Genomic DNA, 70,617 nt, shown 5'->3' with positions numbered 1-70,617 from the left:
GTGGTATCGTTTGGGTCTGGTGAGGTAAAGAAGAGTGTTTTTATTAGAAAAAAAAAGAGATTTGTTCGAATTGTTGACAGATAAATTCTTGTCATAGATTGAGTAACAGTGATGAGAAGATAATTTGGTGTAGGGTGTGTGTGTGTGTGTGTGTGTGTGTGTGTTTTTGTGTTTTTTTTGGGGGGGGGGCAGAGTTCCCCTAGGCCCCATAATTTGTAACTACACCCCTACTCATCAGGAGTAAGATCACACCAATAAACAAAGTGTGTAGTTGTACTATCACTGTGCATAACCTGATCAATCACATGACATTAAAGTCTCACCTATGCTTTCAAGAGAAGTAGAGCGGCGGCGGCCATCATCAGTGAAGAGGACCAACATGGGCTGTTTGCTCTGGTGATGGTTGCGTCCTGAAGCAAAGCGGATCAGTTTCCGATCCATCTGGCTTCCCCCTAGGGTTCGAACCACCACGTGGAGACCCATGTTACTGCCTTCATCTATCATCCAGGATCGGACCTTTATTAAAGAAGTTCACAATAGTCAATAAAACCCCAGGATTCAGACACTTGGGTTCAGAATGTACACCCCGAATGCAGGCCTCAAAGAGAAATGGATACTTACTGCTTGTGTAATGGTGAACACTTCCCAACCAGTAGAGTGAACTGGGATGAGCCGAGAAGACAGCAGCTTCTTCTGCTGTGTTTTGTTGTTTTTGCTGGTGTCAAGCAGCTGATAAACACTAACCTGAACAGAACAGAACAGATGGGGACTTACAATCATGCCCAGTTGAGAGATGCATATGGGTGGATCCACTGTGGTTCATTAATCTGTTAACATGTTATCTTGTGATACATACCTGGCAAAAATGGTGCCTGTTGAATGTCAGTGGTGCCAGTGGCTGCAGCTTGAAAAGATGGAGCTCTGCAGTGAGAATCTTCTCAGTTCTGGCCACCGTGGACAAATTGAACCTGAACTCCACCTGTTCACTGTGCACTGCAATGGAAATGATATCATTAGAGTCGAGAACAAATATCTATAGTTCATTGTCTTCAGTAGACAGTAGCAGACGTGTGCATGTACAAATCAAGTCTTACATTTGTCAAAGAAGCTGCGCACAGTATTTCCCTCTAGAAGATACGGGTCCTTTGTCACACCGTCCACATCAGCAACCGTGTTGTACAGATCAAGCATGTACTGAGGTGGTTGCTTGTGTCGATGGATAGCAGGGGGGTCCTCCATCCCAAAAACTTCCAAAAGTCTCTTGATGGCAGCTGTGCGTACTTCCTCTGACTCATTGTCGGCGGTGAAATGATTCTCCAGATAGCTGAGCGAAGGCCGTGCAGCGGCGGTGCACAAAGTGGCAAAGCTGATCACAAACAGCAGCATCTCTGAAGTTGGAGTAGATTCCTTGTGCGTCGGTGTATTCGAACACAACCGGCCAGCAACTTGGAGTTGGAGTGACTGCCGAGCCTTGGAAGCTCGACTTTTTATATCAAATGCTCCTGTTCACTCTTCAATGCCCCCAAAGCCTTGGTAAACAGCAGTAAAGATGCTATTTGGTCGCAAATGTAAATCACCAATCAGCGAATGTAAAGGGAGACTAATGGCGGCGTTAACAAGGTGTGAACCCGATTGTAGATTTTATTCAAGCCCATTGTCCCCAAGTCTGGCAATAAAGGCTCAAATAAACTCATTTCAGCCTTTGAAAAAGCTTGCTTCTTATTGACCAGCGACTATGGTGTTGTGGTATATATTTTTCTCTCTGGTGTATCATTTTATAGTTGAAGAATGCAACGAATATGAATAGAATAAGCTTGGAGCTGATCTCCTGAGGAAGTCCACTCACCATGGGAGGTTAACTGCGCCTAAACGAATCCATTAATTTAGAATAATGGGCCCGGTGTTTTAGGTGAAAACCAATTACTTCGATAAAGAGACGGGTGTCGCTTGCTACACGTCGCCATATTTACATCAGCTGGATAATCACCAACTTTTTTTAAAAGAACTCCATCTGGACTGACCTCCTGCAATGGTATAGCCTACGGTGGTGTGGTGCTTAAAAGATTAGATACTGTAACTTTCAGCAAGTTCGTTAATTTTCTCCCATAAAACCCTTTTCTGTATAGGCATTTACAGCAGGTTGACACAAGCCTCCCTGAACACAGCTTACAGTGTGAAGTCATTATAGTTGTGTAAGTTACAATACCTGTAAGTTACAATATGCTATATATTAAGAACTGTTCTTACACTTAAAATGTTGAGTTTTGGCAGGGGCAACTACGGTTGCCTTTACCGCTCCTTTTTCTTAAAACTTAGTTATTTTTAAATAGATTTTCTTAAAGCCATTTTGGTGCATTCCTCAAAAAATGCTGTTCCATTTGGTTACTTTGATCTTTGCGCACAATTACGCACGAGAAAAATACAGTTTCTCTACTGTCATAAACAGTTAAGAGATCAAAGGTTTTTTCTACATGATGCTCTGTTAACAAGTCATAAAACCCCTTTCTTAGAATGGCAAAAAAACACACAAAAGAGTTGTTTCACACGTTCATAACAAACTAAGAACGACCTGCACGTGTGTTTTTTCAAAAGAACATTTCCTAGATGGCTTTCATGTGCTTTTCCAGTGCTTCTTCAAAGACTATTTTGACCTCTTTGAAACTAGACCATGCAACGGATTTAAATTTATTTCAGATTTCATCAACTTCCTCTTACTGTTACATTACCTTGTTTTCTGAACTCAAACTTTAAGTTCATGTAGGCCTACTCACACTTTTTTGTTTAAATACTAATTTTAAAGAGGGCAGCACACTGTGCTTGCACTGTGGTATAATATCTTCAGTGCTATTTAAAGTTGATTTCTTAATAATTTACCTGAGATGCCCTTCTAAAATATTTTATGTTTTATAAGCAGCTGTAAAAATGTGTTGAGGTCCAATGACAAACCCTCACAGATTGTGGTATTAAATTTATTTACAAAATTATCATTTTTACATATATTACATATAATACAATAATACTTTAGGGTAGCAAATTCTAAAACAAATGGTATAGTATTTGTGGGGTCAGCAATAGGTGTAAAGTCAAACTTTTCAACTACTGAGACGTTATTTTCCAGTAGGGGGCGCAGTGTTCAGTTTTGGCAAAGGCAAGAAGTGATGGAGAGGACGTTGCGTATCTGCCCATGCTGGTTAAGGAAGTTGTGGCTCTCGTAGCCCTGAGGAACACAGGAACTAGATTGTCTTTCAGCCCATAAGTGACAGATTGCTGGATCAGATCCACTCCTGCAAGAGAAAAATTGAAACAAAATTAAAATCCCTTTGTGCACCATGTCAAACTTCCACTTAATATGGTGTATATGTTGGCGTAATCATAAATCCTTCACATAAATACCTGATTTATCCGTATATAGCCTGTTATGTCCAGTGACTCTGTGGCAGTCAACATTTTTATTGTCCATATTATTAAGAATAACTACTGAGTAAACATTTTGTAAAGGTAATACAAATCTGCTTATTTAAATGTATTACAACTGTTTAATACACAAAATGAATCCCATGCATGAAGACATCATGGCCTGTTTGTTTGGGGCAGTGCAAAGCCCCAACACCTTGACATTTCCAAAGATGTCAGGTTGAAATTAAGAAAAATGTGTCTTAAATAAGGGCACAATACATCACAAATATTTGAATTTGACAGAATGGTGCGGCCATAAAAACAAATTTCACTTAGTGTTAACACCATATAGCTTCAATGAAGTGCTTTAACATGTTGATATGTATGATAAGGGGTTAATTAAATTCAAAGATAGAAACTTTTGGGGATTTGTTTATGCACAATTGTTTCTTCTTACAGTCATAAAATCCAAGGTATATCAGGAATGGGAACCTCTAATTCTTTTCATATACTTAGGATAAACTGATATGACACTGTTCGAATTAGAAGTCTGCAACAATCTCATAAAACCTTCAGCTTTTATTTTGAGATTGGGGCAGACTTCTAACAGAGCGACATTTGGCGTACAGGAATTAAACATGGGCACCATGCTGAGTGAAGAAAGTGTTAGAGCTCACAGGTAATTGTTATGAGAGGGGCAAAGGAGGTGTGTGTTTGGGAGTGTGTAGCAGCAGCTGTGTTCATGCTTACCTGAGAAGGCATCGGTTTCCTGTGGTGCAGCCTCCCAAACATCTGCCCACATCTATTTCCTGGGGAAAATTAGCAACACAGAGAAAGGGTAATCAGTTCACAGCTACTCACAAATATTGACCCAATTGAGCTTGGGGCCCAGCTGCTGTTTAGCATGTTAACTGCTTTGATTTGACACCTGCAGGGGCCATATGTGTTTGTGCTGCAGTCACACCTTCGGTGCTGAGGCACAGCAAATGACCAACTGGTTCCAGGAATTCAACTTAAATGTTATAATTTAATCATCATGTAAAGTTGGATGTTAAAATCGCAAATAATCAAATAATTATGTTGTTGTTGTGGTATTGAGAAGGTTGTGGATGAAATTTATAATGAATGCTTTTGTGTATGGTAAAAATTAGAGCTGTGCGATATGGGAAAAATCAAATATCACAATGTTTTTGACCAAATAAATCAATGTCGATATTGTGGCAATATTGTAGGGTTGACTATTGGTGCTTTCACAAAATATTAACACAATGAGAGTTTGATAAATCATCACCAATAATGTGGATACAATGACTTAGGTGTGTTAAGGCAAACACTAAAAAAGCTAGTAAGTCTGGTAAGTTAAGAAAAGTACTTCACTTTACTGTAATATAGCCTTTAAAGCCAGGAAAAGACAACACTTGTGTTATCGTGCAATATTACAATATCCAAAATGAAAGACGATATTCAGCCTCATAATCGAGGTTGATATAATATTGCCCAGCCCCAATATAAATGTGATGGAGAACAATGATAATAATAATTTTCTACATGACCAGCAAAGTAACTCAAATCGGGTTTTGATTGTATTTTCCTGAATATAAGTTGAACTGGGACTCAAATCAGCCAGTCTATCATGTGTATTGTTGATTGAATAAGCATGCAACACATCCTCCAGTCCAGCCACTGGCCAGTGGATTAGCTTAATTAAGTGGTGTCTTCCACACATGTCTGATGAATAAAAATACTTAATTTCTGTCTGGCACCCAACTAGACCCATTTCCTCTCAACTTGACTACAAAGAGAGTGTGAATCCAGCATCACAAATGATTCACTCTTCTAGTGTTATGCCTAGCCAATCAAAGAAGAGATGAAGCTTATCTTTAAAGGCTGGATTTATATATAAAGTTGGATCTACACACATTTTTGTTGTGGATGATCAAGATTGAGGATTTATTAGAACAAGAAATTAAAAAAATGTAGCGATAATTTAGAATTTACACCTACTTTGAGCTTTTCCTCTTTGACTCCATCTGCGTTGACTATTTCATAGAAATACTCAACGTATGGGACCCTGTAGCAGCTTTCCTTCATCTCACAGGCCGCCACTGTCTGGATGAGGTCCACTTTGTTGGGGGTTTCCACCAAGGCTGACTCAAACATAGTGGGGACACAGGAGAATCCCTCTGTCAAGGTTTTAAAAAAGGAAAAGTTAAGACTTATATGGGCAGGAGCAGCTCAATTATAATATGTGATCTGAATGAATATTCAGTCATTCAACCTTTAATTAAACTTGAGGGGTAATTTGTGGGCGGCCCTCGTTTACAATGATATTGAGTGATTACAGAGACAACAAAACAACACAGAAAAGAATACACCATCATAAGAAAGATAAAAGACCACAAAACTTTATAACTTTCTAAATTGACACAAACACAATTTTGTGAAGTAAGTACAAGTAGAAGTTTAGACATTTAAAACCAGAGTTCTAAATTGTCCAAAAGGCCAAATTTGAGTTGATTTTAAGAAATTGCTGTGATTTGTTCCAGGAGTCATGGGAATTGACGCAGTCAGAACGAGCTTGTAGAACATAAAGTGATATAAGTGGATAGCCCCACCAGCAACATTCAAAACACTGGATTAGCTTTGTGATCATGAAGTGTCTTTTGGTCTGGTGCTGGTAAAAAATAGTGTACATCAGCAATATTTGGAAAAGAGACATTAAATAAAATGCACATGATTCTGACGTTTGTACTGTACATTTATCTTAAATCTGGTTTAAAAGTAAGGATTGGGGCTTACATTTTATCAGCAGAGTGAACCCAATGCTAGCAGTTTATTGCCGCATTGACTATGGGCCTTCAGTGAATTTCAATTTAACTAAAGTATATGCTGTTTTAACGGTTTACTGAGACCACAAACATACTGCTGTTCAATGTGTATCAATACATCAACACAGTGACACTACTCTATCAATCGACAACACTTGTGGGCCTAAAGGATGTGCACTAGATTAAAAAAGGTTAAATTAATGTTTAGCATATCATCTATATTGTGTAAAGGTAGTGAAAAAATAAGTTACCTATATTTTATTTTTCTTTCTTTGGGGGAAGTGTATCTGGACTTGCTTTGTCACAAACCTAAAGAAATTTCAAAAATGCAAAAACCTTTTGACTGAAATGTGGGTTTTTTTGGGCACATGTCAGACATTAAATAAACCCAATTTTTGAAAAATCCAGACTTTGACTATTGATAAAAGTGTGATTTTCTTGTGATGTAAAATGTCAAAGTTGTGCTGTTACTTGCCCAAAGTAAATTAGTAACAGATTTCTAAACTTTAGACTAATCTGAAGGAATGTTGTCACATTTGTCCTTACTGCACTTAATATGGTAGTTGGGCAAATTTGGGGCAAATTGACCAACCTACTGCATCTTTTATCAGTTTTGTTCAATCTTTCTATCTGTTGTGGAAACTTCCCATTTCTCAGTCAGTCTGTTATTATTATTATTATTATTTTTTATTTGAGTAGCTGCTCTCTGTACGATTGAGCCCCTCTTTCTGTTTTGATTGTTGTTATTTACACACACACACACACACACACACACACACAATTCCACACACCTGATGAGCCCTTGGAACGGGAGCATCGTCCCACGTCGATGACTGTCTCATACGGCGTCTCGGAGTAGTAAGTCTTCAGTGCGGGGACGCGGATGCACTGGGTCAACTGGATTTCGCAGTGGCACTCCTCGGTGACCTCCACCTCCCGGGGTCCCTCTAAGAGAAGCACCCGCTCTACACGCATCCCGGTCGGCTCACACACCTGGTTCATCCCGCAGGAGTGCTGGTTCAGCGGCTCTGGACTCTCTGGAGCTGCAGGTCCGCGCGTTCTCATCTTTTGTATAGTTGAGAGACATTATTTGTTTGATTCAGACATGTCAAAACATGTTTCTAAAAGTTTTTACCTTAAGTTTGAGTTTTTTTCACACTTGTAGTTTATGATTAGTTTATTGGCCTACTTGATTTCTGCAGAGTTGCCACCAAAATTCGCTTATCTTACAAACATGTGAATAATACTTTTCATAATAAAGTACGTGCTTTGTGACGTTTTGGTAGTAACTTCATTATCAAGTAAAGGCCTGTTGGAGTTTCAGCAGATGACTTCAACAGATTATCACACAGTTACAGCGCAGCCTTGTGGCCGTCTGGGGAAACTTCACTTACTTTCTTGCTCCTGAGAAATTCCAGCATTGAGGAATATTTAGCGTATTCCTGCTGCCCTGCTTCATGTGATGGCCCGGATGCCCCCCCACAGTGCGACCTGCACATTCCCACATCAACACTGACAGGACTCCCAGAGATGTCTGTGGAGAGAGAGAGAGAGAGAGAGAGAGAGAGAGAGAGAGAGAGAGAGAGAGAGAGAGAGAGAGACCATAAATATGATATCAGACAGCAAGATAGTTATTGTCAACAAGATTATTTTTTCAAAAATAATTATTATTTCAAAGAATAGCTTTTAAGCTCAGTTGCTTTTAAATTTCCAAATATGTTTGACAACTCATACTTTGACTTCTGTGAGATGATTACAGACGTAGCAAATTGAAACTCATATGGTGGAAAATCATGTGGTGGTGCTTTACCTTGTCCAATGTAGACAAAGTGGCTCTGTCTTTTGCAGCACAGTCTCTGCGTGAACAGGTTTCTGTGATCTATGTGTTTGCTTAACACTCCGGTCACTATAAAACATATCACAAACATCAGGAAGTTAACACTGTTTTACTTGATATGGAGTAAGCATACTCTTTCTTCATGAAGGATTTAAAACATTACATTTTCCTAGACGAGCAGATTCAAATCCATGACATAACAATATTGTACACAGAATAGTGCAGGAATCCATTTTCTTCAAAGTCGTTTGTTAATTATGAGCATTAATTAGCCGTTTCTTAGGCCCAGCGAGTTCAATGTTTATAACAATAGCTTTACAAGAAAACAGTATCAATTTCTTTTATATCATGCATGACTAATTCACCTGGACATTTCATTTAAAAAATATATCAATATTGAGCCCACCTTGCTGCACAGCCGCACACCCTCTTGTACACTCATGTTTACCAGTCATATCATAAGGGATGCGTAAGTATATTTGAGCAGGTTGGTGTCAGACCGTTCCATGAATAAATGCATCTTTACATGTCACAGCTGCAGCAGAATAGAATAGACTAACAGTACTTACAGGTCAGGTGGAGGGCACACAGGAGGATAAGAAATGGCCGGGGTACATCCATGGCTTTAGTCCCAATCTGCTCCTCAGCTGCCAGATACTGAGTGTCCCTCTGCTCACTGATGCCTCTGATATTTATATGGGATCAAGCTTCAGCCCCAAAAGTCACCTGAAAACAAGCTCTCAAAGTGGTGTGTGTTCAAAAAAGTGAGAGCTAATCAAATTTCCATGCTGAATGCTTTGTGGGATGGAGTTCTAGCAAGCAGGGGCCACTTCAAAGGAAATCTCTACCGCTTGTTTGTTTCTGCAGCGAGGGACCCAGTGGCCTAAGTGTGTTGACCGGCCCGAGCTCACCCTAATGAAGTGTTTAAGTAGCCTTGAGCCATGAAAGCGTCCCTCAGTAAAAGGCATTAATCATCTTTTATCTCAGGGGGAAGGTGTTTAGCACCTCCAACTTAAAACAAAACCTGGCCCAAACACATAAACAGGATCAGCATGGGGGCCTGAGCCTCCCCTTCACTAAACTCCAGCACCTTTGTGTTTATTCAACGTGACACCAAATGGCCAGACCTCTCAGATCTGCCTTCCAAATCTCAGCTTCTTTTTCTTTTTAGAGGATGATGTTTGCAGACATGCAAGTTTATGTATAACGTTTCTGGGTTTTGTCCAAACTAAGAACACAGTAAGATGGAAATAACGCCCAGAATACAACTCATGTTTTGTTAATTATACATCTAAAAGAGCAACCTAAATGCTCTCTTTGGTTCCCTTACTGACGTCATGTTCTTAAAAGTTGCCATGTTATAATGTTATCATTTTATTGATTCTCCATATGATAATAAGGTGCAGTCCTTCTTTGAAGTGTTGATATTATCCCCTCATTTTCACCAGGATTAACGGATCATCGTTCAGATAGCCATCAGTACTCAGACACCTTGATTAAACTGACACTTTCAACAGTTTCAATTGTTGAATCCTTTCATTAAGTTACAACGAATCTTGTTGAAATTAATCATTATCCTGGTAAAATCCAGATTAAGTCGTAATTAGTTGATTCAATTATGTAGATCATATGATATGTTGTCAAAAGAACTGTAAAACTCTGTAAAAATGACCACAACTTGTTTTCTCAAACTTAACGGGCGTGGAGGAAAGATTAAGTGGCTTTTCTGTGAGAGCAAATGACTTGTTACTGATTCACATATTATTAAATTCACATTAACATATTGGAAAACTCTCAGTTTTAAAATAAATGGGAAGACATTCATTTCCTAGAGGACCCTTCAGTCAGCTAAACATTTTAAACAATGTAAATCTGGGGTCATTCCAGATGTCAGAGGCCATCTCATTAACCAGCACCCCCCTAATCATCATTAGAGCTGTTGATTCCAGGCAATGATGACGCTCGCTTTTCTTGTGACTTTTCATTTTAAAGGGTCTCATACTTTAAATAAACTATATACAATGCAGGAGAACTGATTAACTTTCTAATGCCTCAAACATTTCTCTCTTTTCTCTTTTCCCAGCATGATAATAACGTTGCCCTGAAGGCGGAGCACCTCTTCTACATCAACACTAACTGCATCAAAATGGGTGACTTTGGTTTTAGCTCCCCAGCCCCCCCAGCGCTCTCTGGCTCTCCATCTTATGCAGCTACTAAGTTGTTCAGTGAGAACAATTCCATTGGTCAATCTGCACATAAGTGGGCACTGGATGTCTTGCTTTTATTTAAGCCTTAAAAGATACTAACACAGGCAGGTTTAAGCGTGGTAGCCTACAGAACACCTATGCCATTCCCCCCTATACACCCAGATCATGCAAGGAGATCATTAAGGGCCTCCTGAGATCAGTTCCTGTGGACATCTGGAACAGATCATGGACAGCAACTCGACGAGAGGTATTACAATAGCTTGTAGCCCTCCACCTGGTCAAGCCTTCCTACCTCCTCAGTTCAGATGAAGTCAATGTGAAGGCAGCAATGAAAGATCTTGGTATCACCAAGGTCCATCTCCTCAACAGCAGCCTAGACTTGAGAAGGACCATTAATGGGGCTTACCCGGTTTTACTACACTGTATCCAAAAGAGGAGGCGTGTGGAAGCAGTGGGATATAGCCAGACTTGCACCACAGAGAACAAACTCACATGGAGAGCATGCTGAGACGGCCTAATAAACAAACAGTCCTTTGTGGTCTGTATCATCATGTAGTTTAGTTTCTTAAAAGAATAGTCCAACATTTTGTGGAAAATCTAACTCTTGGAAAGAGGACAAATAAGCATATCTACCTAAAATGTTTGACTATTCTTGCAACAACCCTTCTAGTTTTACCAAAGCTAAATGGAAGAATCTGAATCTGATTTTGAATAGCTGTAATGCTATGGAAGAACATTGATGACCATTGATTTGCTTCCACGTCATGTTTAATGCAGGTCAGTGTGAATGAAAGTCTGGACCCAATGGCATACTATGTAACAGTACTTGGCACTCTGCTGTAAGGTAACTAAGACAACATCAAACATTTTACAGTAAGAGCTAAAGTAATGAAGCATGAAAGAAATTTTACATGGGGGCTGACAATGACCCAGAGATTCCTAGTTCAGTAAGTTAGTAGGAATGTGGAAACATCAAAGCCAAGTTTTTGTTCCTTCTTCAGAAAAAAAGACATGCCAAAGTACCAGGGATCCATCAGCTTTGTAGATCCCATTTTGTTTTTGTTTGTTTTTGGCAAATTATTACATATCTGTTCTACAAAGAAGGATGTGGAGTTAATATCTGAATTTAATTAGTCATTTTTATTTCTGCCAAATTAGTCATTTTCTTTTCTGGTATGTCATTATATTTCAAATGTATCGTATTTGTCATTTTATCAAAACAGTAAAAATGTGTGTATAAATTTAAATATCTTATTTATTTATTTTTTAAATCTGTTTATTGATCCCTAATGGGGAAATTACAATTTAAAAATAACAACCTAAGGGATGAACCCTATTATGAATTGAACTTGACATTATCCTTTACTGAACATTGTCAGTCACTGGTGTTAAAAAAAATGTCGGTCACATGTTAGCACAAGATGACAGGTTTTGGGCACTAACACTAACATGCTGTGTGTGTGTGTGTGTGTGTGTGTGGGTGTGTGTGTGTGTGTGTGTGTGTGTGTGTGTGTGTGTGTGTGTGTGTGTGTGCGCGTGTGTGTGTGTCTGTACCACTTGCCAGCAGGCAGCAGCTGAAAGTTTGTGGTCAGGGTGGCTGTGGTCTCTGATAATCTTCAAATAAAACGTTCTGGTCTATATGTGATTAATCATGCTTTTTTCTGTAATGTGTCAGATTTGTTTTAATGTAAGGGATTCATCCACATATTAGATCTGTCTGTTTTTCTTCTATGGTATTTTCCCCTGGATAAAAGAACGAAAGCTAAAATTTCTGATCACAATGCCAACCAGCTATTTCTTTGTGCCCCAGCATGCAAAAGCAAAGAGCACAGCACATTTGTCTGTTATGATATAAACAAGAAGAAACAAAAGCCGCTGCACCAAAATCCTTTTCATGCTGCAACCCAATTCTTTGACCTCTGGGGGTGGTGCATCTATTAGTTGTACAATGCAATTTTGGATGCCCATCAAAACGGTATATGCTGTTAATGTCTTGATAATTGTTATGGATTTGTCAGGTTATCTATCACCATTGCCTTTGGGCAATGTTGGCAGTCTATTCAAACAGATACTCTACCTGCGTGCATGAAGGATTCTCTGCTTTTTTTTTTCTGTTGATTGCCCTACTTAAAAACCTTTTTTTCTTTTCGACTCTCACCTCTCAGTCAAGTCCAAATTAGCTTAGAAAATGTGTTCATACCATTCCTTTAACCAACAAGCATCAGATAATTAATACACTGTAGTGCACAGGAACTCTGTTGTCTGACAATGTTGCTATGGATCACACACAGTCTGCAAGATGAAACCTCTGCAAGGCAAAATGTGTGGAAGTCATAAATCTCCATAAACAGCGCAGTCAAACACACTGCGTTACTCATAGTAAGATTTTATCAGCTGCATGTCCCAGCAGTTCTTGTGGATGCTTATGGAGATGAGAGAGTAACAGACATAAATTAATGAGTAAATCCAGTACCATGTCAGATCAGATACTGCTTGGTGTAAATCATCACATCACATTCACACAAACTCTCATTGAAACTTGATGTGTACCTGCTTTTTTCTGCAGATATTTTGCACTGCAGTTGCAATCAGAATATTTCAATCTTTGGATATTACAGGCTTAGTTTTTTAACCGTGTAAATTGTAAAATTGCATAATTATTGAATAAATCTCCTCCTTCATCAGGTGATGAAGAGAGAGAATTATACTTTATATGAGCCTCGTAAAAAAACCTTGAAATAAGACCATGTGCAGACATTTTAGCAAACTCAGCCTTTTAAGGTTAACATTTAGATTGCAACCACTGTATTGTTAGTGCATGTCCCTCCCTCATTACCACCACTGAGGTGCCCTTGAGCAGGGCTCTTAACCTCAAAACCTGCTGCTCAGTGGCCAGCAGATCAGACTGGGGTTATCCTGGGCAGCTTCCAGGTATGAATGCGTGCAACTGTGTGTGTGTTGTGATCAGGGTGTTGCTGCTGAACCTTCCCTGAATAAATAAAAGGTCAAAAAATATAATTACATATCTATATTTACGTATATATATTGCTTGCACAATTCCCAGAAGAAGTCTCTTCCTCATATAATTCAAACTTTCATCAATGTATACGAGCAAGAGCGGGAATGAAGGAAAGGAGTTTTTCCTTTCTTCTTTCTTCGCACATAATGTTCCAAAAAAGTACAGTGTTAAAATGTGTTTAAATTCAAACAACATGAAAGAATAAACCTTGATCGGGCCAAGAGGAAAACACTGTAAAAAAACATATACGTTAACACAATCCTTAATCTTTAAACAAAACTGAGAGGGACGTGAAAAGAAAGTTTTATTGCAATAATGTTTTCCCGTAATAAAACACAAAATGTACGGGGGAAAAAACAGACATTTGAACTATTTAGAAGAAATTAAGACAGGAGTTTATCCTTTTTCTATGACAAACATTTCAAAAAGGCATTTACAATTAACAATTAGTGTTTAAACAAGTATAGGATGGACCTTTAGACACATCATGCGAGAAGTACTCTAAATATTACATACATATTATTATCATGTACACTCCATCACCGTAAATTAAACAGCTTATATAATACCTTGTGAAAACAGTCACAAATATTCTCATTGAAGCAGCCATGCTATGGAAGGCATTTATATGTTTGTGGTGGCCAGTCGGCATCAGCAGTCCAACACTGAACAACAGGTGTTGCTGTAAATCTGCACAAGCTTTGACCTTTATCTGACTGCAGAGTGAAAGCAAAAGTAATGCTACAAGATTTCCCTGGCCAGCTTCCTCCAGTAAGACTGCCTTCCAGTAAGACACCATAAAACCACGTGTTGCTCAACAAGATTTTGCAGACGGAGGAAAGATGCCTGGGGGGCCATTGTCGCAGGCGGTCACCCTCAGCCTCTGGGCGACCATGGAGTCTGTGAAGGGAAAAGACATCCGTTTGAACACCACTTCACACATATTTCAAATAGTTTTAAGCACTTTCAAATGTGTCATTTTTGTTGATTCTAGAGCAGCAACATGCCTTGTTTTTTCTTACGTCACGATGTAAACACAAATTTCTGGATATATTATAAACAACGATTTCCATTGTTTGGAAACTGGTTGAAAGATCCATACTGAACTGGTAGAGTTTTTGGTTGGTTTTAAGAAAACAAGGTTGACAAAATGATGCAGTGCAAACATTTCAGTAATCACCCACCTTCCTGTGTTTCCTGTTGCGGCCCTTGTTTTGTCTTTTTTCATCAATCTTCGTTATCAGATCCTTGACCCATGCGTCTTTGGGGTCTGTGCAAAACTCAACCCCCTTCCTCATGGTGAAGCTAAAGCATAATTGATGCAAACAAACAATTCTTTTAAGTAGCAGTGATAGAAAACTTCAGTTAAAATAGTGAACAGGTTTGTTTTAAGTGGATGTTCTCATTGTCTGTGCATTTGTACTTACATTACAGCATGGATGTTGCAACCTCCGTCTGTCACCTGGTGTCTGTACTTCACTGCATGTAGTTGAGTGCCTTTGCTCATTCTTTTCACGTACTTCAAACAGCAGTCGTCAAAAGACGCTGAAGAATTAGAAATCCAGTACAGCAAAGTTAGAAATTCAATACAATCCAGCACCACTTTAGTGTGTTCAATGTATGATTAGTTGTGCTACACAATCAAATAATTCAATTAATAGGAAATTGACACAGTGCTAAAGGTCTTAACAAGTCAAAAATTACACAGTGAGACAACATCTGCCCACGCTGTTATTGAGGCAATAAAGCTGCCTCATTATTTTATCTTTGCTCTGTAATAAATGCCACCTATGTGACGCTACTGTCAGATACCAGCTGCTCTTTTACAGTGTCTTACTTTGTGCCAGTGCAAGGCAAAGACAAGATAGGATCAGCAGGATGAACAGCGTGGGGAAGCGCATGGTGCAGTCTGTAGTTGCAGCTCTGAAAGAAGTCAGATGGATGCAAAAATGATCTGCAATCAGCTTTATCACTCTGTGAATCTCCTCCCACGCCTTTGTAACCTTGAACCTTTTAGAAAATATGTCACAATGGCTCTCTTATACTCCCTGTTGTTAAACAAATCTCATTCTCTTTGAGTCTCTTTACATTTGAGGACATGTTGACACCTAAAAATAGAAACAATTTGTTTTTGATGGCATAAATGTTTCCAATATTTCTTGTTTTTTTGTTGTTGTAAGAAACAAAATGAAATGTTAATACTTTTGTGTGGTGCTGAAAAAAAGAATTCACATCTGTTCACTGAATGTGTGCCTTTTTTTAAATCAGTTTGTGTTCTTTTTTTAAAAATCTGTTTGACTTAAGGCATAACGTTACATTCTCAACACAAACTTGCCGTAACAGTGCAAAAAGAAATTGCCTTTTGGCTAAATCTGTTACATTTACATTGATTTAGTGTCTGCTTTCACTTTTGAAATAAAGTAAAGTAAAGTAAAGAATAACCCAAACAAAACGTCTAAAAATTATTTAAATCTTAATCTTATCTGAAGGATTACAAATGACCAATACTTCAAATTATAACAGTGCAGGGTCTCTTTTTATATTAGAATTAACAGGCTTCTCACCTCTGAAGCTCCAGGTGTAAAGTGTTGCTCTCTTCCTGTTTCTGTGCAAGTGAGGTGAGACACTCTTATAAAGGTCTCAGGGGCATGGATCATATTTCCATAAACGCAACACACCTTTGCCCCTCGACTCGTCTTTCTTTTTTCCCCGAACCAATATTGAAATGTTTTCCTAAAAGATTTTGAAGTTTAGGGTTAAAGTGAAAGGTTCTAACATCCCCTCACACTGACAGCTACATATTAAGATAAACTCAGTCTTCCACAGTGGCTGTTGAAAAAAGGTGTGTGTTCCACTTGTTCTTACAGAACTTGTTCTTAAACTCTTATCCAAAAAGTTCCTCTGGTTAAATCATTGCACTTCAGAAAAGCATTTAACACAAAGGATGGAATAACAGACATAGGCAGTGTGCTAAGATAAAACTGTTAAAGCTTATCCTGTCAAACATCCTGGCATTATCTAGTTTTTAGTGTGTTAAAATAAGCAACAGACCAGATTTTGTATCTCAAATTATTTGTTTCTCTTTGAATACAAGCACAAACTCATATTGGTGTGTCCTTTTTTCAACATTAGACTGATGTTTTTGCTCAAACAGGTAATATTAAAGGAAGGAACACCAAACATCTATTGATATCATTATAACAATTCTAACAATACAACATAAACACTATATATATTATGCACATGTACATGAACAGGCATTTTCACCATGGAATGTGCACATACACAGGCACTTAAATTCATTGATCTAAATGCACAAACACATACACCTTCCTCTTTTAATACATTAAAAAACTTTTAATATAAATAACAGAAAAACTCAAATACATGCCTCTAGAGTATAAAGAGATCAAAACAAACTTTAAATTGAGGCCATTGTGGTCCTGAGATTGTAGTTCGTCCCCTGCAAATAATGCCCCTGCACTGTTACCAGCTGGTGCTACAGTGAAACCCTTCTATTTAATTTTTGAAGACATCTTCAATATTTCTACATGGAAATCTGTTCCCCCTAGTTAGGTTTAAAAAAATATATATATATATATATATATATATATACATACAATGACAGATTGGTTTTCTTAAGAAATCCTACTATCAACCTGTTAACTTGCCTTAAAGTAATTTATAAGCTTCATTTGATGATATAGTGAATGAACACCATGCGCACAGTCATAGATGACATCCTATATCTATTTTATGGGTTTCATTTTATTGGTAAATCATTTAGCTCTATGCATTCTTTCAATGCTGAGATGAATAGCATTCACTGTCTCTGCTTAGCTTGTGTGAAACATGAACACTGCATACCATTTAGAGAACATTTGATGATATACAGTATAAAGGTGAAAGTGATGCTGTTGTTGATTTACTTCTAATTGTGTGTGGGAGTCCCCAACCAATGGCACAGAGCAAATTTTATCAGGCCATAAAAGCTGTTTCTCAGAATCAATAAATCTCGTCTGAAGTGTCAATTCAAAATCTGAAAGACAAGTTTGGACCCTTGGAGCCAAAACTAAGAAATAGGATGGAGCAAGTCATTAGTCACTGTTTTTAAAGTCAGGTTTGTATACTTTTTAAACTGTGTCTAGAATTAATGCCCTAGGTGTGTCAACTTTATTAGTCTTAAATCACTATTGCCTCTCTGTTTTAAAACACCTTATACCAACTTGAATAAAGTGTGACAAATAAAGCAATGTACAAAATGTAGTTGATGTAGGCCTGTAGGCTACATACTTAAACCCTAAAAGTGTAAAAATGCATCATGTCACACGGCAGTTCGTGAAATGGTCCCATTATTTTGATTTCTTGATTCGTCAACAATGACACACCTTTCTCGTTTATTTCGGGGGGGTTACCACAAAAACGGCCACCGGGACACGATCTGGGGTCTCTGGGGGACGCAACAATAGGGAAATGAAACACCACAATCTGCGGTCTCTGGGGGACACATCAATAATACGCCATAAGCCGGTGGACGAACCACCACACGCAGGACGCACTACAACTACGGGACGGTTGAGGTTAGGAAAAGAACAACGCCACCAGCCCAAACAACCTCCTTTAGGCCTAAGCAGATTTTTAGCTTTTCAATACTACTCGCTACCGTAATCGTGCTGTTATCACAAAAAGTGATTCCCATGAAAAGCATTACTTTAATATTCATGCTCACCACCATAAACAAAATGAGAAAATCGTGTGCCTGTACACTAACCAATAGATTAAATAACGTCACCGTTTCACAAACTGCCGTGAGACTGGGCTGATGTCTCATGTAAAAACCTGTTGACTCCCTCATTCATGCCATATCACATTCAGGAGAACCTCTTCAGAATTTCAAATATGAACCAGATTGGAAGTCTTTTAGTCATATTGTGATCTGACAGGTAAGAAGCTTTGCATTAAAAGCACTTGTCAGCATTGCCATATCGCATGTCCACCCAAAGCTTTTCCTGTTAGCTCCTGACAAAAGGCATCAGTGTTCCTTTCACAGAGAATTTTTGTTGAGCGCTTTGTGACAGATGTTAATGAGCACTGAGTGCTTGAGTGGACATTAAAGAGCACTGTTCACTGTTTATACTTTCACTTACATCCAAAAACCCTGCTCAGCCCAAAGAACTGTATCCTGAACCTGTGCTTTTCAGTTCCTTTGCCTGCAGGATACTGGTGCACACTTCTGTTGTTTACTACACGTTTACTCCATCATCCTGGTAGCTCACCTGGTTGAGCGTCTGCCCCCATATACTAAAGCCCAGTCCTTACTGCAGTGGCCAGGGTTTGAGTCTGACCCATGGCCCTTTGCTGCATGCTGTCCCTCTTCCCTATTCCTCTTTCCTGTTTTTAGCTGTCCTATCAAATAACGGCAAACAATGTATCTAAAAAGAAGCCAAGAATTGTGTGTGTATCTTTCCAGTTCCATCCCAAACATAAAAGGAGTTCATATACATCTGATTTGCTGTAATTTATTTACTATTTGCCTCAGATTTGTTGTACAATTGTAGTCTTGCTCTCTGCTAGGCATGTTTTGATCACAATACGAACAGAAAAAGATCTTAATGTTTGTTGGCAAAGCAACCCCCAACTTGAACAAAGAGATAAAAACTAGAGAGTTGGCTGTGGTTATCTGTGTACCTGGTTGCGTTTGCACATTGGAAAAATATCGTGATGGATTAATGGCATTGAAAATTTGTCAAGAGATGATGGTCCACTGCCAAAGGCACTTGGATCCAGGCTGTGTGATGATACATGTTGTCTTCAGCATTCCATTCAGATAATATGATATGTCTTTTTATCCAATCACTGTTGCCATAGTTTTGCAAGTAGACATCTCCAAGAAGCCATTTAGCAGTGTGTGAGAAACTTTAGTTTGACACACAGTACAAAACAAATACAGTAGAGATAAGGACAGAAAGGTTTCTCTCCTGCTTGCAGCATGAATGTGCAAATAAAAAACACTTACTGTATGTTCATGTCAAAAGGTTCTGATAAGTTGATGTGATACGTTTGATTAAAGATTAACTTTGCCCCGACTGTTTCAGATTACGAAACATCATCAAGATCAAAAGATGTCTCAGGCAAGGCAAGGCAGCTTTATTGGTATAGCAACAGGGCAATTCAAAGTGCGTTACACAAAAACAGTTAAAAAAGTTAAAAAATAAAAACAGTTAAAACACAAGTGTAAAAGTTACAGAACAGTATGAGAGACTAAACATTAAAGGAATGAACAATCATTTAAAGAAAGGCAACATCAAAAAGAAAGGTCTTCAGCCTTGATTTGAAAGAACTGAGAGTAGCAGCGGATCTGCAGTTTTCTGGGAGTTATTTCCAGATATAAGGAGCATAGAAACTGAACGCTGCTTCCCCCTGTTTAGTTTTGACTCTGGGGACATAAAGCAGACCTGTCCCAGATGACCTGAGAGGTCTGGGTGGTTCATAGTGTAGTAGCAGATCAGAAATGTGTTTTGGCCCAAAACCGTTTAGTGATTTATTAACTAGCAAAAGTACTTTTGAAATTAATTCTTTGAGGCACAGGAAACCAGTGTAAGAAAAGAGATGTGGCAGGAATGTGCCAGACAGCAAACTTCCATTTAATCCAGCAATTACTTTACTTTTCTGATACCAGCAACAATCAAATATAAAAAGATAAGACCAACAAAGGCAATTAGCCGAGGTGAAAACAGCAATAACAACAACAAAACAAACAAACAGGCCAAAAGCCAAAACGCATTGGTCAAACAACAAAGCTGTTCTGTGTACTACTAGTGTTGCCTGAGTTTTACCTTTTCAGACTTTTTTCCTTCTCCATGCACCTTGGAAGTGAAGTTCTATCTGAAACCCCTACTCTGCTTCTATAAAAAATACATTTTTTTAAAGTATTTCCAAAAAGCACTTTGGTATAGAAGTCTAACTTTAGCATACTTGTGTAATTTTTCATGGGAGAACAAAGGAATTACATTCAGATTAGACAAATCGATCTACATCAAGTGCCAACGTGCTGCAAATGCAATAAGTAATGTTCTCTTTATGCAGGCATAAGTAAGGGTGTATCATAATGTATCCAAATTTTTTGTGGGCAGCTGGAGTTCCTTTCCCTTCGCAGACCTGCAACTCATTTTTTTCTTTGTACCTTAACCATTATGTGTATCTAACCTCAACCATAGTTGCCATGCACAGATAATGTAGACAGAAGTTTAAAAAAAGGCACTGGACGTCAATAAACGTAATCTGGAGTTTTGCACAGACGTCCAATATTAAAATTCTTTCTGGAATTAGGTCTCTGCAGTTTTGTTAGCCAGGAAAACCCTACATAATTATTTGAAAAATGTACCTGAAATTTTGAGCTGTTCCGTTGCTCTTTTGTGGTTTTTTTTTAATCTAGTATTCTTATTTATTCTAATTTATTCATCACTCTGCTGTGTTTAGCTCTTCCCAGATCTGTGTTCTTCAGATGACACTGCTTAGAAGATAAGATCAAATATTACACCACTCAACAAGTGAGATGGTTTCGGGTTTTGTGAAAGAACGTTTGCATCATAATTAAATTAGTTTTTTCCAGTGAAATTCCCCTGGGTTTTGTCTCTAGGTGTGGGTTACAATGGGAGAAAGAAAGAAGTCTGTTATGTAACAGAGTGTGGAGATGGTCTTATTGTAACTTCCAAGCAGCACATATCATTGTTATAAACATATTACACACATCAGGAGGACAGGACGTCAGCTTTTTTTCAGTCTCAGATTGAGCCACTTGTACTATATTATAACAATAGTGTTACAGAGCATGTTTAGAAATCTGCACTGGATGATAACAGACAGTTTTGTTTAGCTGAGTATAATTAGAGGTTAGTGAGAGTTAAACTCCCTGGCCTGTAACCAATAAAAATGTTGACTCACTGATTTGCAGTGGACATTGGACAAGGCTGATGGATAAGAAAAGAAATGAAACTGTTATGGCTCGAAGCACAAGCCAAGCTCCCCTGACAGATCAGGGCTTTTGTGGCAAACAGCATAAACACATGCAGTGACTTGTTTTGAGTTCTGCCTGAAGGGAAATTGGAAGCATGATTCTTGCTGAAAACTTTTGGTCGTTGTTGTGCAATAAAACCTCTTGTGAAATGTGCCCCATATGTGTTCCTTAACCATCCATTGATTTACACTGTACGGGGACCATTCACACACACATTCATACAGGAGCAATTTGGGGTTCAGTATCTTGCCCAAGGACACTTTGACATGTAGACTGCAGAGGCAGTTGACAACCGCTCTCCCTCCTGTGCCAGCTGCCCCATAATTGAAATAACAAAGGCTAACAACTGGTTTATGTTTGTGTCTGTGCTGTATTTGCCCAGTGTTTTCCGCTTAACTACTTTATCTGGCACCTGGTCGATTCCTAATGGAAACATTTCATTGTGTTGCAACATTGCACGTTTGTGTAGGAGCTGTTGCGTCGACCCTTTTACAGCAAAGAAACGAGAGAGAGAGAGAGAGAGAGAGAGGGAGAGGGAGAGAGAGGGAGAGAGAGAGCATGACAAATTTATATTTTTAGCCTCAACACAGAATAGTTATGATTGTAATTATTGCTTTAATTCAATTATCTAATTATATTAATAGTTTATAATTCTGTGAACTTCCATGGCTCTTGATTTAATTACACCATTTGGATAAAGTAAAGTATTCTGTTCAAATAATTTATTTAAAATCTGCTCAAGAATTGCAAGCACTGAAAAGCATGTTATGGACTACTTTTTCAGTTATACAATGTTATGTTATGTTATGTCTGGAAATTGTTATAAATATGAATCATGAGACATTTAGAATATTTCCAATTGATGGAATAGTACAGCAATAAAAAAAACATTATAGCTGCACTGAGGTGTTTGAACAAGCTTATTCAGAATAATATACAGTGTTGTATAACTGTGTACAAAGAAGGCTTAGCTCCAGCATTAAAATTTAAAGCTAAAATGTTGTTGCCCTCCAGTGGCAGGGGAAGTAAACTGCTTTGGCTTAAAAATAAAAATAAAAAATGTACATGCAAAGCAGCAGATCATCTCAGACAGCTGTACGCAACACAAAGCTGTAAAAACATATGTATGAAAACAGTTAGTTGAGACATAAATGTCTGGCAATTTCCAGAAAAGATGGACTGAAAGCGGTAAATATATTTGATTCATGCCTAAGCATGTGACTCTCCTGGGTTTGATCAGAGAAGAATGGCTTTTCCATGTTTACACGTCTGAAAACCAACCTGCACTACAGAACAGTCTGTGATGCATTAATGTCTGATTCACGTAAATGTGGCTCTCCATAAAAGGCACCGATATCCCACTAAAAGAGGACACGGAAAGTAAAGGCAGCTGTAAACAGTGCTCATTTAAAAACCCTTCTTTTGCAAGATTTTAAAAATGTTTTATGAGGTAGGAAATGTATTCAACTGATTTGTTAGACTTCAAGGATAAAAACAAAGTGTTTTAAAGAGAACAATAACCATAACAACTCAGCAGGCTATCGTTAATTTAGTGTGCTTACTGAAATTACTCATTGAAATAGAAACTCATTTGATTAAAATTCCTTTTGTCCATTTCCATAATTAACATGCATATTAATCATCATGTCGGTTTGTGTCATTGTTGTCAAAGGTGTTTTTGACCAGCTCTCTGGTAGATTCAAACCTATTAACGTTCTCGTGTGTGTATACATGTAAACATGATGAAACCCAGAATCCATGAATGTGACCTTGTTTGTTTACCCTTCACATTCGTGGCTGTCATAGTAGATAACTACACCTGTACAGAATATTTCTGAGGGAGGTTGTACAACTGAAACCGGAAAAGTAAATAAATAAGTAATAGTGCAAAGAAAAAAAGTAGTTTGTGAACTGTAGGCTATATCCAATGGAATGCAGAATGAATGTTTAAAAAGAAACCATTGTGAGAGGACCATCCATTCCTTTTCAGTGCCTTTTTCAGAGTACATGAAACCTAGGGAGCAGCAGAAAATTCTGGGCCCCGTAGAAAGACATTCTCTATGGGCCCCTCCCAGCACACACAGCTTATAAATCTGCCATCTTTTTTGGCCCTCATCAAATGAACGGCAATTTATCACACTCTTCAATGCCTCGGCAGCTATTTTTTCATCAGTCATCATAATGATGATGCTAAGCAATCTGTTTGTTTTCCAAAAAATAAGGCACAGAAGGTAAGTTCAATGTTATTCAAGTCTTTATTGAGGATGAAGCTATATTTTATAGTTTTGCAGACTGTATTTATACTGATGTCTAGTCTGGACAGCCTTCTTGAAAAGCACACATTGCAGATGAGTTGTTGAGCACAAATCTTTCAGTTCTCTTTCTAGGAATTGCTGTAATAATAGGTTAGAGGCAATTAAAGCAATTCATTGTTTAGAGTTGGTTGAAACATGTGTTCTATTGAAAACATACACATAGTGAAAGCCATGGACAGAGTATTTTTGTGACTAACTGACGGACACAAGAGAGAGCAGGGAGTCGCTCACTCACTGCATTAGTTAACGGCGGCAATGTGCTTTCTGCCGCTGAAAACATTTCTGCCTCAACTTGTGTTATCTGCGCGGTGGGTTGTGGGTGTGTGAGCGTCGAAGTAAAATGGCGGACTTGGCAAACGAAGGTGAGTAAGTGGCAGTATGAGAAAAACAATACAGCTACTGTGCCGTTATAAACGGTGCATATACATTCTTTGCATCTTTGATAACTGAAATGACGCTGCTTGGCTGCTTGTAAATAGCGAGTTCAGGTGAATTATAGTTTCGCGGCGTTTACAAGACTACAGCGTTAGCAAGCGGGCTAACAATGCTATCGGTTGGGCTGTGGGTATTACCTGGAATGCCTTGGAACGCCCTCGGATGCTGCCTGCCACTAGCTGGTTTATAACACTAGCACCCGGCTATTTATAGGCAGTATGTTTTGCCATTTGTGGTGAGATAAAGACCTAACGTTAATGCTGAAATAAACCATAAGCTTGCTAGACCAAAGATGCAAAGGCCTACTTGTATCAAAGCAGTTAGGGTGGCCTTTCAATTAATAGGGAAATTTGTAACACGACATCCTCCTTGTTTAATGTAGTCAGCGTTAAGTTGCAGAATTGCTTCACGTTCGTTTAGGCGCGTAGAGAGAAAAACGACAGCTCAGAGACAATGCTTTGGTGTTATTGCTGCTTTTTTATATTCCGAATGTAGTGCACACAGATCGGCTGATCAGTATGATGATAAGTTAACAACGGGATAATCTATGTGTCATTACTTGTCGGGCGAGATGACTCATGCGGGATGGAGCGTATTAGCAAGCTAACTCTAGCCAGTAAGCTAAGCTAGCTACATTCGGGGCTTTAGGGAACAACCGGTGGCGCCGGCTATTTGCTGGGACGGGTCAGATAGTGTAAATAGTAGCTAGCTTGGTGGTTAACATCATAAGCCGGGAGCGTCTCAGGCCCCAAGGAATGTATGCAGTTCTTACATGTAAGAATAGCCAAGATAGCTGACTACAAGTCGCAGAGAGATACAAAGCAGGATGTTAATATAGGTCACACAACATTGTCTTGTTTTCTGCCATAAACGTGTTTCATACTTAAACAGACAGCGTCAGCCATGAGGGGTTGTGTTTGAGACGTTAACAGTTAGTCGAGTAAACGATTCTGGCAATGTGCTGTTGTCTATTTGGTTATTATTACATGCAAATTCCCCGGCAAGGCTTACAACGATGCTATACCTGCTCAGTGTAATAGGCCCAATCCAGACAGAGGAAAGCCTTTTGTGTGCTCACGTTATAGGATTACACATTTTACAGAGGCTACAGTGTGAAGGTACGTTAGACGCAGTAAGTGGCCTGATGTGAAATCACTATTTTGCTTGGCGATTACTATTTGTGTTAGTTCTGACAATAGACTATAGCAGCAAAACAATATTTGGTGGTGAGCTGAATAAAATCACCTTTTGATTACGAAAGTTGCTATACTTGCTTCTGGACCTTGTGGCATGACTGAAAGTTTTAAAGCTGTGTAATAGATGGGAATTTACACCAATTAACCAAAAAATATTTGGTTTATATTGTTTGGTATTTGAGGATTGTTTAGCTTAGGTCAACATAATGTGAATCACTTTTTCCTGGTACTAATATGATTTCATGATTAACTGTAGGTATAGTATTAGCATGATTTCCGAGTTGATTTATTTTGACTGGTTGACATTGATAGTGTTATAGAAATGTGTTTTATCGATTCACCTGCGTCAGATTGTGTTTACCTCTTCCATCTTTTACTTGTTTGAATCAGCTAAATTTAAAGAAACTTTACCTCACCGTAAGCTTCACCAGAAGTATTTAAATAAAGGCAGGTATTGAAAGTTTGTGAACCAAAACATTTGTCTGCCGGTTCAGTCTGTGAAATATGGGCTGTCTGAGTGCACCTCTCCATATTTTGACTTTTGGCATCATATGTTAATGCCTGTGGTATGTATCACTGTGCTTGGAAATGTGTCGTTTGATTTAGTGCTAGCTAGATGATAATGCTGATTTGTACTGAAGCACATAATCTTTTAACTTTGTCAACACTCACGCTGTTGCTGCTTTTCAGAGGTAAATCAAGCCCACGGAATGAGTAGGCAAAAGCCTTAACTTTTTTTGTTTTCTACTGTAAGCAATGAATAAGAATGGACGGAATTATCATTATTGTGTACACTTTAAGTTGGTGCTTGGATGACTAGCCTTCATCTTCTCTTGACAGACAAGCCTGCCATAGCACCTCCTGTGTTTGTTTTCCAAAAAGATAAAGCACAGAAGGTAAGTTCCATGTTTCAAGTGTTTATTGAGGCTGAAGCCATATTTTATAGTTTTGCAGACTTTATTTATACTGATGTCTTGTCTGAAAAGCCTTCTTGAAAAGTATACATTGCAAAACAATTGTTGAGCTCAAATCTTTTACTTTTGCAGCGATCTGCGGAGGGCTCAAGTGCAGAGGATGGAGAAGGTAAATCTAATGTCCAACTGGCCACTTTCTTTAATATTTTTCTCCAATATTTATTTTAACTGCAATATTAATCATATTTGGTTAACATTTTCAGATTCAGATAAAGACGAGGGGAGCTATTGCCCCCCTGTGAAAAGGGAAAGGACCTCATCGTTCCCACCCCCACATTCTGGTAAGGGCGCATGGTGACTAAGCAGAACATTTGTTTTTTTCTTGGTTCTTGCTTGTGGTGTACACATTGATTTGTATGCTGAGTGCAATGCCTGTTCGCTACTTTGCAGTTCCCAAGAACAATGTATTCATGCCCTCAAGTTTCTGCCAGTCTCCAACTGGGAACTCTGACTCTGAGCCAGGTGAGGTAGACAAACATTAGTTTTTCATTACATCTTAAAGACCCCCTGCAGTTAAAATATTAGTTTCAGAGGTCAAAAATGTACATTTTTCAACAGTTTAAGGCAACAGATAAAATTGGTAAACAATAACTTAGCTTGGCAATAACTAGCCCGAGGATTAAATTTCAGAAATCTTTTTTAAACGTACGTTTATGTTTTCTAACATTGTGACATCAGTAGTTGCATATAAGATGTCTGGGAAGTTTTGTGTATTCCCTGCTTGCAAATGCACCCAATTCACTTTGACCAGCTCTAGCTAACTTCCATGTGGTAATTTGTTTTTGTTCAAAGGACTTAAGTTTTGTGTCTTAAGTTTGTGTTTTAATACATTTTATTTGTCATAACTTTAATATATTTTGATGTTCCGCTGTTGTGTTGTGACAGTAACACAAATTATCATAATATTTTTGTGAGAACTCATAAATAACTACATATATCAGACATATCAACATACATATCAGATTTTTAAATAACCAAATATTCATAGCTGCATCGGCCTTGAAAATCCTTTATCGGTCAGGCTCTAAAGTGAATGTACAAAGCTATGAATTGCTTCGTTTATATGTTGTATGAGTCTTATATAATTAGAGAAAATTGTAGAAACTGCCAGATCAGTGCAGTCTGTATTGGTTTAGGCTGGTTTGTTGCATTCAGCAAGCGAGAATTTTGTCCTCTCTTTCAGAGAGAGGTGAAGCCTATCTGTAGCATTTGTCTGGTAAGGTAATTGTCACTATTAAATTAAGTAGAAGTCCCCTGTATTTCAGAGGATGCTTTTTTATTGTGGGAACATTATGACCTTGTAAGACCCGTGACCACGTCGACACATATTAGTTCTGTTCTGGTTTTAGTGCCAAATTCAGATCGGTTCAGATTTGTTCTGGTAGGCCGCTGTGCTTTAATCTGTACAAATAATAAATGTACAGTACAATGGTTGTCTCATGATGAGTTATTTTGTATTTTGGGAAGACCTTTCTCCCTCTCTCTCAAAAAGGTATAATATCTACTTTGAATTTGGCTCTCAAATTTGACAGTACATGTCAGCAGGTTAGGTTGAGTTAGGTCTCAAACGTGCATGTACAGAATTGATGTGGGTTTCAGTTCAATTTGAATTTCAGTGGTCAAACATGCAGTATTTATCATATTGCACTTTGACAGAATATTTGTTACAGTTACTAAGTGCATTTAATTGCAGGGAGTAATGCAAAACCAACATCAAACAGTGGCTGAAATTATGACTGCAGTGGGACTTTAACAAAAATGTATGTGTGTTTTGGGGAATTATTTTATAGTGTACATTAAATGTTAATAATGTCCTAACTTTTTGGGATATTGATTTTAATTCTTATCACTGGCTCAATTGTTAAGAGTTGGCAGGGGTGGTGTAACCAGTTAACACAGCTTTACATAGAGGACGGGGCATACACATGAGCAAACAAACGCATCATTAATTAGTTTGAAATAACTTTATAGCATATTGTGTAATGCACTTATTTGAAAGGGAAAAAACAAATAACACACTAAAAATCAATCTGGTTGTAAAATGACTTACATACAGAACTAGAGGTAGTGTGGCAGGGCCACTGTACTGTAATTTTTGCTAATTTGGTCTTTTCTAGTTGGCTTTTTCCATTGCACTGTATCTTGTGCACCTCCATGTCCTAAGAACAATGCTAGTTAGTAAGATGAAAATAAGGCCCAGGTTGTAAAAAAGAAATTAATTTTAAAATTGATGTTCACTAGACACGGGAGTGATCTCATAAGTGTTGAGGAAAAAGAGAATGTAGTTCATAAAAGTGTTTTCTACTTTAGCACTGATTAGGGCAAGGTCAGGTCAAGGCTAATTAGGCCACTGAGATGGAGAGTCAGAGGTAGAAACAGATTAAAAGCCCTAGTGCCCACCATGTTACTGCACAGGAGTTGGTTTGCAACACAACTCTCGAGGCTCTACCATGGTTGCTGTGGTAACAGGCCCTGTGGTTAGAAAGATGCAAAGACAAAAGGAACGTACCATTTAAGGTTCTTACTTTTTACTTTAGCAGATACAGGCTTCATGCATATTATTTAGAAAGCCAATCACTGATCTTCAGTTGAGGAGTTAAACCGGACAAGTTGCTTTGTGAATCTTAGTCCTTTTTTTAATGTCTGCCTTCTCTTTTGCTCCGTCTCACCAGAGGAGAAGCCTGTAGGATTCCGTTTAAAGCCACCAACTCTCATACATGGACAGGCACCAAGTTCAGGTTGGTTTGAGGTTGTGAGCCTTTTTTGTTGTGTTAATATGTTTTCACTTGAATGGAATGGAAAAAGATTTGAAGTTGAACCCAGACTTGCCCCCTTTAAATGACTCCTCCTTTTTAAATGGTACATTTAGACTTAAACATGTAAACCCAGAACATCTCATTTTGTTCAACAAGTGTGAGACAAGTTGGCTCTGTTACAGGCGTCCCAAGTCAGAAACCCAAGGAGCAGCAACGCAGTGTCCTCCGCCCTGCAGTTCTCCAGGCGCCGCCCTCTAAATCACATATAGAGTCCAGTGAGTGCAGCCTGAAGTCATCTGCACTCATTAGTTGAAACATTCTCAAAAAGCATTAAAAAATGCATTCAACTTTGAGTATTTATAACTTGTGTATGCAAGAAGGTGTATAAAAACACAATAAACGTAAATTATCTTTATCCTTGTTCATTTAGATTCCATTTGTGGAACCAACGGTGTGAAAAAGTCCTCAGATGGGGCATCTGTGAACCAGTCCTTCTTCCTGAACAACACAGAGCACTCAGCCACCCTGGCCAAGTCACAGGTGAGGAGTGGCTAAATCAAGGGTTTGGCATCAATAAACAATGCCAGTTGGTTAAGTACAGGCTGTATTTAAGAGCTTAGAATGAAAGATTTGTGGTCATTTCTGTGCTCCCCTGTAATGAGGAAGTATATTTAGTCTGGTATTCATAAAAAGTTATGCAAACGTTGGATATTGAAAGATTCATTGTATTGCAAGTGACATTTGTAAGTTGAAGTTGCTCTTAGTCTACCCTGCAATGTTGCAAGCATTGTTGTAGAACTGGCATTGTATAGAAAAATACAGAAAAAAGCAGGACTTTCAGTATTGCGGCACCGTGCCAGATCTCCGGCGTGCGGCTGTGAGGAAAAATAAATTAATTCATCTGGAAACTTGCATGTGGTTTTATATTTTCATTTCACCTACCAATCATATGACAGGAGCACACCTGTAACTAACGCAGAGCTTGAAGTACTCAGGCCTGGTGCCGGATTTCTGGGGTAGGACTATTTTAGAAAAATAAATTAAGTCCACATGGGATTTGTTTTTTGATGCGCTAGGTTTAACCAATCATTGAGCTTCCCATACCAATGAGACAAGTTCTAGCCAATCAGATGCAAAGTAGGGCGGGGTCCTTGCTGAAAGTGAGCGTACGGTGTGTGGTCTCCATGGAAACGCGGCAACAATTTTTAAAAATAAATACTGCTTTAGTTGAGAAAAGAATTAAAAACAAATGGCGCTGGGCATGAACAGAGGACAAGAGGAAAAGGGCATGCACACAAAGCGGAGTTTAACCGCGGCGACTGCTCCTTCGCTAACCAACTGTGTTTGTGATAAAAACAATACGTACACGTTCATAGCAGAACACAATTGGTCAGTAACGATGGCCACTGTGTTAACTGTATCTAAAGCCTAAGCAGCCTTGATAAAGCTGTCTGTTTGGAATCAGCATGTTAGTTTTTTAAACATGCCTCAGAGTTTAGACGTCTAGCTAAATGAAAAAACAAAACAACGTTTTTAGTAAATGTACATGAAGCAACTAATGTCAACATGGACAAAATCATGAATGTACTAATTTGCTTTTTTGATGATGACCTGGCCAAACTAACAACAAGAAAGTTTTGTTTTCACAATGATTAAATGCAGAACAATGATATTATTGCAATATGACAATCTACATTTACTCTTAAATTAATATATGGAAGAAGTTCAAATGTATCCATAAGTTTTTATTAAGTACTTTAACTGTTATGCCAGTCAAATTAACTTTAATGAGTGCAAATCGAAACATTACACTGCAGGGACGACCACCCCCAAAAAAGGTTTCAGGATTTCTTTTCACTTTAATGACCCTGGTGCTTATTTTGGTTCCTATTTCAGAAACATGAAAATGAGGAAGATGGAGCAAGTGGTAACAGAGACGGAGACGAAAGAGAGAAGAAAGAGACAGATGTAGCAATATCTTTTGTGTTTGGTCAGAATATTAAAGACAGAGCAAAGGTGGGTTGTTTTCTATTTTTCTTCAGGGCTGGAAATTAGCACTTGCCACCAGCCAATGGCGGGTACTTTTTCAAAGTGGCGGGTGACTTTACCTTGTATACCAGCCACAGTGGCATGTGGAGTGGTTTTCAGCGCTAGTCCATGACATTGTTTTAAAAAATGTGGCAACATATCCCTGGTGTTACAAGGCCCGCTGCGGAGTCGGCTTTAGAAACTGTTGAGGGCGAAGTAAGGAAAAAGAAAACATACTTTTTCAAACAAGTAGCGCATTGTGGCAAAGGGAAAACGAGGGAATGGTTAGCCTACTAGGTTTGGGCGATGTCACCTAAATTGGCAGTTGATCAGACGTACATTTAAATGCCCTCTGTCAATAGACAGTATTACATGCTGCCACTGGTAGGGGCAGTACAGTACAACTTGACCTACTTTCACTTAACCACGGTGCTATAAAGTCTAGACTCAACAGATCTCCGTGATCTGTGAATGTTTGCCTTTAACAGAGTGACAGTAGTAACCTAATATACCATCATTACTGAGATAAAGCTACATTCTTGGTTATATTTGCTCTGAATTATTCATTCAATAAACAGAAACATAACGCTTTGCAGCGCACATGAACAGATGCGCAATATCAACTAACACATAAAATAGCACCCTTTTGAATTAGTAGTATCTACAAAGTTAGTCCAGTGAGGGGATATAGGAAAGTGTGATAGCCTTCCACGTTTACGCCCTTTCTCTTTTGCTTGAGGCCGCCGTGTCCAAGCCGAGGCGCAGAGCATGACCTTACCGCATGCTGATATGTTACTAGGCCAGGTAGAGCGAGGTACTATACTGACAAGGAGAGAGTGAGTGTGAGAGAGAGAGACTATCACTACAAATAGGTTCCACGTAAGGGGGGGGAGTAGCTTCCACTTAAGGGGCAGTACAGCACAAAGCCCAACGCAAGTGTCTTTGCTATATTAAGACCAACACAGTTGTCTATTTCCCGTGCACTACAATTAGCGTGTCTGACAGGGCTGAGTGCGTGGCATCTCCATTGTGATAAATTTGAATTCCGGAAAAGTGGCTGGTTAAATTGGGCATCCACCAGCCACTGTGGCTGGTGGGCAACAAAGTTCATTTCCAACCCTGCTCGTCTTACACCTGTTTTTTAATGTACACTGAGTGTGTAAACTTGAGGTTGCAAACGGCTATGCACAGTTAAATGTGGTAGACAGAGGAGGGGCTTTTACAAATTTAAGGTGATACTCCTTGTTATAGTCTACATTGATTTTTAATGATTAATTTGTTACTTTTATTCCTAAACAAAAACTATGTCAAGGGTCTCAGGTCCCATGCTAAGAGAATTTCCTGTAGTGTTAGTGATTTCAGTTCCTGGTACATTTTCTGTGGTGTTTTGTACAATATCCAAAATTATTTAGTATCATTTTGTAATCAGTCTGGAACTATTGTTGCAGGAATGTTTGGACAAATGCTGGTTATGCTGCATGTTAGTTAGGAGTTACATTAATGTGGATTTATGAATGTTTTTGGTCTTAAGTTTGAGCCATTTCTTTATACATATATCCAAATGTAACACTTTTTTTTCTCTAGTTGGAAGAGAACAGTACAGAAGGCAAGTCAAAGGATGGTGTTCCGCTGGACTCTCAATCAGAGGCCACTAATTATTTCTTACAGTACATCTCTACACCAAGGTAATAAAATTATGTCCGTCTTCAAACAGTTTTAGCAACTTATCTTCATTCATAATTAACTTCATTCAATTTTTTTATTTTTGCTGTGTCCTTTCAGTTCAGAAAATGCCGCAAACAGTACAGACAGTGGGGCAAAATTTGTTTTTGGGCAGAACATGTCTGAACGAGTTCTGGTGAGTTGATGCAACATGATGTCTGCTGTCTGGCATAAACTCCTGATAATTAAGCGCCAATCATTGAAACCGTTTCAATCATCCGCTTTGATGTGTTTTCAGAGTCCCCCGAAGGGCGAGTCCTCAAATGAGGAAAATAAAGAAGTTTCAGCTGCCCCTGCTTCAGAGCCCTCATCACAGGAAACCACACCAGAGAAGGGTAAAAGCACAACCACACTAATAATTGAAAAAGTGTTTGTTTGACTTGTCTACTAATAGAATTACGAGATACGCTTGGCTGCGCTCTGGAGATCACTACAAACGACAAAAAACAAGACCTGGGACAGTTAAATATGCAGTTCAACAGAAATGTTACATTGAAATTATAATGCTAACCAAAATAGTCACTGAAATATGTACCTATTCCATATGTAATGTTAGTCTTTAATATCTTCATCAGATTTAGTTGGTAGCTAGGGTATTTTTAGCACTCCATAAAGATCTGTGGGTGTAGTATATATTCCACTATCTGCGATTTGAGTTGACAATTTCAAATCACTAGCAGGGCTCCACATTTTATGTGAATATGCATGGTAGCGCTCCCTAAATTTGCGCTATGCATGTAATTCTCAGCTCTACACGCACCGCACGGTTTGACATTGACAAACAATGGCCTGATGGCCCGGGTTCAGTAAAACAGTATGTGGAGCAAGTTGAATGGCCAGCTTCTGGCCCGTTCAGGCCAGTGATACGGTTTCTGCCAATCAAAGTCACAAGTAAGTTCTTTGTAATTTGATGCTAACACGTGAGGCTCCACTATCTAACGTTGATGACTAGCACCCACCATAAAAAGTCCACACATGCTTTGGACCTTCAGTAGCAGCTTTTGCAACTCAAACCCAGCCAGTCCGGAGCTGCTGTACTCTCTCCTCCTGTACTGCGAACTAGCAATTGCTGTTTGCTGCCATCTGCTTTCCTCCCACTAAATTAGTTTTGTAGAGGCTGGGAATTAAGCATTGTGCTAATAATTACTAGCAGAGGACGCTTCCCCAGTGCCGCGGTCAAACCCTGTCAGAAATATTTTGTCATTTCAAAATGAACACGTAAAGTAACCCAGTAAACTTGTTGATCAGATGGCTGTAATTTCACATTAAATATCTGACATGTTCCTGATCAGCATGTCTTCTCTTTTTGTAACATTGTGGCAAATTAGCTATGTTGCATATTTGAAGAATCATAATGTATATCTAATAATATATCTCTTTTCCCCAAAATACACAAAACATTGATTCATGATAATAATCATTGATCTATACAAGATAATCACACTGGAAAAAATCCTTTGTTACAGCAGCTCAAAAGAAATAATCAGAATAATACACATCAAACAAACATTTTTAAACAATAATATAAACAGACAGTATTATAATAAATAGAAATAAAATAAATAAACAAATATTGTCAAGTGATGACTTATGTTGCAGAATCAACCAACAGTGCTACATTATGTTTTATTAAAGAGTGACTGCTTCTGGAATGAAGGACCTGCCATAGCGCACGTGTCAAGTGAAAATCAGTTGGATTGCTATAAAAATCATCTGCTTGTTTTAGGGAAAAATAATTAATTGCAAATCTGCTTTGATAAGTGTTTACCTCATTGGAGTTCATGTCTATACATTGCTTTTTTGTTTTTAGAGAATGAAATTTATTTGATTTTATGATCTAGTTATAACCAAGATCAATGTGACAACACAAATTGACAATAAGTTATACTGTACATGAAATCATCATTTTTTGACAGTATGTTTTAGTGACTGTCTTCTTTGTCCAGTGACAATAAAGACATTCAGCAGCTGCTGCATGCATAGACATTCAATAATATGAGCTGAGAGCAGAAGTGTGTGCAGCGGATTGTACAGCTCCTGGGTTAAGGGACCCAGCCCGAGTTTCAGCCCGGGTCTTTCATTATCACCTGTCAGCCCTAGACTTTGCAGAGTTTTCTGCAAGAACGATATGGGAGTGAGAGGAGACTCTCAAATTGACACATCCGTTTTTGATATAGATCTTAGACACCAAATATTACCTCCAGCTAGGTGCAGATTTCTCACCACTGTATTTTATCTCACCAGTGAACAGCGTGTCAGAGTCTTTGGAGGAGTCTGCAGCAGCTTACACCAAAGCCACAGCCAAGAAGTGCATCTTAGAGAAAGTTGACGTCAAAACTGGAGAGGAATCAGAAAGCAACGTTTTGCAGGTAGAAGGCTGGCTCTCTTGCTTCAACACATGCAGTAAATAAATGTGGCAGAGCAAGCAGAACAGTTATTGTTTTTTGTTCTACTCGCTTCAGATGCAGTGCAAGTTATATGTTTTTGAGAAGACAGCTCAGTCGTGGATAGAGAGAGGTCGAGGTTTGCTGAGGCTCAACGACATGGCATCAACAGACGACGGCACGCTACAGTCCCGTCTAGGTAAACACGCCTGTAAAAACGTTTTGGGGCTAAAAAAGGTAAATAAACATCTGACTGTTAAGTGTGCACAGCTCCACCCTTTTTTTAGGATTCAATGATCAGGGAACCGTTTGATTGAAAAACAAGGGCTTGCATTTATGCAAGATCGATATGGGATGATTAGAGAGAATACCCTTTCGTGGAACGTGGAGTAAGAAATGTTTTGTCATAAAAACTAAAAACAAAGTGCCATTTTTTTTAATAAAGTATTGTAATACAAATCATCCTATTAGATCATAGGCTTATACTAAATAACATTTCAGATCCTTTACTTTGAATAACACAAAACTAGCACAATTAAATATTGTCAAACATCCTCAGTCATTTTGGAAAGGACACATACTGGGTAGGTAGATAAAATAGATACAATTAATAGTAGTTATTTTATCTTTCATCACAAAAACCCACCGCACTACATAGAGTCATGTAGAACACCATAGACAAAAAAGCTGCTTGGGCTTTTTAGTTATTGCAGTTTTGTGTGTTTAAACCCTTCTAGTGATGAGGACCCAGGGCAGCCTCCGGTTGATCCTCAACACTAAACTTTGGCCCCAGATGCAGGTGGACAAGGCCAGCGAGAAGAGTGTACGAATCACTGCCATGGACACAGAGGACCAGGGGGTCAAGGTCTTTCTAATATCGGTATGTATCACCCAATACATTTACAGTATGTAGAATTTCACTGCCACATGCTTCAATTAACTAAAGCATGGACATATGCTTTAATATCTCAGTTGTAGTCTGAGTTTTCCGTTGTCCAACAATTGGATGTCAAAGCCCAAGCCATGACAAAACAGCAAATGCAGTGGTGCTCATAAGTTTATGAACCGAAGCTAAAGTTGCCTAAAAACAGGAATAAAAAATTCATTAGAAATTTTTAATGCCTTCATTTTAGAAATTGGCTTGGGGTACTTTCCATAAAATCATCTCTCAATGCAAATCATCCCAGCTATTGGGCTAACTGAAATAAAACCATGCTAATCTCTATGTATGGTGAAGGTTATCTGATGATGTGGGGCTTTTTATATTCAAAGTCCAAGGGAACTTTATCAGGATGCATAGTATCCTCAATCCATGAAATAACTGGCCTTTCAAAATAAAAATCTTCCTGCCTCTATGGGAATTTAACATAGGGGTTTGTATACTTATGCCCCCTCTATTTTAAGGGAGAACATTTTATTTATTCACAATACATTATTTGTACACAAAGAAAATAGTTGTCCTTGAAGGGTGGATTTTTGAAGGCATTCAAAGTAATTCTAAAAAGATGTTGTTTTTTTTTTTCTCTTTTTAGTCAACTTTAGCATGGGTTCATAAACTTATCAGCACCACTGTATATTGCAAATTACTTCTATGGTCTAATGTAAATTAAGCCAGGAAATTGCCAGCGAGGATGAGTCAGCACCAGCTACAGCCCCTCTCATTAGCGCTAATGACAGACGCACATCCAGATGCCATATATGATGACAGCCCTCCGCAGTTACACGGCTTGACTTTCTTAACAGCTTGCGAGGTTCTTCTTAGAATTATGGTGAAAATCTACCCAGAGTGGGTCAAACTGGCCAAGGTAGCCTGTGTAATTACCGTCTTCTGTGTGCCAGCAGAAAGAGGCTTCTTCCTTCAGAATCGCATCCAAACAGTGCAGCTTCGCCTCGGGGAAGGCAGTCATGCGCATCTCTAGTTGCACAGAGACAGTTGTTTACAATTATTGCAATTCAAGTCTGTACTTCATAATTTAAGTTTGTTTGTACTCTATTTTGTATTGTTTAAATTCCTCTTTCTAGAAAATGGAAAATAAGCCTATTTTCATTCAGATTGGCCCTGTAAAACGTTATGTGCATTGATTTTATTTTGGCGTCTCTTTCTGTAGCAAGTAGGTTACATTTCAATTAAAGTAGTATAGATCTACATTCCTTGATGATAGAGCCTGCCAATCAATTGTTTTTAAGCGCAATAAACAAGGAAAATATTTGAACAGGATCTTTACTAATTGACGATAAAATGAAACATGACTGGCATCAATTTATTTCAGCAGAAACACTGGTTGTAGCACAAACGGGGCAGGAACTGAAAGGTTTCTCATAATTCAACTCCTCCCACTTATTTTAACAAGACATCATGAGCCTGATTATATCGGCAGCTGCCTAGGTATTGTTAGCTACACAGCTATTGGAAGTAACGGAGCTTAAAAGTGGAATCCACACGCTAATCAATTCCCTCCCGTGGCTTTCCCTTGTGAGATAATGTCTCTCAAAAACACACCGCAAGTACAGATTAGTGAGTCTTACAGAGGTTATGTTAGATTCACGAAACAGCCAGAGCCAGCAAGCCATCTTGAGTCACAACAGCCTGATAAGTGTTGGTGGGTGCACATGTAGTGTAACTTTTCACCTCACAGTTTGGTGTGACTTGAGCTAGCAAGTTGTCATAACTTTTGAAATAAAAGTAACCTTTCTTTGCATGTTGCAACAACTCAATTCCCATGATGTAGACAATTAACAAAAAAAACAACCTAAAATTCAAGTTATCTGTACTTATTTCTCTATATCGCCCAGCCCCAACATTAACCACAAATTAGCAACTTGTGCCCTTTATTTATTCCAACCACTGAGAGAATAAGGATTTATTTAAGGTGGGCTCATTTTCAAGATAGGCCTATTATTAAAATGTTCTCTTTAAATTTTAGTAAGAAGCATTTCTATGTTTTTATCTGCTCCTGGTTTAATTGGCTCGAATCTGTTTTGGTTAATGCAAACGCAACACTTGCTTAATATCTACCTTTCCAGTTGCCTATATTTTTATTTTTATCTGTTTCTAATTACTTTTAAATGTGAATGCATCGTCAGGATTCATACTTCGTTGTACAAAGTCAATAGAAGCATTCTATTCAGTTGATGAATTCAGGATTATGTACATTTCCACTGCACTAATTACACAACAACATTTTGATTTTTAACATAAGTATTGCTCTCATTTATTCACTTATTAATTTCAGATGGTGCCAAACTACTACAGATTCTAAACTTCCTCCTCAGATTTTTTTACATCAAAAGCCTTTCAGTTGCTCAAAGGTCATAATATTCTTTTCAGGCAAGCTTGTAATGTAAAACGTCTACATAACCATAACTGCACTGATCACATTGATATTTGTCTTTCCTTCAATATGCTGAGTGGTCTCTCCCTGTGTCTTTCTTTTTCAGGCTAGCTCTAAGGACATAGGTCAACTGGCTGCAGCGTTACATCACCGTATCTTAGCCCTGAAGAGCAGGGCAGAGCAGGAGCCTGAGACCCCAACGACAACCATCCCTGAGGCCGAGGTACCACAGTCTAACGAGGACGACAGCGATGAGGAAGACAATGCCTCTGGCTCAGCTTCAGCCTCCACTCCTGCTACGAGTAAGAGAAATTTATTTTTAGTGTTTTTTTTTTTTTTTAACACTCCCCAGTTTACTTTCTGTCACTGCCCGATGTAAGCTAAGTACAGATTTGAGTCCCGCATGCTCAGATTTAAGCGGTTTACGGCATAATGTGTCATACTGAAATTTATAAAATCCATGAAATAATAAACTTTTCTCATTACAAACAACAGAAGATGGTAATCATTTCAAAAATGTTTTTATTGCAAACGTAAGTTCAAAACGCCATTCAACCGACAACCTTTGTTTGCTGTTTGATTGCTAACTTGTAGCCAGCAGTGAACAAACTTCATTAAGTAGGTCCAATTTTACATTTTAAAAGAAGTCTCTCGTTAGCATGTTGTATGCTACTTGTCACAAAGTGCAACTTACTATTGGGCAGTGGCACTTCCTCTTTAAACAAATGAATGTCATGTTTCGGGGTTTTGTTGCTGCTTTTGCTAGTTGGCATCACAAGTTTTTTTATGTGATGTAAATATTTAGACTACTGGTGCGCAAAACCCTTTTCAACCCGCTGTCACTTTCCTTTTTGCAGGTAATTCAGAGGGAGGAGAGAACCAGGCAACAGGAAGCACATAGCGTCACTCTTGGACAGCCTGCTCAGATGCTGCCGTTGAGGCATTTTGCTGTATGCATCTCCATGGACACCCCTTGACCAACATGGGTCCTCCAGACCAGTACTTTGGATATTAGAAGTCTAGCTCCAGGAAATAACCCCTTGTGCCAGAGTGTTCCACCCAACTCGTGCAGTTCATCTTCTCTGCATTCAGCGTAATATCTGGAGTCGTTAATTCCCTCCCTCTCCTGTTTTGTGTTTTATTTTTGTTTTCGAGTATTTTTTCCTCTCCCCGATAGCAAAAATAAAGACTTCAAAGCTTTGGTTTGGGATTTTTCTGCTCATCATATTGATGAGTGTAAGGGTGTTTTCCTCTACATTTTAAAGTATGGCACATGTTAAGACTGCAGTTTCTACTTTGGGACCTTTTTACTCACTCTACAGCCGTATCTCTGGACGGCACACATCCAGAGGAGCTTCATTCACAGTGTATTTGACTAGTCATCAGTCACTTGTTCCTCCATTAAGTCTAACCCTCCTCCTATCCCCCCCCATCCCAACCAGTCTGTTCATTAGGTTTTGGCCAATGTAATTTATTTTGGATCATCAGTTTCATGAGGCATCTCAACCCATATGTGCAGTTTGTAATGGCTAGCCAAGACCACTCAAGTTGTCGTTAATAGCAGTTTCTTATATTTCCTATTGACCTATATTATACTCACACAAATAAAAGACTGAAACAATGTGGTTTCTGCTAATCTGAGTTAATGATGTCAGGACAAAACGGAAGAATTCACCTCAAATATTTCTCTAAATTAATAAGATGTTTGTCATTCACCTTGTCGTTTTTTTTTATGATTTTTTTTTCCAAATCAAGAAACTTGACTCATCAGTCTACATTCTGCATGTAACTGTTCCTTCTTTTTATTCTTTCAGCACCCCAAAGTTTTACTGTGTTGATACATATTTTTATTTTGAAATATACAAACATTTTATCCATTTTCCTTTGGAAAATATGTTGGAATGAAGACTTAAGTTCATGTGTGGAAACATTTGAGTGATAACTCCAATACCCTTTGAATGTCATGTACATTTGAATATATCATCATTTAGTAGCACACCATGTTTTTCTCATCTCCTCAAGATACCCTCTTTACAAAATAAACCATTTTGGACTGACATCTGGGATCTTTCTGTCTGATATCTGATTTTCTGTGCAAAGTCTAAACTTGAATCCAAATTTTAAAGTGTGCACTACTTTGACATTGTCTCCTGTAAAAGTATTAAATCAAAAAAACAGCTAAAGAATGGGAGAGTGGTTCACCTGTTTTGTATTTATGTGTTGGATTTGGTCTACAAGTTGATGTATGCTGTGCTCTGACTGCACAAATTAGGAATAGGACCAAAACTAGCTAACAAACAGTAGGCACCGTGCACAAAGTCATGAATATTTGATGCTGTACCTATCATAACAGCCCAACACAATCATATACATCTGAACTTGAAATAAAACTGCTTCTCCAAAAACTGAGAAAAAAAATGTATGAGACTATATAAAAAAATCTACAGTTGAGTTCAAAATAATAGCAGTCCAACATCCCTTACCTCATGAATCATATTTGTTTGGTACAAGCGATATTTCTACATGGTAAATAATTTACTAGTAAGAGTTATAGAAAACCAACAGACCCAACAGTCATGACATGCATGCTGCTCATTCTGTGCAACTGAGGCATGGGGCATGTTCAAAACAATAGTGTTGTGTTCAGTTAGCGAGGTGATTGATTCTGTGAAGAAACCGGTGTCAATTATGGCCCACATTTAAGGAAGTAAGGAAGCAAATGTACATCCTGATTATAGTTAATTTCACACTGAAATACTCATGCTCAATGCTCTGAGGGACAGCGGACTTTGATTAAAAAGTTGATTGAAGAGGAGAAACATTTAAAGAAGTGCAGCCAAATTTGTTTCAAATGACTTGAAATGGCATCCAGAGGCTGAACGAAGTGGGAAAAAAACGGTAAACTACCATTCAAATGGATCAAAGAATAGCCAAAATGGAAAAGGCCCAACCAATGATTGGCTCTAGGAAAATCAAAGAAGACTTTGAGTTAACTGTGAGTACTGTTATGATCAGAAGAAGGCTATGTGAATCAGCTAGAAGCCCCCGCAAAGTCCTATTGCTGAAAAAAAGATACGTACTGAATAGGGTGAAATTTGCCAAAGGACACATTGACTGGCCAAAGGAGAAATGGTGCAACATTCTGTGGACTAACAAGAGCAAAATTGATCTTTTTGGGTATAGGGGGCCGCAGAAAGTTTGTCCAGCGACCCCATGCACTGAATTCAAGCCAAAGTACACTGTGAAGTCAGAATAGCATGGTGGTGCAAAAATCATGTCATGGGGCTGTTTCTCATTCTGTGGTGCTGGGCCTACTTATCACATACCAGGGATAATGGATCAGTTTCAATCCATCAAAATACTTGAAGAGGTCATGTTGCCTGAAGAGGAAATGCCTTGGAAATGGGTCATTCACCAAGACAATAACCCAAAACACACCCGAAAGCGAGCAAAGTTGCGGTTCCAGATGAACAATATTGATGTTATGGAGTGGCCAGCCCAATTTCTGAGGCAAACCCAATAATGCAGAGGAATTGTGGAATGTAGTCCAATCGTCCTGGGCTGGAATACCTGTTCACAGGTGCCAGAAGTTGGTCGACTCCATGCTACACAGATGTGAAGCAGTTCTCAGAAACAATGCTTATACAACTAAATATTAGTGCAGTGATTCAAAGTAAAGCAAACCCTTGAGACATTTTTCAATTCATACAGTTTGTAAAGAAAAATGCAAATACTTTTATTTTTTGAACAGCCTATTATTCCTTTGTCTTCACTTTCTGTGAAAGTATGACAAACTTGATACATTTTGGTCATGTTTTGATTTGGAATTGAATGTGCAGTGTTCCCAATGCATTGATATCATGGAATTAAAAGTTATTCTAAGGAGTTTGAGCATTATTCACTATTTTAAACACACTGCTATTATTCTGAACACAACTTTATCTTTATAAGAAATCCTCGCAGAGGTTCTTCTGTTTCACCTCACTGTAATGAGAGAAATGCACAACCAAGCAAGCAGGCTTTATTTGCAGGACTTTTCTAAACAGAAGTGCTTTATAAAAAGAAGAATGGGGAAAGAGGGAGATCGAAGAGAAGGCAATGAAGTGTACAACGAACATTACAAGGTGTAAAAAATCCAGAAAGCTAAAGAAAACAGTCGAGAAATAATCAAAGAAGTTCACTGATCTTTTACACTATATCAAAACCACAGTGTAGAAATACTTATGCTTATACTTAAAGTAGAAGCATAAAAATATACTTATAAAAGTAAAAGTACTCGCACGATGGTCCATTTTAGAATATTATATATATATATATTTTTTTTTTGGGATTATTATCATTGATGCATCAACGTGTTCATCACTTTAGTGTTGCTGGTAAATGTTAAGCAGATTTTAATTACTTTGTATCCTGCTGGGTAATTTGTGAATTTACCCCCAGACACATCTTAATCTATATTACTACATCATAATTAATTTATTCTTCATAATTTGAATTAATAATAAGAATCGACAACGTAATTTCGGTTATGAGATAAATGTTGTGGAGTAGAGTGCAATATTTCAGTAAACAGAACAGTACTTGAGTACATGTACAGTACTTAGTTATATTCACCACTGTCGAGAAGAAACAACAAGAAAAGCATGATGGCATTTAGTGGTCAGCCAAAGAGGATCTTTAATTATTATAACCTGTTTGGTTCAGCCTTGACTTTAAAAAGCCAGAAGTTGCTGCTCTGAAGATGTGAGCCTCCAAGTGGTCCGACAGGGCACAACAACTATTGTAAGTAGACCCGTAGAGTGCTCTATATGTCAAAATTCTAAAGTAATTAAGTATTAGAATTTTCCATTTCCTTCGGTCGATACTTGTCTCATGAGTACATGAATAAAAATGTATCTACTGACCTGTTATCTCGGTCATAGCAGGAACAAAAGGCTTTTCAAAAACCTTCTTATACTCATTATGGAGAATGGCTAATTTCAGAATTATGTATTGCACTCTATCATTGGATTATATATAATCACTATACAGTATATACTATATACACTACCGGTCAAAGGTTTGGGGTCACTTACAAATTTCCATTCCACTCCATTATAGACAGAACACCAGCTGATCTGAGTGGGTGGCTGATCTTTAATGCAATATCTAAATTTCCCATTATCAGCAACCATTCATCCAATGTTCCAAAGGCCCATTCTGTTTACTAATCTGATATCATTTTTAAAAAATAACTGAGAAAACATTGGAGAACCCTTTTGCAATTGTGTAAGGACATAACCTAATCTAAAAACTACTGCCCTGGTTAAAAACTGCAAAATGCAACGGATCTCAACAGGTATATATATTTCTAAGTGACCCCAAACTTTGGACCGGTAGTGTATGTATTGATAAATACTTTATATACAGCACACATTGACATATTTAGACAATAATGGATGCCCTGATGTGTCCATGTGGCAGTAGCTCAGTCTGTAGGGCTGAGAACTGGAGTGTCGCTGGTCCCTGTATGGACCAAAGTATTGATTTTGGACTAGTAGCTGGAGAGACACCAACCCCTGGGCTCTGCCAAGGTTCTCTTGAGCAAGGCACCAAACCCCCCTCAACCGCTGTTCTGCATCCTACTCTGCATCTCTCCATTACTGCATTTATAGGACCTGAGCATGTGTGTGTCTTTCAGGCCTGTGTGTAATAACAACAGTGTGTAAATTGTAATTTCCCCATAGTTGATAAAGAAAGAGTATAAATTAGGAAAATGATTGTGTGTACATTATTCTTCCCACCATTGTTGTCATGCAAGCAAATTATATCTTGTATATTACGTTTGCAAATGCTTTCCAGGTGCTCAAGATGAGGTTATTATAATGATACCAGTCACACCACATATTGTTTAGGCTTTTACAGGTACCCCTTTTTTCAACATACTATATACTATGACTTTTAAATCACTTTTTTCACATACTTTACTTTGACTTTTCAATGGCTTTTTACAACATACTTTACTTTGACTTTTTTGACACATTATACTATGAGTTTTTATATCACTTGTATATCACTTTCCACATACTATATTCCTTCATACCATACCATGCTTTTTTTAAATACCATACTTTAACTAGTTTAGACATACCATACTGTGACTTTGTTATCAGTTTTGTGACATACTATACCATGCCTTTTTAATCATTTTTTTTAAGTTACTATACTTTGACTGTTTTCAACATACTATACTATGACTTTTTATCATTTTTTTTACACACCATACTATGACTTTATTGACATACTACACTATTCCTTTTTATCACACTACACTATTCCTTTTCATCACTTTCTAACATACCATAATATGACTGTTTTCAACATTCTCTTCAATGCCTTTTTAATCACTTTTTTCAACTTACCACAATTTGACTGTATTTGACAATCTATACCATGACTTCTTTTAGCACTTTTTTCTATGTGCCATACTAAGAGTTTTTATATCACTTGTATATCACTTTCCACATACTATATTCCTTCATACCATACCATGCTTTTTTAAAATACCATACTTTAACTAGTTAAGACATACTATACCGTGACTTTGTTTCACTTTTTTTGACATTCTATAGTATGACTTTTTTTCAACATACTGTAATATTCTTTTTTTATCACTTTTTTAGCACACAAAGGGTTTGACTTTTTTCAACATGCTATTTTATGATTTTTTTTTAACATCCTATACTATGACTTTTTTTAACACTCTATACTACGACTTTTTTTGACATACTGTTCAATGCCTTTTTAATCACTTTTTTCAACTTACCACAATTTGACTGTTTTTGACAATCTATACCATGACTTTTTTAGCACTTTTTTCTACGTGCCATACTAAGATTTTTTCAACATACTATACTATGACTTTGATTCACTTTTTTGGACATTCTATAGTATGACTTTTTTTTACATTCTATACTATTCCTTTTTTATCACTTTTTTAGCATACCAATGCTATGACTTTTTTCAAAATGCCATACTATGATTTTTGTTAACGTTCTATACTATGACTTTTTTTGACATACTATAATATGAAGTTTTTATCACCTTTTTGACATATTATGCATGACTGTTTAATTCCTTTTTACGAAATACTACACCGTGACTTTTTTGACATACTGTACTATGACTGTTTTGTTACTTCTTTCAACTTACTATACTTTGACTGTTTCTGACATACTATATTATTACTTTTTTATCACTTTTTTTATATGCTGTAATAGTTTTTTTTTTTACACACTATACTATGACTTTGCATCACTTTTTCAACATTCGATACAATGTTTATTTCAACATACTATACTATGACTTTTTTTTTACAGATGATTTTTTGACAGTTCAGATATGAAAGTAAAGGGATAGGGGAAAGACATGCAGGATACCGTCCCAGGTTGGACCCTAACCCTGGACACCGTGTGCATACCTGTGTGCCTGCTCTTGCTATCTGCCCGTGATATGCTATCCCATGACTTTTTTCAACATAACGTACTATAACTTTTTGATGGCTTTTTACGACATACTATGCTATGACTGTTTTCATCTTATTTTGTTGACCCAGGTTTGATATCCGGTCTCGGCGGACCCTTTTCATGACGTTTTCTTTCAACATACAATACAATGACTTTTTTTGGACTTTTTTCAACAAAAAATTTGATTAGATTACATTACATTAATATACTTTTACATTTTTTTCAACCTACCATAATGTGGCTTTTTAATAGATTTTTCAACATACTATACTATGACTTTTTATCACTTTTTTGACACACCATACTATGACTTTTTTTGACATACTACACTATTCCTTTTTATAACTTTCTAACATACCATAATATGACTGTTTTCAACATACTATTCAATGCCTTTTTAATCACTTTTTTCAACTTACCACAATTTGACTGTTTTTGACAATCTATACCATGAATTTTTTTGCACTTTTTTTTACGTGCCATACTAAGATTTTATTCAAAATACTATACTATGACTTTGATTCACTTTTTTGGACATTCTATAGCATGAGTTTTTTTTTACGTACTACACTATTCCTTTTTTATCACTTTTTTAGCATACCAAGGCTGTGACTTTTTTCAACATGCCATACTATGATTTTTTTTAACGTTCTATACTATGACTTTTTTTTGACATACTATACTATGAAGTTTTTATCACCTTTTTGACATATTATGCATGACTGTTTAATTCCTTTTTACGAAATACTACACCGTGACTTTTTTGACATACTGTACTATGACTGTTTTGTTACTTCTTTCAACTTACTATACTTTGACTGTTTCTGACATAGTATATTATTACTTTTTTATCACTGTTTTTATATGCTGTACTAGTTTTTTTTTTACACACTATACTATGACTTTGCATCACTTTTTCAACATTCAATACAATGTTTATTTCAACATACTATACTATGACTTTTTTTTTACAGATGATTTTTTGACAGTTCAGATATGAAAGTAAAGGGATAGGGGAAACACATGCAGGATACCGTCCCAGGTTGGACCCTAACCTTGGACATCGTGTGCATACATGTGTGCCTGCTCTCGCTATCTGCCCATGACATGCTATACCATGACTTTTTTCAACTTAACCTACTATAACTTTTTGATGGATTTTTACGACATACTACATACTATGACTATTTTTAAACATAATTTGTTGACCCAGGTTTGATATCCGGTCTCGGCTGACCCTTTTCATGACGTTTTTTTTCAACATACAATACTATGACTTTTTCTGACTTTTTTCAACATAAGATTAAATTAGATTACATTGCATTAATATACTTTTACATTTTTTTCAACGTACTGTAATGTGGCTTTTTAACAGATTTTTCAACATACTATACTATGACATTGTTATCACTTCTTTTGACATACCATACTGTTACTTCCTTCAACATATTACTTTTTTATGACTTTTTTCCTCGATACTACACTATTACTTTATCACTTTATTAGACACATATAAAACATACACAACATATTATGATTTTGTTATCACTTTGATCGACAAACTATGACCCTTTCAATATTCCATGATATGATTTTTTTTAACATTCCATATCATGACTTTTATTGATTACTATACTGTGACTTTTTCAGCACCTTTTTTCAATATGCTATAAAAACTTTTTATCATTTTTTTGACATACGTATATTATGACTTTTTGACATGCTAAACTTGAAACATTACACTTTGGTTTAATACATTTTGGTTATTTAACATTTAAATGTAATTGGTACTATTTAAAACCATTCCCACTTTTCCATCTATTCTCACTTTTACTTTTTTTAAATATTAGTTTTAACAATCAATAGTTACAGAAATCAAAGGTCAAGCATGGCTTTTTCACCACTGGTTCTGTCCTTGTGAGCTTGTTTTTATACATTTAAGTTTTTGAAATATTGTACAGAACTATAAGCTTGAATTGATTCTCTAGTCAGCTATACATACCCATTATCATTCCTTTTATTCCCAAGACATCTCTCTCCCATTTTCTTTTGATATGCTGCAAATTCCGTATACTGTTATTTATAATAGTTTTATTATTTAAAGGGTTTCTAGATGTGGATAAATCTTTTATGAACTACATTTTTTAACTTTTATTTAATCAATTACTTAATATTAAAATGTCTACGTGCATAGATATATATTGATGTGGACTATTGCTTGTTTGTAACATTTTTGTACTATAACATTTTTATGACACACTGTACCACGACTTTTGACATAACATTTTTATGACATACATTAGTTTAAACTGCTTTTTTATATACTATTTTATGGCATACTGTACTATGACTTTTTAGGAAATCTTATCACAATGTGTTAATTTTGTTTTCTTCCTCATTACAGTACTTTAATGTTTTAGATTTTTTTGTTCACATTATAGGTTTACAAAAGTAAAAAAGCCATCTTACCATCTCCAACAAAAAAAACGCTGTTCACAAACTGCTCCAAACAACTCTATTGTAGTCCAGCCTTTTCTTCTGTGACAAACGTGCGTCACATAATATCACACATTATCATGCTCACCTAGCTGCTAACGTGGGCCCTCATTCTCTGCTTCTGACTGGCTTGTAGTGCTGACGGAGGTACTGCGAATGTGCAACTCCAAATAAAGCTACCGAGTATGGCATAGCCCTTTTTGGAAAATTAAACCATGTAAACCTTTTTGGATGTAACCTCTTAATACAATTATAAACTTGAAAATTAGCATAATATAAGTATCTGCAGGTTATGTATATTATGTTTCAAATTGTGCATTATTGATATTCATGTTTGTTTGGTATTAGTGTTCTCCTTCCTACCTTAGTTAGTGCTTTACTGCCACCAACAATCACCAACCCACTGATAAAACATTACTAACATGGGGCTGCACAGGCTATCTTAAATGTTAATCAGGTAATGGTAAAGTAGTTTTGTGTTGTAGCTGCCCAAGTAGAATTCCTCTGTACCTGCACAGAATTAATTTGCATTGCTTTTGAATCAAATGAAAATTCAGGATGTTTTTTTGCCCAGTGAATGTAAATGAAACGTAGAAACGTATTACTTCAGACCAGGTGGAAGCTGTGGTAAAGTGATACCCCTCAGTTGGAGCAGGTCTTGAATTTCAGTAGACTTGGACAACTTTCAAGCCTATACATGATGTCAGAATGAGAAGCACCTATTATGCATTGTTTAAAAAGTAAAAGCAGAAAAAACCTCTCATGTCATTCTTCAAACAGCTCCTTTTAACAGAGAGCAAATTGCACTCTTTCCTCTTCTTCACGCAGTCAGGTTTAGTGTTATAACTCACTGAGTGTTTAAAGAGAGTAACACATTTAAATTACTACCTCAGAAGCCACATTTTTAAGACTTGTTATCACCTGTGAGCTAAAGTATGTTTATAAAAGGCCAATCTGTAAATGAGTCATGCACTTCTAGAAAATGCAAAGTGAAGAAAGGACAGTTTTGGCAACCCCTTAAGGACAATCATGTCAGAGTGGATTATGTTCAGAGGGGGAAGTTGATAAAAGATTGTCAGGAAAATACTTTGAACAAGAATTCGTGGAATGCTTTGACAGAAAAGGGGAAGTAGTGTTTTTATATTGACGAGCAGTAGTAAGGTCTTACTGTGTTCTTCCTTCTGAGTAGCTTGGATAAATAACGACAGGTGTCACATAAAAACAATCATTAAACACTTATATGACCTCCCATAAATATGATTCTTTATTTGTGTCATTTATCGCCTTACAATGAGTCAAGACGTTTGTAAGAGGGCTGGGTAAAAAAGAATCACTGCATCATGACTTTCTTTCAATGAGGCATTTGCAGGAAGCGTCCTCCTCCAGGATGATGATGTATAAAGGAAAGATTACTAACAGGAATAAATGAGTTATCATGACATAGATGTGAGTTAATAATAAATAATAAATGACTCAACAGTCTGATATGGTTCTGCACTCTCACTGCAGTCTAGGGGTGCTGAACAGACAGACATGAGACACAAATGTTTGGTCTTTTTTCCACACTGATGGTCTTGGAAGGTAAGACAACACATTGACAAGAGGTAAAATGCACTGAAAGACAAAAGTATAAATGCATTGTTATGTATCTGCAGCATTATAACTATCATTTCTATTCTACATTTATTTCAGATTGAACTGCAACTACAGTGCATTATTGTGCCCTGTGATAATACAGGGTCCCCAGATTTTCAGCTGACCCAGAGGGCAGATGTTCATTGTGTGTCAGATGGTTTGTTGTTGGATTAACTGCTAAATTACTTAGGAATACGCAACACTACAGCAGAGGATCAACTGAAATAATCAGGACCTTACTTATGCATCTACTTCACTATTGCAAATGGTAATACTTGTTATTTTTCCTCTACTGTATTTATTTGATTGCTACATCTAATGGTTACTTTACAGATATAGTTTCGTAAAATAAAATGTAATAATTTGCATGCAAACTGTGTCATATGCTCATACGACATTATACACAGAACCACCCAACACTAGGAATTAGTTTCACCTGGACCAGCTGCATTATTAAAGTTATACTTACAAAGCCTCTGGAATACAATAAAATGCTATTGATATTTTACTATTATTTATAATGTATTCAATGTTATATAATTTTCAATTAAATCAGTAAATAGTACTTTTAAGAGATCCCCATGTGCATCCATTGTACATAACTCCCAGTCAGGTCAAATTGTTTTTTTTCCTGTCATTCTTTTGTTATTCCACAAGGAGGAGCTGTCATGTGAAAAAAACACATCTCTGAATACTTAATGTATTTCCTAATACTGTGGGATTAATTTATGAATTTCATATATGTTAAAGGTGTGAATCACAGTTAAACAGAGGTGCCTATAGGCAGTTAAAGGGAACTACTTTAGTGGGTCAGTGTGGATTTGGTTCATTATAATGACAGTGTGAAACTGTAAATGTATTGTTACATGCAGTAGAATTAAAATTCTACCTAAAATGATTTTAGCTACATCACAGCCTTCAGTGTCCTAATGGGTCCCTTAACAAACCTCATGTTGACCATCAAACAGGACAGGACTTAAACTCTCCTCCAGACCTTCTGTCATTTATTCCTCTTTCTGTCTCGGAGTCATTCACATATTACCTATAGATTACTACTTCTAAATAAAGCTTTATATTTTAGTATAAAACAATAAAAACAATGAACAGTACAACAATAAAGTGTGTGTGGTGGTGAAGGACCCAGTGTGAAGCTCCCCCTGTTCCACCAAATCCTGCCACTCCCAATCATTACCCCACCCCAAGGACCCTATAAAACACTCTACATGCATACTACAAACAAACACACACACCCCACTAACACAAAAAAGTAAACATCCTGGCAAGTACAGACATTTTTATATCTGACTCCAATCAAAAGCCTTTTACCAACTTAAAATGCTCCCTTCTGCCTGTATTGTGTTTGAGCTGTGGAGCCCTTGTGTAAAGAAAAGGCAATGAGAAGGCAGTAGGTCAAAGGTTACAAGTTTTGAAGCATGTTCTGATCCACATTGGAGCCAATGACTTAATGGCAAAAAATAATGACAAACAACAACAGCACTACAGATGGTAGCACACAGAAAGAAAGGAGTATCCTGAGCTTAAGATAACTGTTTCAACCTAACAACAAAGACCTGACCTATCTCTGCGTACCATCTATAACATTTATGTTGATTTTTAAACAGTGAATCCATCTGCAAAATTTCCAAACAGCTCTCCACAGAGACAGCTATCAGCAGCATCTCTACAACCACATTCACCACAACAAGAGCCAAGTGAGTCTGTTTGCAACTTGTCAGACTCTAGGACATCCAAACCAGCAAACAGACAATTCTCTGTTCAGCCAAACACACGCCAGCCTGCTTAAAGAATGGGCATCATTATTTTCAACAGCAGAGATGGTGCCATCCGAGCTCTATTTAGATTCAACACTGCCAAATTAAGCAGTCTTTGCTTCTCCAGTACCACCCACTCAAACTCAAACCAGCCAATCAGAGAGCTACAGCACTGTGACCGCACCACGAGCAGCCCCTCTGGACCACCTTACTCTACTCCAGACTATGTATTAACACTGTTTACATGACATGGACAACAGTCATTTATCATGAGTCGAATCCGGCAGTAAACAGTTATTCTCCGAAACACTAATTGTATTCATGCAAGTTTTCTTTTTCAATCAGAAGTTATATAAATTCAGTGAATTGTTAATTGGTATTTATGTTGAAAGGTATTAAATATTTATGGATGGGAATAGCAAAATGCACATGAATTATGAATGAATTTGAAGAGTCAACAAGGACATCTATCTCTTTTATGAAATGTTGCATCCATTTCCACCCTCCAACCAATCCTGTATAAATCTTAAAATGCAATTAAATGTCTAAATGTAACAATTTCATTATTTAAAAAATTAAATTAAAATACAGCCCAAATGGATTGTGTTAATTAATCATTGGAGAGTTCAGAGTTGCTCAAGAAGAGGAGAAACACCTGCTCGTAGCAGTTGTTCAGGCTGTCCTCCAGAGTCACTGCTGCATCCTCTGTCCTGCTATCTTCCTCTAAAGATGTCTGAACTCACCAACATGCTGCAGCTGGACATGGGAGGGGGTTGTAAAACTTTGGCATGTTTATTGTAGAGCTAGTCACTGCTGTTACCAACAACAGATGTCTTTAATACAACAATACTAATAACTTTCAACACGAATATTGAGGGGTTTCCTATAAATCTACAAAAAACACAATCGTTAATTTGACCACATATGATAACGAGAGGATCATCTGTGAAGTAAATTACTTTGTTCTCAAAAAACATCTCCTCTGTTCAGTTTAAGTCTCTTGTTGGCAAAGAGTTTTACTTCTTTCAATTTGGAGTTCATAAACTCCCACTGGCCCAAGGTCTAACAAGTCATTATCACCCCGTGAAAAATATGTTGAGAAAAACCAATGAAACAATTATTTCTTTGAAAATGTCAAACGTGGTACAAATTCCTATAAATAATCTTAGTTTGTGATAAAAATGGATGCCATGTGTTACTTTTTAATTGTCTAATGTTGCTTTCATTAAAAGGCTTTGGTTTTTTCTTTCCCTCACATCCCGCAATTTTCTGTTGTGGGTGTGTAGATATTTTGGGTGAAGGCCATGTACTACAGTGGCAAGTAGTGCAAATATCTGTTTATATAGGAGGTAAAGCGGTTCCAAACATTTTTTGCATATTTTGGGTGCTAAGAGTGAAACAAATAAAACTATGTAAATACAACGCGTTGGGAAATGCTTTCCAAATCTTTCTCTTTGCTCTTGTGACATGGAACAAAAGTTGTTACTGCTGTGGAAATTCTTAAATTTTTAAATTGGATTTCAACGTTTAAACCCTTTGATGTTATTCATGTGGTTGGCGTTAAAATATGAAAAGCTTAAAATACAAACTGTTGAAGTCATTTCTCCCCCACAGCTGTAGTAAATACAGTAAATTCCAGTCAAACTGAAACATGTGCTCCGTTTGGCCAAATAATACCCAAAGGAAAAAATACAGTTTTTCACTCACAAAAATACAACAGTCACCCCAGACCTTTCATCAGCCACACAATCCTGTGTGACCTGCCTCTGATTGACTCTAAACTCAGATAACTCAACCTGACTTCTGTATTGCCTCCAAATGCCTACAGCCATGGTATGAACTCCAAGACATGCAATTGCCTCATTGGATCTGTCCAGGAAGTTGTGTGAGTTGTGTTGTCTGGCCTTTTCTGGGATTTTTGTCTCATAGGGAAAAACACTAGTCTTCATGCAAAAATAACTCAGAAAGAGCTTTTCCTGTTTAATATTACTCGTACTCAGAAGACGAAATATAGTGATAACGTATTCAATTTAAGATAAGTTGCATTCAAAGTTCAATCCAGTGTCCAGTTTTTTAGTGTGGGCCATATACAGCACTGTGCCACAATTACTTTTTACTAGACCTTCAATATATACTGTACTTCACACAGACTCTAAGTCAGAACTGGTTATATTCCGTATACAGTATGGCGCTGCCATCATGCAAGAACCCTCTAACTCCACTTTTGGTGTGTTTGATGTTCTGACTTCAATTTGAAGCAAAGTTCCGGCTCAGATACTGTCTTGTATCTTATCAAATGTCATTTTCAATGTACACATGAGTTGTCATGAACTGTTGCTGTTAGCTTCCCTGATTAAAGCACATCCCCTTAACCTTAAAATTTAGCTAGAATAGGGTAATGACGTTTTGACATGTCAAAGGGATTCTCCCTCGGAAAAAAAGTTATGCTTTAATGGCAAAATAAAAAATGTATTGTATTGTGGCTGTGCTGCCTTCTGCTCTACTAGTTTAACCATTAGTGGAGAAATTTCCTACAAATGCATGATTAAATTTCTGCATAAAAAATGATGATGAAAGAATCTTACCAGACCTTTGTTTGTGTTGATTCATAATTTCCATCTCTAATCCAATCTAAATTGCTGCCCACATTGGTGATGGGCGAAAATGAAGAAAAACACCTCTTCAAACACACTTGAAAATACATGCTCTCCTCGGCTAAATGTTTTACCAAAAACAGGTGATACAGTTCCCATATACTTTGGCCCCCTGGGATGTTTCCGAGGTCATTGGGAAGTTAACACTCTCAATTTTTTGTTCCAAGTGTCAGTGTGATTCTAGGCCTTCCTGACACAGAGCTAAAGAGTTTAGAATAGAGAATTTCTATTTCCGTCCAAGCAAAGCATCTTTAAAATCATTAAAACACCACTGTAAGCATATTAGATGGGCTACACACAAAAGCCACATTTCTCAACTTAAAAGAGAAAAAATCCAGAAGAAAAACATTTAGAAAATTGATGTTTTATGAAGTTTTTACAGATATGTCTGTGCGTTTCTCTCATTTCTTTTAAGAAAAGAGCCAAAAAAATGCAAAATGCAAAACTTCTCAAATACAAAAACACATCCACATAAATCGAATACATACTTGAAATAACTACATACATACATTTATAGAAATAAGTAATTATAAATTGATGAAATGGTGAAATGCAATAAAAAGGCCTTATTTTTTGCTTTGACAAAGCTGCAGCCGTCACAGGGTTAAAATGTTCTGGTCAAGTTTGGTATCAACCAATTCGTCTTCCTACTGGCTAAACAGGGAGGCCGGTTTCGTAACATCTAGTTTTAACTGAAAGGAATAGGTGTCAATCTTTCCCACGTTGGTCCTCCCTGAACTCTGCGTCATGATTGGCTTCTATTAGGGCCATCTCGGGCTACACTAGACTGATTGGCTGACACGACCTGTCAATCGAATGCTTAGACGCCAGAGAATCTGCCGATGTTCTCAGTAACAGTGTTGCAGCCCTGACGAAGAAGAGAGCCGTGATTAAAACGCAGAAATGATGAACTGTTAAGCTTTCTTTCCGTTGAAACTCGGCCAGAAACTCCAAGATTGCGAGGGGACCAGCTCGTTTTGAATAAAAATAATTGGATATTCTTATTTCTTGGATTGTTGGCGATGTACGAAAAAAGGTTTTTGGCGATCTTTCACTGCTGTGAATGAAGATACGAGGAAAAAGGTATGGATGCACACTCCACTTTAGACACTAGTGGCGCAGACTCTTTCTGTATTTCTTTACTTCCCAACAGGATAATAACTATAACTAAGTCATCTTATGCTTTGTGTGTGGGCTTAATTGAATCATGAGACTTTAAGAATTCAACTGGTGTGCTGCATGAGCATGTTTATGAAGATTAAATGCTTGCAATTTATTAGTGGAGAAAATGTTTTTTCTTAATTAGAGAAAACGGTCCCGTCAGCGGGACGGCGTAGCCAAAGAGATGTATTGAAGATAAGTTTTGTGGGGTGGGCAGTACTTGTGTTGTAGAAGCTGATGTGCATGCACTGAGAAATTGGCACCACATTTAGAAAAATATCTAAACTTGAAAAGGTTTGAAAGGTTTGATACATATATATATCAACTTGAAGAAACCAATTATTTGAGAAAAGTCGGAACGCCTATCATTAGCCCACTTGTCTAAGTTTTTCAGTGATGTTTGAAAATGTCAAAAACGTCAAAAATATGTAGGTGGGAAAAAGAATGAGGACAGACCCTGCCTGTGCAACAGCCAGAAAAATGACGACAGAAAAGTATGCAAAAATGTAGACACATGTGGGCGACATTAAAACAGCTGTAAGTGGCTGTAAGTCAGTTGAAAGGAAAAAAGGAAAAATAAATCAGCATTTGTTTTCCAATCATCATAAAACTTTAACCGCAAGCAACTGCCATCATAGTTTTTGCGTCGAGTTAAACTTACATTGGCAGGACGAATACATGAGTTGTTACGAAATTGTTGTGAACAAGCTCACATGGATTATTTTTATATTATCGTTATTATTATTATTATATAAGTCTGAATTTTTATGAACCCTAAGAGGGAGTTTTCCTGTAGAAAACGTAACGTTCATTTAGGGGTACAGAAAGTTCTACAACTCATGAAGCCCTATGAAGGCCTCAGAAAACCTTTAAGCTAAACTCAAAACTGCATGGTGGTCAAGTTAAAAACAAGGATGTTTATGATCATCTTTGAAAAGCATCCACTTGAGGTCATTCACACATTACTTTCTGTCTGTGGGACCCAAGTCCATTGGTTCCTTCTGAAAATGTAAATCTTAAAAAAAGGAAGAAAAGAAGGCTCACAGACGTGTAGTTTAAGTAATTTCACAAAACCTCTGGGCACTGTTGTTGAGCTTAAGTTTCACAAAAAGGAGTAAATAGTGCACTTTCAGTCGTGGATAAATATACATTTGAAATAAGTAGCTGCCACAGTCACGTCCTTGCTGATTCTTTCCGCCTGCTGGAGGGATCCAACTATCTGGTCACAATGTTTAAGCTAATGTCATCACTGCTCCCTGTTCAGCACATGAGCTGCTGTATAATAGATGATTTCAGGGAGAGAACCTCATTGAGTAAACCAGTGTTATCAAGAAACATTTAGATTTATCATGATAAAGGTGTTGTGTTTTTATATGCAACATGGTTTATTTAGTACAATCTGATGGTTTACTTTCCCAATAGGGATCACCCTTTTTACTTTATTTCATTACAAAACAGCATCTCACATTCTAAGAGTTTTAATGTTTTTTATTTCTTTATGCATTTATTTCTTTATATTTTAAATACAATCGGAGTACAGAATATTTGACGCCAAAAGATTGATAGTTTGGGAGAAATGATGAACATCCATACCTCCACAATTATGTTTATTCAGCAGTCAATATAGAATGTTAGATAAAACATTTTTTGGCACAGTTGCTTAATGATAATAAGCTGTCCCGTTTCTGTGTGATAATCTAAATAAATATGCAAAACCATAATTTACTTCCCAAATAAATACAATATAAACTACAATAAAGATGCACTGCATCCACGCCCCACACTGCACCTCCTAAGGAAAAAACAGACACAACATAATTTGTTGTACTTCGAACTGTTGCAATGGATTCAAACCAAATAAAGATTGTTGAAGGTGAAAAAAATTGCTTTATAAATTAATTTCTTTCTTCTTTCTTTCTCTACCAGGCACTACAACAAAGAGGAATTTGATGGGCCTACAGAAGGCTGTACTGTGGGCTCTGGATCATAAGTTACAAGGTTTAATGGATAGGCGCAAACACATTTCCAGATCCTGACTCTACGTCATAGTTTCTGTCAGCAAGAAAAAAAAACATGCCACTACTGATCACTAAAACTATTCTTCTTTTTCACACTTGAGCCTCAGATTAGCTGAAAGTGTAAACGTTTTTAAATTACATCCAGAGACGATATTAAAGAGGTAATATCACCTGGAACTTGAGATGTGAAATATTCAGGAATCTAAGTTTGTGAATTTGTCATGCATTTTGGAGTCTTTGAGTGTTTTGGCAATCTTTGAGGAACATAATTCTAAAGGATTATGGATAATTACAATAATGGGTTATTTGGGAAAAGTATGAAAAGAAAGAATTTCTTTGAGTGTGATGAGTTATTTCATGGAGAGCAGATGGGATATATGTTCATGTTCTATTATTAACGTGAGTATTTATGTGTTTTGAAACAAGCCCTTATTGCTAATCTACACAACATCAACGTACACAATAATTAAAGGTGGTTAAAGAAGATTTTCGTTCATCATCAAATTCTTATCAATAACAATTGCTCTTTACCGTGTAATAACACTGCAGTCAACAGCAATGCATACAAGCAGAGAAACAGGTCCCAAAGTCATGGCCCCTGATAACAACTCAACACACCTTTAAGTCAAAATACCTTCTGGAGACAGCTGATCATTTTAGGTCAATGGTGCACAGTGCCCTGTGCAGACCTTGAAGTAAACATATGTGCATTAAATGTATATTTATTTTATTTGTGGCTTTGAAATCAATTTTGAGCATTTTTTGCCCGAAAGGTGTAAATCACCTTTCAGGCAAAAAATGCTCAAAACTGATTTTCACCATAATATTTATGCAAACTAGATTTCAAATTACTGAAGTGAACGCCCATGGTATGAAGTGTAGTAACAGCAACAATCTAGTCCCTCATGGCTCATCATATAGCTCATCTATCGCCTGTTCTACTACTACTCAAATGTAATATCACAAACATAACGTTGCTACATTGTTGTTGTACCACAGTTTACAGTGTTACTAGACAGATAAAAAAGTTAATAAAAACGTTTTTGGTACGAACAGTCATTTTCTGTGTATCTTGGAATCCACACACAAAGACACCACTTGCTGTTCATGTGATGTGGTTCCAATGTGTTTTGCACATGTCACAAACGTGTGCCTGTCACAAAAAGGCTGCCATGGAGCAGCCTCAAACATGTTCCCATCCTTTCCTTTTTTCCTTGAGTTTACAGTATATTCCATAGATTTTCTTTTATCATCATTCATGTTCAACTCTACCAACAGAGGCTGAGAGCAGCATGAAGAAGTACATTTTACTGGGTCATACACAACCACAGTTCTTCGCCGACACATTTTGTACGGTGTGATAGCGGCTTTTGTTATCCAGGAAGGAAAAGTCCTTTTCGAAAGCGGTGGGTCGGCAGCAGGGCCCGTTGCTAACTTTGTCCCTGCGGCCTTTCTTCTTGAAGCCTGTCCGCATCATGTGCTCCATGGTGATGTCGTAATTGTGCCGGTGGGCGGTGCATTTGCCGCTGCAGTAGCGTAGCAGTACTGTCTCGTCGCTCTCATAGCCAAGACCCAGTTCACTCACTGTCAGCTCCAGCTCCCTCAGAGAGCAGGGCTTAGGCCTCCTGGCTCTTTTAGTCCTTCGGGCCTGGTTCTCACCCAGGCGCCGGCTCTTCCTTCTCTTCCTGTCGAGCAAGGTCCCAACTACATGCTGAAGCTCGCCTTCTGTGAAGCTCTGAAACATCACGGAAACTGGTAGAGAGGAGATAAAATCATATGTCTATAAACAGCAGGTGGTAGAGGGACTGACTGATTACTGTGTAATTGTGTGGCAATAGTCAGATTGCGGAGATAGTATAGGGTACTGTAGTCAGAACTGGCAGGATAATAACAAGTTGTGTGAACTGTATAACACAAGTTTTATTTTTTTTCCTGACATCACAACAGCTACACACTCTTATCCTTATCAGCATCACAGAAAGAGTTAGAGTTCCTTCAAGCCTATTTGAGTTGATGAATGCCAAAAGGAAAGTGGGTATATCTTCCTCTCGTGGTTCTATGGAATGCCAGTGAACTATGAGGTGCTAATTGACTGTCTGTTATAGTGAAACATTAAAATCTGCTCTATAAACAACAGAGTCAGGTACTAAGTGTTCTGTCTGAACCCCAGCTGCCCTTTCACACAACACCCTTTCTCAGACCAGACAAAGGAAGGAAGACAATAACAGTTTATCTTACACTCTGAGAGGAGAGAGTTCATCTCGTCTGCTGAGCGGGTTCTCCGATGTGGACCACTCATCTGCCGGGACAACACGGTCGATTCTGCTGCTCCTGATGATGATGATGATGATGATGACGATGAGGATATTGGCAGTGAGGTCTTGGGTGTTGATTCTAATGATGAAGACGGTCTTGATAAGGACGGAGTTGTGTAAGAATATTTTGTTTTAGGTTTGAACTGTCCGATCGTGGCCATGTTTCTAACAAGGAGGATGGACAGGGCTGTGCCACAGAGCATGAAGGCAAATGTAGCACCTTTCCATAACTTCATCTTAGAACGTGGAGGAGCATTGAAACTCTGTTGGGAAAGGCAAAGCAGACAAACGTCAGACATGTTCAAACAGTCACACCTCCAGTCATCTAAACAATTTCATCAACTTGTCACATTAACAATTAACACAGATAACAATTGTTATTTTCTGTGCCATCACAGTTCTTTGACCTTCCAATAAATCCACTTCTCTCACCAGGGCTTTCATTTTACCTTCAGTTTACATTTTCTGATTCTGGTGTCAGCTCGTTTTCACTGTAAGTGGGTTCATTGCTGACACATGAGAATCCAGTGTGTTTAAGCTGCCTGAAGAAGAAAAAACATAACTCGGCTTTCTTATTTGAACTGAAGGCAGGCTGGATTAGTTTTGCAACCCCTTGCCCCCTGAAATGTCTCGAAGGTTTGTACTTTCGGAGTGCAAAAGTAGATGTTCCTTAACCATCCTTTTAAAGGAGGGAAATCCATTCATTTCTTTACAGGAGCCACACCTATTCACAATGCTATGTATGATGAGACCTCAGTGAACATGTGTGTTTGTACATCCCTTTTTTCTTATACTGCCCCTCCCTTTCAATAGACACTGCAACACAGCAGCCACAAATTTGTTTTTGCAGGAATGTAGAGGAGTTATATCTTATGTTTTCTCTCTTCTCATTGTAATGTCGCAGGTATTTGAGAAGTTTTACAACCTCATTTCTTTTGTATTTTTCATATCATGTCACCAGTGAGCAAAACATTCCCCCAGAGCAGTAAATGGTATACTGGCAGTGACTAACAGCAAATCCAGACCAGCCTCACAAAGTGTTTTGCCAGACTGGATTCTGTAGTGTACATATACAGGCTGCTGGAGTGTTTACAATGGGACAAAATGTCACATATCTTTGTCTAGTTTAGTACAGAAACTAAAATCGTACACAAATAACTTTTGTAAGTTTCAGCGTGTAGGTTAGTCCTGCAGATCACATTAAAGACAAAAGGTTATGGAAAATATAGGAACATTTTGGTTTTCTGTTTGAACTTAACTTTTTGCAGTGACATAAGTAAAACAAAAGAACTATATGCAAATTGAGATAGTACTCCACAGTGCCTGACTGTTTTGGACACCGCAGAGGGAAAATACAAAGACGTCGCACTCATGAGTTGCAGTGCTATAAACAACGTATAAACAGGTAAAACCAGTCCTATCAGTCAAAGCTTGACTCATCACTCATAATTCCATATGGGTTTGACGTGGTAAGCAGCCTCTGTACAATGAATGGGTAGAATAGTATTCATTTAAAAGTCAAACATTTCAGCTAACAACCTCATTTGACAACGTCTATGTAAATCAAATGCGAAGCCGCGGCTGCTACATAATGTTACCCGATGCCGGGCTAAATGTATGATGTTCGTTTCTCACTGTTTTATTTAATCACCAGACATGATAGATAGAACCCTCTATGGAAAGTCTCATTTTGTTTCTGTTGGTTCAACACCAAGTCCTAACACCAGAAACCTCGCTGCTCCTGCTTTATATATGATACATTTTTTATTTTAAGATGAGCCAATTTCTTATGATATATGGGAAAGGATGAGATCATTGTTTTCTTATGCTATTAATAGGTCAGTGTGGGACAATTACTCAGCCTCGGAATTAACTGTTTCACACGGCTGTGAGACATTAATATCTTGCCTGTTAGTTCTGTGGCTCATCTTATAAAACAATAAGCTCATAAAGAACAGATGAGTCCTCCGATGTCTCAGTTGCTGACACTGGACGAAGCTTGGTCATCAAACACCAATATCATGTCCCTGAAGACACTTTGATTGTCATAATTACTCCACTCAGAAACACATTAGTCCCATATGCAGTTGATTGGCGCCAATAAAAGTGCCAAGGAGCATTCTGCAGCTTGTTCAGATGGTCATGGATGACTAATCAGCACAGAAATGTAATATCTACCTCAGGCCCCTCGCTGTCATGGACATAAATATACAGATATTGATAGGGGGAAGGGGCACCAGTGTTTTCTTAGGAGCGCAACGGAAAAACATGAATGAGTAGTCAACTTCCTGAAATGACAAATGCTGCTGTTCTCCAGCAAACAGAGAAGAGCAACAACGCAGAGGATATAGCGAATACTCAGAGGACTCCCCAGCAGAAGGAAAAGACATCCTCAAACTGAGACATAAAAGCGCAGATGACTACCAAATACAACTAAAACAGCTCACATACAGGCACAACATGCCTGGGCCTCACAAAGCATCAGTGCTTAGGTGCCCATGCACGCTTCTGCGTGTGGAGATAAGGCTGGTCCAAGGTAGAAGGGCCAAAACAAATGTAAAAAGTCATCTATTCACAAGGAGAAAATACAGTTTGTACGCATGAAAGTTCTTATTAGGATCTTGTGATTCTAGTGAGAGTGAGAGTGAATAAAAAACCGTATACCTGATGTTTGCTGTCAGCCTTGTGTTACCTGAAGAGCTACCAACAGAGTAAAAACTGTCCCAGAGCATCATTAAGATGTTTGAGGCAAACAATGAAAGTAAACTGCTAGGCCGAAACCTTCTCAGTCTGTCAAAGCCATTCCTGAGACATTATGTATTCTCCCAAGCATGCATCGTACAGTTGGAGCACGATCCTCAACCAAGCTCTTGTTGTGACTCAAAGGTCGCATTATTTCAAATGACACAATAAAATTGATGTTTTCAAGGAATAATTGGGCAACTGGTGATAGCGCAGCTAAGCTGGCGGTAATGTAATTACAGCAGCATGCCACTCGTATCCTCCCCTCCCTCCCATGCCAGAAGGAGACACTCAACAGAATACCACAGCCTATGGAATATGAACTAGAGATCTGTCAAAATGGGGATAAGGGGCGTCTGTGGTTAACACTTTTGAATGAAGCGGGCAGACAGGGGGTGCCTTCTTGTCAGCTTGCTTGGATCTTGACCAGTCTGACATGCTTACAGCAAAAGAAGATCACAGAAAAGGAACGAATGAAGAGCGTCTTTGTGCTGGAAAAAAGCAGATACCAACTTTTATGTCTCACCAGAATTTGCTCCTATATATTCCCCCTAAATACAGCCTCAGCCTGTTCTGTCTTACGCCCTCTCCCTTCCTGTGACTCACACATACCATAAACACACATGAGCAGCACTTGCGTGGTTTCACTTTTCCTAAATCATCTGTCATGGGCTTGGGTAGAAAAGTTTAACCTTCCATCGTTGTCCAGACACCCAATTCACTTCCAGGGCACACACACACACATTCCCAGTAGCAACATCACATAACACTTGATAATCTGGTTTACATAATACTGCTGCTTTTTGTTATCTGGAAATGTCCACAGGTCTAACCATTGTGTATTTGCCACTGCACAAACCAATGCCTCTACTTACAGAAAATTATTACCACGCTGTGTTTCAGCTCAGCTCCACCCATGTGATCGTCTGTCTCTGCGCTACTCTGAACACACCCCATAAATACCTGCACTGAAAAGATAACAGAGGAGCATAACAAACATCGGGAAAGGCACCTACTGTGTTGTTCCAATGAAACAACGTGCTTTGGGGAGTCCTAGAGAGGCCTTGTCTTGTCTTTTCCCTCTTAAGTGAGCATCAGGAGGCCTGGGGACAGCTAGAGAGTGCTTGGGGAGGTAATAGGGACATATTCCAAAGATCAGGGCGGGATTAGCACTAATGCCTGCCGGCTTTATCTTCAATCACGTGGGTTAACACCTGGCTGCAATGTTGGTGGCGCAGCCTCGGCCTTGCTGTATGTGTGTGCGTCTGTGTTAATCCATCAGACACCTCTAACTCAGGGGTTAGGCCAGCATGCAGGGCCCAAAGAGAGAGCACCTTCTACTAAAACTTGTCCTGCTTTCAATCAGAATAATGAAGAGAAAAAGTGACGAGTTTGGTTAGTTAGATCTTTTGTGTTGGCACCAAAAGGCTGTAAAATAAAGTGGATGTTCTGGGTCTGGATTGGCTGTTCCAAATCCAGCCTTGGTTCTAATGCAACTGAAAAAGGCTTAGGTTAGACTTCCCTGTAATTGTGTTGGGCAACTGCTTCGGTTGGCCTGCGTTCTGTCACTCAATAACCAAAGGATAATTAAAACAAGCCTGTTCCTTGTTAGTGAGAAAGCTGCCGTTCATTATTGAAAAAAAGAAAGGGACAATACACGTTTGGGCAAAGCCTGAAAAACTGTGATAATTTTTAAACACATTCTGTAAATACCAAACAAGATACCTACGTCCTTTTACTCGATTGGATGGAGGTTGAGTTGTTAAAAAGATTTGATTGTATTGTGGAAGCTTCACTATCATATCCCCTGGATTTATATGGATCAATCAGGGACTCGACAGCCTAGCACAATATCTCACAACGCAAACCTGTTGCTGTCAGGGTGGTGTTAATGAGGTGTGAGGGGAAAATACACGTATAGATGCACATTTGACACCAATCCCAATTTGTTTGCCCTTTGCTATTCCTGGAAGAGTTCAATCAAGGTAAAGTTCTGACATGCATTAAAAAAGCCTTTTCTAACAGAGCAGGAGCAGAGGTTTAGCAGGAAATTATTTTTGTGTGAGGTGATAGTAAGATTGATGATTGTTTTCTTGGCTACTTTCTAAAGAAGAGTCCATAAGCTGCTATTCTGCTAATCTGTCCATGCCAGATCCTCTATTAACACAACAGCATAGCCTCTAAACCCATGTTAAACATGTTGATGTTGCTGTTACAAAAGGGTGACTGCCATCTGGCACACGCTGAATACTACTTTTAAATATCACCCACATGAGCAAGCACAAGCAGGTACAAACCTGTGAAATATGATCACATTTTGCTTGTTTATAAGCCTATCCTCTTTTTAAACTACTAACACACTAATTATTTTCATGCCCAATGTATATTTTGACAAGGATCTGACAAAAATGGCTGATGCCACGATGAGGAGTGGTGCAGGAGTTCAGCTTTCCCTTTAGTTTCTTCAAATTATGACCAGCTCTGGCAGGTTATGACAGTTGAACGGCTCAATTGACTTTAGGCTTAACCCCTATCCGGCCTCTTGGGGCTCCGCTAGATGCAGTATAATCTCTAAGTATGATATGAGCTTAGGGAAAAGGGGATCATCACTTCAGTAAAATGCCCGACGTGAGTATTATCAAGTTGCTTCTCTCAGAGTACCTTCATTATATTTTTAGATGACAAGTTCAGCAATTTGATCCAGCTCCCGTTTAATTATTTAAACTTTTAAAGGCCTAGCTCTGCAAAAAATGTTGATCTCTAAAAAGATGAATGCAGAGAATAATACTACTGATCGAAAATCAGTGTTTCATAAGCGTTCAAAGTAGTACTCAAACGTTTGGAAGAGAAAAGCCAGAGAGAGTTGAGGAGCAATTACACATTATAATGAGGTAAACCACCATGTTGGATAAGTGACAGGAGAAGAAAATATTCCTCTCTGACAAAACAAACTTGTTTGTGTAGTGAGAGGTTGAATAAATTCTGCAAGACAGTTACAATCATAATTTTGTTGTTTTTTTCCCCCAACCCAGTGGAATGCCCCTTGTAGTCAATGGTAACCGCTCAGCAAACATTTCGTGACAGGCTGCTCACTATTGACATGCAGTTCCAGCAAGAGCCGCCTTTTGATACAGATAATCCAACGTGTGTTTTCTGCCACTCAAGCACTTGGTGAGGCATCCCTGTCAGTGGCACCTAACGCCTTCCCCATAAGCTGCCAGCTTAAACTAACAAAAGAAGATGTGGTGTCCTTACCGTTCGGCCGGCTAATCCAGACTTAGCTGCGTGGCGTCGTCTTCAGCTGACCTCCACAGGCAAGTGCTGGCTGGGTAAGTCCATCATCATCACAGGCGAGGGCTGGACTCCTGCATTTTACCCAGAAAATCATCACAACTCCCTGTGCCTGCAAGTAGGGGAGGTGTCCTGACTTGATTCAGGTCCAGACTGTATTATTTTTTTAAATCACATTTGCATTTCCATGGAACGCTTTTAGGTTGCAAAGATCAAGATCAACATTCCTCTGAATGTAAGCGTGCACTTCATGGCAGTCAGGTTAATCCATTCCAAAAGAGGAGAGTTTGGTGTTTAGAGAAGTCCCTGACTTGGCATCTGGTTCACCTCAGAAAACGTCTGTCAATATGTTTTTCCATACAAAACTTCTGGTCCTCCTTTTAGCACAAACCTGAACCTGAAACAGAGGAACAGAGCAAAATAGGGAGATGTAATAAACAGATCTTACAGAAGACTTAACTTCTTTCCATCTGTTGTTAAACTCCTTCCACTTTGAATCATTGCATCTCCATGCAACAGCGCCGTTGGAAAGATAATGCACATCTCCTTACCCTTTTTCCAGCAGCAGGTCTTCTCTTCAGCTCCAGGGAGGGGAACTCTGCGGGTTGAGAAGATGGGTTAGGGTGAGGAAGGAGAGCGTGGTTACCGTAGGTGGAGCAGAGAGCTTCTCTGATGCCTCTGCCTCCTGCCTCCCCCCCTCAACTGTTGCTCCTCCTCCTCCATAGTTGTACTTGTGGGACGAGTCGGATTACTACTGACATGATAATCTCCCTGGCTCTAGCTCCAGGAGCACCAAAGGATGCTTTGGCCTGAGCAGGGGCTTACATTTACCTTCTGCCTCAACAGAGTCTGACATCTTAAGTGGGCAATTGGTAATAGCCTCAATTGGGCAGATAAGAAGGGTCTGCTGAAAGCAAGTGTTTTCCAATCTTTTAGGGGGAATTAAGGAAGTTTACAATTGGTTTAAATGGTGCTAAGACAATACTAACCCCCTGTTAAATGGAATTATCACAGCAGAGGTATTTCATGATGATTTAATCTAGAGTTGGCTTGAGATAAAACCAGGGATGTTGTTGTCGAGAATCTCACGTTCATGTCCCCTCCAATACAAACCTGTATTTTAGCCCGTGAGCCTCGGCAAATGAGGTGCAGATGGTTGTGCTTTTGGAAGCCATAAGGCACTGCAGACTGCAATCTAAATAAATACCCCATCCAGGAGGGGAAATGCGTCAGGTGTGGAGGGTCAGTCATGCATAAACAAAGGCCAAACAGTTTGGAGACAAGGGAAGAAAAGCATCAGGGAAGGAAAGCCGAGAGAGATACTAAGTCTTACATGTGGCGTTTCAGGGCATAAACAAGCCAAATAAATGGACAGGTACAATGTTAATCTAAACAGAATTGATGGCTTCTGAAATGTGTCCGCAGTCAAAGATGTTGAAATAAAGCAGCTATCTTTTCTAGAAAAATGAAGTCAGGTTCACAACAGGAAACAAATTATTTGCCTACAAACATCACATTCTAATGCCATGAGTCATTCTGATCCATGGGCCAAATTATACACAAATCACGCTTTGCAGAGTTCCACTAGTCAGTAAGATGTGGCCAAGCGCTAACTTTCTAGGACTTAAAATTCCTTTAGTGTTGACTGAGAGAAAAACCAAAGGAATCTTTACCTAAGCTTCATCTCTGACAAAAACGTGTATTGCTCGATATTCTAAAGTTGTTATCTCAGTGACCCAAAATGTAGATTTTATTTAAAGCCAACATTAACTCTCTTTTTCAATGCTGACCTGAAGGTTAAACACAAGAAAACATTTGTGCTCTTCTTCACACTGAGAACCTTTTGCTCAGCAGGTGCAAAATCTTCTAGATCCCCTCCCTAAAAAACTAATAAAAAATGAGAATTTTTAATACTAAATTGTTTGACATACGCCTCAATTTTTGGCTCAAGGAGACTATGTAAATGCATAATGACTTCCAGTTAGCAGGAGATATCGTGCTTTTCTAGCCTTGAAAAGGCACAGCACAGAAACATTTCTACTCTATACATATTGTTCACAGATGTGTAATGTTTTCATAGACCAGCCTCCACTGCAATAAAAGTCAGATAGCTGTTAATTGCTAAACCAAGTCAGAGACAATTAAACACTTGATCTGCACACATTGCAAAGTCTCACTCAACAGCTAAGAGCACATTAGTCCTGAAGACAGTCTGACATTCAGCATATACAAGCGAAGAATGTTTCCAATTTGAATATGATAGTATCCCTTACACATTGGATTGAATCGTTTCCACTGGGCGTGGATGAGTGAAGAAACACATTTTGTTTTGGTTTGGGCAAGATTTTAAGGAAGCCCTCAATCAGTAACACTATAAACACACCATTCCAGCCGAGGTGTCATTAGAAAGGCTTGAAATAAGGCACAAATGTTGCTACTACACTCATCTTGCACAAGATGTGGTTTGATGATTGGACAAGTAGCCTTCAGCCAAATGTCATCTCAGAGAATGGAAAACTACTTTTTAAAGAACCAAAACCTAAACAGGCATTTGCAAAAAAGACGCAGTGAGACAATGAGGGCTTTTTCTGAGCATTTCATGTTGAAAGACAACACCTCCCACCCACCAGAAAGTGGTAACAAGGTAAATCCATCCTGCCCCAAGAACAAATATACATCGCAATTTGCAGTTGCGAGCAGATGAGCTGAGGCCCCAGGAGTGCAGAAGCCACTGGTGTAAAAAACTTTCTTACACTTAAACACCTCAATTTGTGTAACAATTTGTTCCTCCAGCTAATATGTGTTGTAGTCTATTTACATGCTTTGCTGTGCATTTACTTCCTACGCAACTACAGCTTGACATAGACACACTGAGTGTTTAAAATAACACAGATGTGAATACAGCTAAATGCCGCCCTCATCTGTCAGTGATGTATACCTACATGTAACAAGAGAATAGATAACAAAAACTAACTAGCTTTTTTGTTTGATGCAAACAATATTTTATTTCCTTCATCAGATTATAAAAATATTTTTGCTCCACAAATCTGTTATCTGCTATCTCAAAACTGAGCACTAGTGGTGTTACAACTTCCAAGTGAGAATTTGAGCTCTTCATGTTGCAGCAGCTTCCCTCTGCTCTGGAAGCCCTTGGTGCCATCAGGGCCGAAAGGCTGACGCAGCACTGAGCAGGACGCCTTCATGTGCCGAGCCATCTTGGGGTTTAATACACTGGCTGCAAATTTTCGCCTCAGCACCCAGGGGCTCTGAGAATTCTCTTTATCACAGTCTCCAGAGCACCAGCTGGTCTTACTGTACCTCTCAGTCAAACCGGAGAAGGACTGGCTGTTAAAGCTGGTGGAGATCTGCTCAAAGGTTTTTTGCATGGAGTTATCCAAGGACAATTGGGGCTGAGATGTGTCTGGAGTCTTGTCAGAAACTTTAACTGGCGCAGAAGGTTCCTCCTGGACTGAATCCCATGAGGTTTCAAGTGGATTTTCTTGGGAAGGTGTGTCCTCAGGTTGATCCTTTTTGTTTTCCTCTGATAGTTTGTCCTTGTCCACTTGGTGCATTGACTGGAATCCCAAAGGTACCACGCACATGCCCTGACCATTAGACTTCTCCTCTTCTGCTTTCAGGGCGTGGTAAGCCTTACGAATATCCTCCAAATGATCAAACTTCACCACTGCACACAAATGTTGGCCGAGCTCTTTGTGCCGCTTGGCGTAGCACTGTAGCTCTTTGGGAAGCTCTTTGCCGGGATGCAGGATCCAGAATGAAGTAATGTTGCCATAAGTACTAAACTTTTGGAGGATCCTCTCTGACGGTAAAGGGTGCTCCAGGCCTCGGGCCGCTCCATCTTCCCCAATTTTCTCCAGAGAAAGGTTCCAGGCGAGGAGGAGCTTGGTGGTGGGGGAACATAGTAGCCATTTAGGAAGTGGCTGTATTCGCCTCACTTTGGTGCATTCATCGTTCACCTCCAGAAGTTCTGAGTACTCTGCTCCGGCTAGAGTCATGTACCAGTTGGTGGTCAGGACCTTTATCTGTGACAAACAGTGGCAACCTCAGCTTTGTTTGCATTTGATTGTTTTTATTCAAACTGGTGGAATGTAAACCACAGAAAACCATGCTGTTGTTAGAACAAAAGTGAAATTTCTTACCTTTTTCAAACAAGTGAGGAGCTTGAGACTGACGTAGCCCTGCTTGTTCTTCTGCATATGTTTCAGCAGAAAGCCGTCCTCTGCCAGGTGGCTGTCGGAGAGCAAATCCTCCAACTGGGCTTTAATCTTCAAGCAGAGCAATTCACCTTCACGGTCTTTTTCATCTTGGACAGACTGTGCATCATCTCTACAAGAACACACAACTCAGCATCATGATATACTGCAATGTGGATTAGTCAACCATATGTTTTCTCATTTCCTTACCCAATCGGATTACTCATGGTATCTCCAAAGGGCACTGATAACAGGTCACAGAGCTGTGCTGTTTCTTAGTTAAGCAAAGACGGGTATTAAGGAAAGGCTGCAGGGAAGGAGTTAATACTACTGAATGAGGAAAAAATGCACCTGGACACAGTTCATAC

The 70,617-nt window shown here is 38.3% G+C and overlaps 6 protein-coding genes across 17 annotated transcripts in view; 1 reads left to right on the top strand and 5 right to left on the bottom strand.

Annotated features, from left to right (window-relative positions):
- Nucleotides 1–1,523, bottom strand: part of admp (anti-dorsalizing morphogenic protein) — a 2,084-nt gene extending 561 nt beyond the window's left edge. The window contains exons 1-5 of the mRNA XM_034888325.1: nt 1,095–1,523; nt 857–993; nt 622–744; nt 324–516; nt 1–16 (exon numbers count right to left, since the gene is read on the bottom strand). The exon at nt 1–16 is cut by the window's left edge and continues 561 nt beyond it. Coding sequence (XP_034744216.1) covers nt 1–16; nt 324–516; nt 622–744; nt 857–993; nt 1,095–1,386 — 761 coding nt within the window. The 5' untranslated portion in view covers nt 1,387–1,523. The remainder of the gene's footprint in view (nt 17–323; nt 517–621; nt 745–856; nt 994–1,094) is intronic.
- Nucleotides 1,524–3,048: 1,525 nt separating this feature from the next.
- im:7138239 (uncharacterized protein LOC497366 homolog) lies at nt 3,049–8,682 on the bottom strand. The gene is made up of 7 exons (XM_034887468.1): nt 8,631–8,682; nt 8,035–8,130; nt 7,619–7,758; nt 7,016–7,289; nt 5,401–5,579; nt 4,147–4,205; nt 3,049–3,284 (listed from the first exon to the last, which is right to left on the bottom strand). Exons 1-7 carry the CDS (start codon nt 8,680–8,682, stop codon nt 3,134–3,136), a joined length of 951 nt encoding a protein of 316 aa, XP_034743359.1. The 3' UTR covers nt 3,049–3,133.
- A 4,885-nt stretch (nt 8,683–13,567) lies between these two features.
- On the bottom strand, nt 13,568–16,109 carry LOC117954822 (monocyte chemotactic protein 1B-like). 2 transcript variants are annotated; one of them, XM_034888835.1, is made up of 5 exons: nt 15,852–16,109; nt 15,125–15,210; nt 14,715–14,832; nt 14,472–14,592; nt 13,568–14,187 (listed from the first exon to the last, which is right to left on the bottom strand). In XM_034888835.1, exons 2-5 carry the CDS (start codon nt 15,186–15,188, stop codon nt 14,164–14,166), a joined length of 327 nt encoding a protein of 108 aa, XP_034744726.1. In that variant the 5' UTR covers nt 15,189–15,210; nt 15,852–16,109; the 3' UTR covers nt 13,568–14,163. The 2 variants fall into 2 exon arrangements, with proteins under 2 accessions (XP_034744726.1, XP_034744727.1); XM_034888836.1 differs by having other exon boundaries at nt 15,125–15,297; nt 15,852–15,899.
- Nucleotides 16,110–23,797: 7,688 nt separating this feature from the next.
- ranbp3b (RAN binding protein 3b) lies at nt 23,798–40,510 on the top strand. Of its 10 annotated transcripts, none has more exons than XM_034888052.1 (17): nt 23,799–23,981; nt 26,091–26,146; nt 26,297–26,333; nt 26,428–26,505; nt 26,615–26,686; nt 28,897–28,962; nt 29,163–29,255; nt 29,411–29,520; nt 30,877–30,996; nt 32,593–32,693; nt 32,791–32,866; nt 32,969–33,065; nt 34,975–35,099; nt 35,193–35,313; nt 35,852–35,994; nt 38,553–38,748; nt 39,304–40,510. In XM_034888052.1, exons 1-17 carry the CDS (start codon nt 23,960–23,962, stop codon nt 39,345–39,347), a joined length of 1,557 nt encoding a protein of 518 aa, XP_034743943.1. In that variant the 5' UTR covers nt 23,799–23,959; the 3' UTR covers nt 39,348–40,510. The 10 variants fall into 10 exon arrangements, with proteins under 10 accessions (XP_034743947.1, XP_034743943.1, XP_034743950.1 ...); XM_034888055.1 differs by having other exon boundaries at nt 23,838–23,981; nt 26,133–26,146; XM_034888050.1 differs by lacking the exon at nt 23,799–23,981 and adding an exon at nt 25,055–25,172.
- Nucleotides 40,511–58,499: 17,989 nt separating this feature from the next.
- Nucleotides 58,500–66,809, bottom strand: LOC117954732 (neurturin-like). 2 transcript variants are annotated; one of them, XM_034888693.1, is made up of 4 exons: nt 66,587–66,809; nt 66,000–66,432; nt 59,926–60,265; nt 58,500–59,439 (listed from the first exon to the last, which is right to left on the bottom strand). In XM_034888693.1, the coding sequence occupies exons 3-4, from the start codon at nt 60,236–60,238 to the stop codon at nt 59,003–59,005; spliced, it is 750 nt and encodes a 249-aa protein (XP_034744584.1). In that variant the 5' UTR covers nt 60,239–60,265; nt 66,000–66,432; nt 66,587–66,809; the 3' UTR covers nt 58,500–59,002. The 2 variants fall into 2 exon arrangements, with proteins under 2 accessions (XP_034744584.1, XP_034744585.1); XM_034888694.1 differs by lacking the exons at nt 66,000–66,432; nt 66,587–66,809 and adding an exon at nt 63,761–64,024.
- Nucleotides 66,810–69,035: 2,226 nt separating this feature from the next.
- Nucleotides 69,036–70,617, bottom strand: part of larp6b (La ribonucleoprotein 6, translational regulator b) — a 1,602-nt gene continuing 20 nt past the window's right edge. Inside the window, exons 1-3 of the mRNA XM_034888889.1 lie at nt 70,460–70,617; nt 70,196–70,382; nt 69,036–70,078 (exon numbers count right to left, since the gene is read on the bottom strand). The exon at nt 70,460–70,617 is cut by the window's right edge and continues 20 nt beyond it. Of these exons, the coding sequence (XP_034744780.1) occupies nt 69,098–70,078; nt 70,196–70,382; nt 70,460–70,476 (1,185 nt within the window). The 5' untranslated portion in view covers nt 70,477–70,617 and the 3' untranslated portion in view covers nt 69,036–69,097. The remainder of the gene's footprint in view (nt 70,079–70,195; nt 70,383–70,459) is intronic.

The sequence above is a fragment of the Etheostoma cragini genome, chromosome 12 (assembly GCF_013103735.1).
Source record: "Etheostoma cragini isolate CJK2018 chromosome 12, CSU_Ecrag_1.0, whole genome shotgun sequence".
In the NCBI taxonomy this organism is placed as follows: domain Eukaryota; kingdom Metazoa; phylum Chordata; class Actinopteri; order Perciformes; family Percidae; genus Etheostoma; species Etheostoma cragini.
Note: the sequence above shows the minus strand (reverse complement) of the source record. Positions and strands in the feature narration are given on the sequence as shown.

What these genes read in the sequence shown, in the direction of transcription:
- im:7138239 (XM_034887468.1), bottom strand. Translation starts at nt 8,682, where the DNA reads ATGGATGTACCCCGGCCATTTCTTATCCTCCTGTGTGCCCTCCACCTG. An exon ending in AATTTCTCAGGAGCAAGAAA is followed by an intron (nt 7,290 to 7,618) that starts GTAAGTGAAGTT and finishes ACTATACAAAAG; the next exon opens with ATGAGAACGCGCGGACCTGC. An exon ending in TCAAAGAGGAAAAGCTCAAA is followed by an intron (nt 4,206 to 5,400) that starts GTAGGTGTAAAT and finishes AATTTTCCCCAG; the next exon opens with GAAATAGATGTGGGCAGATG.
- LOC117954822 (XM_034888835.1), bottom strand. Translation starts at nt 15,188, where the DNA reads ATGCGCTTCCCCACGCTGTTCATCCTGCTGATCCTATCTTGTCTTTGC. An exon ending in TTGCCTTGCACTGGCACAAA is followed by an intron (nt 14,833 to 15,124) that starts GTAAGACACTGT and finishes CTAATTCTTCAG; the next exon opens with CGTCTTTTGACGACTGCTGT. An exon ending in GCAACAGGAAACACAGGAAG is followed by an intron (nt 14,188 to 14,471) that starts GTGGGTGATTAC and finishes TTCCCTTCACAG; the next exon opens with ACTCCATGGTCGCCCAGAGG.
- ranbp3b (XM_034888050.1), top strand. Translation starts at nt 25,070, where the DNA reads ATGCTATACCTGCTCAGTGTAATAGGCCCAATCCAGACAGAGGAAAGC. An exon ending in AAAAAGATAAAGCACAGAAG is followed by an intron (nt 26,147 to 26,296) that starts GTAAGTTCCATG and finishes TTACTTTTGCAG; the next exon opens with CGATCTGCGGAGGGCTCAAG. An exon ending in ACATGTCTGAACGAGTTCTG is followed by an intron (nt 32,867 to 32,968) that starts GTGAGTTGATGC and finishes ATGTGTTTTCAG; the next exon opens with AGTCCCCCGAAGGGCGAGTC.
- LOC117954732 (XM_034888693.1), bottom strand. Translation starts at nt 60,238, where the DNA reads ATGAAGTTATGGAAAGGTGCTACATTTGCCTTCATGCTCTGTGGCACA. An exon ending in GAACTCTCTCCTCTCAGAGT is followed by an intron (nt 59,440 to 59,925) that starts GTAAGATAAACT and finishes CCTCTCTACCAG; the next exon opens with TTTCCGTGATGTTTCAGAGC.